Genomic DNA, 72,089 nt, shown 5'->3' with positions numbered 1-72,089 from the left:
GTGCTCCTTCATTCCTTACTAGAATCGTCATTTTTCGAGACCATTTGGTCATCCATAAGTGGGATCGCAGTCTTCGATCTTGAATTTCTCCTTCATCTCCTTGTCCAATAGTAACCTTCATAACTCTCTCTTCAGCGATCGAATTTAGATTATTTGAGCTCATTGGAATGGTAACTTTACAAGCTTCCAAATGGGACCGAAAATGACTAATTTCGAAACCGATCGATATCCCAAAAGCACGTTGGAACTCCCCAATCGTCATTTTGCAAATTGGATTGTTATTCTTTCTAAATCACGCGATCCAATGGGGAGGCTCTTAACTTCCTCGTTTGATGTCAGTTTGGGTCAATTTTTGGTCATCTGAAAGGTACTTTCGTGCTCTTTCATTCCTAAGTAGAATCGTCGAATTTTGTGACCTTTCAGGCATCCGTAAGTGGGATTGCAGTCGTCGGTTGTCAATCTCTCCTTCATCTCCTTGTCCAATAGTTACCTTCTCTTCAGTGGTCGAATTTAGACTATTTTGAGCTCATTGGAATGGTAACTTGACAAGCTTCCAAATGGGACCTGAATTGGCTAATTTCGAGACCGTTCGATATCCCAAAAGTATGTCGGTACTCTTCGAATGTAATTTTGCAATTTGGATTGTTAATCTTTCCAAACCGCGCGACCCAATAGAGACGCTCATAACTCCCTCGTTTGATGTCGGTTTGGGTCGATTTTAGGTCATCTGAATGGTACTTTAGTGCTCTTTCAGTCCTGACTGGAATCGTCATTTTACGAGACCATTTGGGCATCCGTAAGTGGGATCACAGTCGTCGATCTGAATTTTTCCTTCATCTCCTTGTCCAATTGTAACCTTCTTAACTCTCTCTTTTCAGTGGTCGAATTTAGGCTATATTGAGCTCATTGGAATGCTAATTTCGCAAGCTTCCAAATGGGACTAGAATTGGCTAATTTCGAGACCGTTCAATATCCCAAAAGCACGTTTGATCTCTTTGATCATCATTTTGCAATTTGGACTGTTAATCTTTCCAAATCGCGCTATCTAACGGAGACGGTCATAACTCCCTCGTTTAATGTCGGATTGGGTCGATTTTTTGTCATCTGAGAGGTACTTTAGTGCTCCTTCATTCCTTACTAGAATCGTCATTTTTCGAGACCATTTGGTCATCCGTAAGTGGGATCGCAGTCTTCGGTCTTGAATTTCTCCTTCATCTCCTTGTCCAATAGTAACCTTCATAACTCTCTCTTCAGTGATCGAATTTAGATTATTTGAGCTCATTGGAATGGTAACTTGACAAGCTTCCAAATGGGACCGAAAATGACTAATTTCGAAACCGTTCGATATCCCAAAAGCACGTTGGAACTCTCCAATCGTCATTTTGCAAATTGGATTGTTAATCTTTCCAAATCACGCGATCCAATGGAGAGGCTCTTAACTTCCTCGTTTGATGTCAGTTTGGGTCGATTTTTGGTCATCTGAAAGGTACTTTCGTGCTCTTTCATTCCTAAGTAGAATCGTCGAATTTTGTGACCATTCAGGCATCCGTAAGTGGGATTGCAGTCGTCGGTCTTAAATCGCTCCTTCATCTCCTTGTGGTATATTTAAATAGTAACTTGACAAGCTTCTTCAATGGTCTTGGTGGTGCGAATTTAGAGACGCTTTTGAGCTCGAATTGGTAAATGACAAGCTTGTCATCCAAGGTCCAAACTGACTCAATTGGCAAATCCTGAGATCGTTTGATATCCCAAAAGTATGTTGGTACTCTTCGAAGGTAATTTTGCAATTTGGACTGTTAATCTTTCAAAATCGCATGACCCAACGGAGACGCTCATAACTCCCTCGTTTGATGTCGGTTTGGGTCGATTTTTGGTCATCTGAATGGTACTTTAGGGCTCCTTCATTCCTGACTGGAATCGTCGTATTACGAGACCACTTGGGCATTCGTAAGTGGGATCGCAGTCGTCGATCTGAATTTTCCTTCATCTCCTTGTCCAATTGTAATGTTCATAACTCTCTCTTTTCAGTGCTCGAATTTAGGCTATATTGAGCTCATTGGAATGCTAATTTCACAAGCTTCCTAATGGGACTAGAATTGGCCAATTTCGAGACTGTTCAATATCCCAAGAGCACGTTTGAACTCTTCGATCATCATTTTTCAATTTAGACTGTTAATCTTTGCAAATCACGCTATCCAACGGAGACGCTCATATAACTCCCTCGTTTAATGTCGGATTGGGTCGATTTTTTGTCATCTGAGAGGTACTTTAGTGCTCTTTCAATCCTTACTAGAATCATCATTTTTCGAGACCATTTGGTCATCCGTAAGTGGGATCGCAGTCTTCGGTCTTGAATTTCTCCTTCATCTCCTTGTCCAATAGTAACCTTCATAACTCTCTCTTCAGTGATCGAATTTAGATTATTTGAGCTCATTGGAATGGTAACTTGACAAGCTTCCAAATGGGACCGAAAATGACTAATTTCGAAACCGTTCGATATCCCAAAAGCACGTTGGAACTCTCCAATCGTCATTTTGCAATTTGGATTGTTAATCTTTCCAAATCACGCGATCCAATGGAGACACTCTTAACTCCCTCGTTTGATGTCAGTTTGGGTCGATTTTTGGTCATCTGAAAGGTACTTTCGTGCTCTTTCATTCTTGACTAGAATCGTCGAATTCTGAGACCATTTGGGCATCCGAAAGTGGGATCGTAGTCGTCGGTCTTGAATCTCTCCTTCATCTGCTTGTCCAATAGTAACCTTCTCTTCAGGGATCGAATTTAGACTATTTTGAGCTCATTGGAATGGTCACTTGACAAGCTTCCAAATGGGACTTGAATTGGCAAATTCTTAGATCGTTTGATATTTCAAAAGTATGTTGGTACTCTTTGAATGTAATTTTGCAATTTAGATTGTTAATCTTTCCAAATCACTCGATCCAACGGAGACGCTCATAACTCCCTCGTTTGATGTCAGTTTGGGTCGATTTTTGGTCATCTGAATGGTACTTTAGTGCTCTTTCATTCCTGACTGGAATCGTCGTATTACGAGACCATTTGGGCATCCGTAAGTGGGATCGCAGTCGTCGATCCTGAATTTTTCCTTCATCTCCTTGTCCAATTGTAACCTTCTTAACTCTCTCTTTTCAGTGGTCGAATTTAGGCTATATTGAGCTCATTGGAATGCTAATTTCACAAGCTTCCAAATGGGACTAGAATTGGCTAATTTCGAGACCGTTCAATATCCCAAAAGCACGTTTGAACTCTTCGATCATCATTTTGCAATTTGGAATGTTAATCTTTCCAAATTGCACTATCCAATGGAGACGATCATAACTCCCTCGTTTAATGTCGGATTGGGTCGATTTTTTGTCATCTGAGAGGTACTTTAGTGCTCCTTCATTCCTTACTAGAATCGTCATTTTTCGAGACCATTTGGTCATCCGTAAGTGGGATCGCAGTCTTCGGTCTTGAATTTCTCCTTCATCTCCTTGTCCAATAGTAACCTTCATAACTCTCTCTTCAGTGATTGAATTTAGATTATTTGAGCTCATTGGAATGGTAACTTGACAAGCTTCCAAATGGGACCGGAAATGACTAATTTCGAAACCGTTCGATATCCCAAAAGCACGTTGGAACTCTCCAATCGTCATTTTGCAAATTGGATTGTTAATCTTTCCAAATCACGCGATCCAATGGAGAGGCTCTTAACTTCCTCGTTTGATGTCAGTTTGGGTCGATTTTTGGTCATCTGAAAGGTACTTTCGTGCTCTTTCATTCCTAAGTAGAATCGTCGAATTTTGTGACCATTCAGGCATCCGTAAGTGGGATTGCAGTCGTCGGTCTTCAATCTCTCCTTCATCTCCTTGTCCAATAGTTACCTTCTCTTCAGTGGTCGAATTTAGACTATTTTGAGCTCATTGGAATGGTAACTTGACAAGCTTCCAAATGGGACCTGAATTGGCAAATTCTGAGATCGTTTGATATCCCAAAAGTATGTTGGTACTCTTCGAATGTAATTTTGCAATTTGGATTGTTAATCTTTCCAAATCATGCGACCCAATGGAGACGCTCATAACTCCCTCGTTTGATGTCGGTTTGGGTCAATTTTTGGTCATCTGAATGGTACTTTAGTGCTCTTTCATTCCTGACTGGAATCGTCGAATTACGAGACCATTTGGGCATCCGTAAGTAGGATCGCAGTCGTCGATCTGAATTTTTCCTTCATCTCCTTGTCCAATTGTAACCTTCTTAATTGTCTCTTTTTAGTGGTCGAATTTAGGCTATAATATTGAGCTCGTTGGAATGCTAATTTCGCAAGCTTCCAAATGAGACTTGAATTGGCTAATTTTGAGACAGTTCAATATCCCGAAAGCACGTTTGATCTCTTCAATCATCATTTGGCAATTTGGACTGTTAATCTTTCCAAATCGTGTTATCTAACGGAGATGGTCATAACTCCCTCGTTTAATGTCGGATTGGGTCAATTTTTTGTCATGTGAGAGGTACTTTAGTGCTCCTTCATTCCTTACTAGAATCGTCATTTTTCGAGACCATTTGGTCATCCGTAAGTGGGATCGCAGTCTTCGGTCTTGAATTTCTCCTTCATCTCCTTGTCCAATAGTAACCTTCTCTTCAGTGGTCGAATTTAGACTATTTTGAGCTCATTGGAATGGTAACTTGACAAGCTTCCAAATGGGACCGAAAATGACTAATTTCGAAACCGTTCGATATCCCAAAAGCACGTTAGAACACTCCAATCGTCATTTTGGAAATTGGAATGTTAATCTTTCCAAATCACGCGATCCAATGGAGTGGCTCTTAACTTCCTCGTTTGATGTCAGTTCGGGACAATTTTTGGTAATCTGAAAGGCACTTCCGTGCTCTTCCATTCCTAATTAGAATCGTCGAATTCTGAGACCATTCGGGCATCCGTAAGTGGGATTGCAGTCGTCAATCTCTCCTTCATCTCCTTGTCCAATGGTTACCTTCTCTTCAGTGGTCGAATTTAGACTATTTTGAGCTCATTGGAATGGTAACTTGACAAGCTTCCAAATGGGACCTGAATTGGCAAATTCTGAGATCGTTTGATATCCCAAAAGTATGTTGGTACTCTTGAATGTAATTTTGCAATTTGGATTAATCTTTCCAAATCGTGCGATCAATTGACGCTCATAACTCCTCGTTTGATGTCCATTTGGGTCGATTTTTGGTCATCAGATGGTACTTTAGTGCTTTCATTCCTGACTATCATCGTATAACGAGACCATTTGGGCATCTAAAAGTGGGTTGGTTTCTGAATTTTTCCTTCATCTCCTTGTCTAATAGTAACCTTCTTAACTCTCTTTATTCAGTGGTCGAATTTACGCTATATTGAGCTCATTGGAATGCTAATTTTACAAGCTTTCAAATGCGACTAGAATTGGCTAATTTCAAGACCGTTCAGTAGCCCAAAAGCACGTTTGAACTCTTCGATTATCATTTTACAATTTGGATTGTTAACCTTTCCAAATTGCGCTTTCCAATGGAGACGCTCTTAACTCCCTCGTTTGATGTCGGATTGGGTCGATTTCTGGTCATCGGAGAGGTACTTTAGTGCTCTTTCATTCCTTACTAGAATCATCTTATTCCAAGACCATTTGGTCATCCGTAAGTTGGATCGCAGTCTTCGGTCTTTAATTTTTCCTTCATCTCTCTGCCCAATAGTAACCTTCATAACTCTCTCTTCAATGGTTGAATTTAGATTATTTGAGCTCATTGGAATGGTAACTTGACAAGCTTCCAAATGGGACAGAAAATGACTAATTTCGAGACCGTTCGATGTCCCAAAAGCACGGTTGAACTCTTCAATCGTCATGTTGCAATTTGGATTGTTAATGTTTCCAAATCACGTGATCCAAAGGAGATGCTCTTAACTCCCTCTTTTGATGTCGGTATGGGTCGATTTTTGGTCATCTGAAAGGTACTTTATTTCTCTTTCATTCCTAAGTAGAATCGTCGAATTTTGTGACCATTCAGGCATCCGTAAGTGGGATTGCAGTTGTCGGTCTTCAATCTCTCCTTCATCTCCTTGTCCAATAGTTACCTTACCTTTCGGATGACCACAAATTGACCCAAACTGACATCAAATGAGGGAGTTAAGCGCATCTCCATTGGTTCATGCGATTTGGAAAGATTAACAATCCAAATTGCAAAATGACGATTGAAGAGTTCCAACGTGCTTTTGGGATATCGAATCGTTTAGCCATTTCGATCCCATTTGGAAGCTTGTCAAATACCTTTCCAATGAGCTCAAATAATCTAAATTTGATGAAGAAGAGTTATGAAGGTTACTATTGGACAAGGAAGAGAAGGAAAAATCGAATGGCGATCCCACTTATAGATGACCAAATGGTCTCGAATAAGATGATTAGTAAGGAATGAAAAGCACTAAAGTACCTCTCAGATGACATCCGACATCAAATGAGGAGTTATGAGCGTCTCCATAGGATCATGAAAGTTAATCCAAATTCCAAAATGATGATCAAAGAGTTAAATGTTCTTTTGGGATATTGAACAGTCTCAGAATTAACAATTCTAGTCCCATTTGGAAGCTTGTTAATTAACCATTCCAGTGAGCTAAAAATATTCTAAAAGAGAGAGTATTAGGTTACTATTGGACAAGGAGATGAAAAGAATTCAGGTCGGCGTGCGATCACGCGGATGCCCGAATCTCGTAATCTCGATTCCGGTGAATGAAAGAGCACTAAAGTACCCTTGAGATAACCAAAAATTGGAGTTATGAGCATCTTTATTGGATCACACAATTTGGAAGATTAACAACAATTCCAAAATTACATTGAGAAAAATGTACTTTTGAGATATTAAATGATCTCAGAATAGCCAATCTAGTCCCATTTGGAAGCTTGTCAAGTTACCATTCAATGAGCTCAAATAGTCTAAATTCAACCAAGAGAAGGTTACTATTGGATAAAGAGATGAAGGAGATTCAACCGACGCGATCCCACTTCCATGCATAATGAATAAAAATAAAAATCCCCAAATTTTACAAGTAATCAGTACCTTTAGATGACAAAAATCAACCCAATACATAGGATGGGGTTATAGGCGTCTTCATTGGATATCACGATTTAGAAAGATTAACAATACATGCAAAATGACGATTGAAGAGTTCAACGTGCTTTTGGGATATCGAACGGTCTCAATTTTTTTCGATCCCATTTGGAAGCTTATCAATTACCATTCCAATGTCAAATAATCTAAATTCGATTATTGAATTAGAGTTATGAAGGTTACTATTACAAAAGGAGATGAAGGTACTGCGATCCCACTTTCGGATGACCAAATGGTCTCAAAATACATTCTAGTAGGAATGAAAGAGCACTAAAGTACTCTCGATGACCAAAATCGATCGACATCAAGCGAGGAGTTATGATCACCATTAGATCGATTTGGAAGATTAACAATCCATGCAAATGATGATCGAAAAGTTCAAAGTGCTTTTGGGATATTAAACGATCTCTTAATTCGGTCCCTTTTGGAAGCTTGTCAAATTAATATTTCAAGAGCTAAAATAGCCTAAATTTGACCCCTGAAGAGGGTTACTAGGACAAGGAGATGAAGAAAAACTTCAGCCTACTATGATCCACTTATGGATGCCCAATGGTTGGAATACGACGATTCAAATTAGGAATGAAGAGCACTAAAGTACCGTTGAGATGACCAAAAATCGACAACGACCTCCGTAGGATCGCAATATTTGGAAAGATTAACAATCAAATTGCAAAATGACGATTTGAGTACCAAAATACTTTTGGGATATCAACGATCTCGAAATTTGCCATTCATCCCATTTGGAAGCTTGTCAAGTTACCATTCCAATGAGCTCAAATAGTCTAAATTAGACAGTGAAGAAGGTTACTATTGGACAAGGAGATGAAGGAGAGATTCAAGACCGGCGACTCGATCCACTTACGGATGCGAATGTCTCGAATATCGATTCTAGTCGAATGAAAGAACGCAAAGTACCTTTCGGATGACAAAAATTGACCCAATCATTGGATTTTTTAAGTGGGCCTTGGATCATGGATTTGGAAAGATTAACAATCAAATTGCAAAATGATGATTGAAGAGTTCCAACGTGCTTTTGGGATATCAAGCAGTCTCAGAAAGGCGATTTTTGTCCCATTTGGAAGCTTTTATTATTCCAATGAGCTCAAATATCTAAATTCGACCATGAAAGAAAGATCTACTAGACAAGGAGATGAAGGAAGAAATCAAGACCGACGACCCACTTACGGATGAACAAATGGTCTTGAAATACGATGCCAGTCAGGAATGAAGAGCATAAAGTACCTCTTGAATGACCAAATTGACAATCGAGCATCAAAGCGAGGAGTTATGTCTGAGATCGTGATTTGGAAAGATTAACAATCTAAATTTATTAATGACAATCGAATAGTTCAAACTTGCTTTTGGGATATTTTAGTTAATTCTAGTCCCATTTGGAAGCTTGTCAAATTACCATTCAATGAGCTCAATATAGCCTAAATTCGACCCTTGAAGAGAGTTAAGAAGGTTACTATTGGACAAGGAGATGAAGAAAATTCAGATCGCAAGATCACGCTACGAATGCGAAATTAATAATGACGATTCGATAGGAATGAAAGAGCACTAAAGTACCAATGACCAAAAGCACGACATCAAGCGAGTTATGTCTCTATTGAATGCGTGATTTGGAAATCAAATTACATTTGAGAGTACGATGTCATTTGATATCAAACGATCTCAAAATTTGCCAATTCTTCCCATTTGGAAGCTTGTCAAGTTACCATTCCAATGAGCTCAAAATAGTCTAAATTAGACCCTTTGAAGGTTACTATTGGACAAGAGATGAAGGAGGATTCAAAGTGCGATCCACTTACGATGAATAATGGTCATCACGATTAAGGAATGAAGAGCACAAAGTACCTTTAGATGAAAAATTGACCTGACATCAAGCGGAGTTAAAAGTTTCATTGGATCATGCGATTTGAAAGATTAACAATCCAAATTGCAAAATGGCGATTGAAGAGTTCAACGTGCTTTTGGGATATCGACGGTCTCAGAATTTTTTGATCCCTTTTGGAAGCTTGTCAATTTACCATTCCAATGAGCTCAAATAATCTAAATTCGACCATAAAGAGAGTTATGAAGGTTACTATTGACAAGGAGATGAAGGAGAAATTCAAGGCCGAAGACTACCACTTATGGATGACCAAATGGTCTCGAATAAATTAGCTTGGAATGAAAGAGCACTAAGTACCTCTCGGATGACCAAAATCGGCCCAATCCGACATCAACGAGGGAGTTATGGTCTCCGTTTGATAGCGCGATTTGGAAAGATTAACAATCCAAATTGCAAAATGATGATCAAGAGTTCAACGTGCTTTTGGGATAAGTCTCTGAATTAATCAATTCTAGTCCCATTTGGAAGCTTGTCAAATTATTCCAATGAGCTCAATATAGCCTAAATTGGACCACTGAAAAGAGTTATGAAGGTTACTTTGGACAAGGAGATGAAGGAAAATTTTCATGGCGATCCCACTTATGATGCAAATGGTCTCATACGATGATTCGATTAGGAATGAAAGTGCAAAAATCAAGTTGATGACAAAAATCGACCCAAGCGACATCAAATGAGGAGTTATGAGCGTTTAATGTCGCGATTTGGAAAGATTAACAATCCAAATTGCAAAATTACATTAGAAGAAATATACTTTTGGGATATCAACGATCTCGAAATTCAATTTCGTCCCATTTGGAAGCTTGTCAAGTTACATTCCAATGAGCTCAATATCGCCTAAATAGAGCTAAGAAGGTTACTATTGGACAAGGAGATGAAGGAGAGATTGAAGACCAGCAGCGATCACTTACGGATGCGATTCGTCCCTTGGAAGCTTGTCTAGCATTCCAATGAAAAATGAAAGTACCTAAATTTGACCATGAAAAAGTGAGAGTTAAGAAAGTCACTATCGGACCAGGAGATGAAGGAAAAATTCAGGTCCGACGACTGCGATCACACTTACGGATGCCCAAATGGTCTCGTAATACGACGATTCCAGTTAGGAATGAAAGAGCACTAAAGTACCCTTCAGATGACCAAAACCGACCCAAACTGACATCAAACGAGGGAGTTATGAGCGTCACCGTTGGATCGCACAATTTGGAAAGATTAACAATCCAAATTCCAAAATTACATTCGAAGAGTACCAATGTACTTTTGAGATATCAAACGATCTCAGAATTTGCCAATTCTAGCCACATTTGGGAGCTCGTCAAGTTACAATTCCAATGAGCTTAAAATAGTCTAAATGCGACCACTGAAGAGAAGGTTACTATTGGACAAAGTGATGAAGGAGAGATTCAAGACCGACGACAGCGATCCCACTTACGAATTTCCGAATGGTGTCAGAATACGACGATTCTAGTCAGGAATGAAAGAGCACAAAAGTACCTTTCAGATGACCAAAAATTGACCCAAACTGACATCAAACGAGGGAGTTAAAAGCGTCTCTATTGGATCGCGCGATTTGGAAAGATTAACAATACAAATTGCAAAATGACGATTGAAGAGTTCCAACGTTCTTTTGGGATATCGAACGGTCTCAAAATTAGTTATATACAGTCCCATTTGGAAGCTTATCAATTTACCATTCCAATGAGCTCAAATAATCTAAATTCGACCACAAAAGTTAGAGTTATGAAGGTTACTATTGGACAAGGAGATGAAGGAGAAATTCAAGACTGAAGACTGCGATCCCACTTACGGATGACCAAATGGTCTCGGAATACGACGTTTAAACTCAGGAATGAAAGAGCGCTAAAGTACCTTTCAGATGACCAAAAATTGAACCAATCCAACATTAAATGAGGGAGTTATGAGCATCTCCGATGGAACACGCGATTTGGAAAGATTAACAATCCAAATTGCAAAATGATGATCGAAGAGTTCAAACGTGCTTTTGGGATATTGAACGGTCTCAAAATTAGCCAATTCTAGTCCCATTTGGAAGCTTGTCAAATTAGCATTCCAATGAGCTCAATATATCCTTAATTTGACCACTGAAAAGAGAGAGTTAAGAAGGTTACTATCGGACAAGGAGATGAAGGAAAAATTCAGGTCCGACGACTGCGATCACACTTACGGATGCCCAAATGGTCTCGTAATACGACGATTCTAGTTAGGAATGAAAGAGCACTAAAGTACCCTTCAGATGACCAAAAATCGACCCAAACCGACATCAAACGAGGGAGTTATGAGCGTCTCCATTGGATCACGCGATTTGGAAAGATTAACAATCCAAATTGCAAAATTACATTCGAAGAGTACCAACGTACTTTTGGGATATCAAACGATCTCAGAATTTGCCAATTCTAGTCCCATTTGGAAGCTTGTCAAGTTACCATTCCAATGAGCTCAAAATAGTCTAAATTCGACCACTGAAGAGAGAGTTATGAAGGTTACTATTGGACAAGGAGATGAAGGTGAGATTCAAGATAAACAACTGCGATCCCACTTACGGATGTCGAATAGTCTCAGAATACGATGATTCTAGTCAGGAATAAAAGAGCTCAAAAGTACCTTTCAGATGACCAAAAATTGACCCAAACTGACATCAAACGAGGGAGTTAAGAGCGTCTCCATTAGATCGAGTGATTTGGAACGATTAACAATCCAAATTGCAAAATGAGGATGGAAGAGTTCCAATGTGCTTTTGGGATATCGAACGGTCTTGAAATTAGTCATTTCCATTCCCATTTGGAAGCTTGTCAAGTTACCATTCCAATGAGCTCAAATAATCTAAATTCGACCACTGAAGAGAGAGTTATGAAGGTTACTATTGGACAAGGAGATGAAGGAGAGATTCAAGACCGACGACTGCGATCCCACTTACGAATGCCCGATTGATCTCAGAATACGATGATTCTAGTCAGGAATGAAAGAGCACAAAAGAACCTTTCGGACGACCAAAAATTAATCCAAACTGACATCAAACGAGGGAGTTATGAGCGTCTCCATTGGATAGTGCGATTTGGAAAGATTAACAATCCAAATTGCAAAATGATGATCGAAGAGTTCAAACGTGCTTTTGGGATATTGAACGGTCTTAAAATTAGCCAATTCTAGTCCCATTTGGAAGCTTGTCAAATTAGCATTCCAATGAGCTCAATATAGCCTAAATTCGACCACTGAAAAGAGAGAGTTAAGAAGGTTACTATTGGACAAGGAGATGAAGGAAAAATTCAGGACCGACGACTGCGATCCCACTTACGGATGCCCAAATGGTCTCGTAATATGACGATTCCAGTTAGGAATGAAAGAGCACTAAAGTACCCTTCAGATGACCAAAAATCGACCCAAACCGACATCAAACGAGGGAGTTATGAGCGTCTCCATTGGATCGCGCGATTTGGAAAGATTAACAATCCAAATTGCAAAATTACATTCAAAGAGTACCAACGTACTTTTGGGATCGCAAACAATCTCAAAATTTGCCAATTCTGGTCCCATTTGGAAGCTTGTTAAGTTACCATTCGAATGAGCTCAAATAATCTAAATTCTACCACTGAAGAGAGAGTTATGAAGTTTACTACTGGATAAGGAGATGAAGGAGAAATTCAAGACTGAAGACTGCGATCCCACTTACTGATGCCTAAATGGTCTCGGAATATGATGGTTCAAGCCAAGAATGAAAGAGCACGAAAGTACCTTTCAGATGACTAAAAATTGACCCAAACTGACATCAAACGAGGGAGTTAAGAGCGTCTCCATTGGATCGCACGATTTGGAAAGATTAACAATCCAAATTGCAAAATGACGATTGAAGAGTTCCAACGTGCTTTTGGGATATCGAACGGTCTCAAAATTAGTCATTTCCGGTCCCATTTGGAAGCTTGTCAAGTTACCATTCCAATGAGCTCAAATAATCTAAATTCGACCACTGAAGAGAGAGTTATGAAGGTTACTATTGGACAAGGAGATGAAGGAGAAATTCAAGACCAAAGACTGCGATCCCACTTACGGATGACCAAATGGTCTCGGAATAAGATGATTCTAGTAAGGAATGAAAGAGCACTAAAGTACCTCTCAGATGACCAAAAATCGACCCAATCCGACATCAAACGAGGGAGTTATGAGCGTCTCCATTGGATAGTGCGATTTGGAAAGATTAACAATCCAAATTGCAAAATGATGATCGAAGAGTTCAAACGTGCTTTTGGGATATTGAACGGTCTCGAAATTAGCCAATTCTAGTCCCATTTGGAAGCTTGTCAAATTAGCATTCCAATGAGCTCAATATAGCCCAAATTCGACCATTGAAAAGAGAGAGTTAAGAAGGTTACTATTGGACAAGGAGATGAAGGAAAAATTCAGGTCCAACGACTGCGATCACACTTATGGATGCCCAAATGGTCTCGTAATATGACGATTCCAGTTAGGAATGAAAGAGCACTAAAGTACCCTTCAGATGACCAAAAATTGACCCAAACCGACATCAAACGAGGGAGTTATGAGCGTCTCCATTGGATCGCTTGATTTGGAAAGATTAACAGTCCAATTTGTAAAATGATGATCGAAGAGTTCAAACGTTCTTTTGGGATATTGAACGGTCTCGAAATTAGCCAATTCTAGTTCCATTTGGAAGCTTATGAAATTAGCATTCCAATGAGCTCAATATAGCCTAAATTTGAGCACTGAAAAGAGAGAGTTAAGAAGGTTACTATTGGACAAGGAGATGAAGGAGAGATTCAAGACCGACGACTGCAATCCCACTTACGGATGCCCGAATGGTCTCAAAATTCGATGATTCTAGTTAGGAATTAAAAAGCACAAAAGTACCTTCAGATGACCAAAAATTAACCCAAACTAACATCAAACGAGGGAGTTAAGAGCTTCTCCATTGGATCACGCGATTTGGAAAGATTAACAATCCAAATTGCAAAATGACGATTGAAGAGTTCCAACGTGCTTTTGGGATATCGAACGGTCTCGAAATTAGTCATTTGTGGTCCCATTTGGAAGCTTGTCAAGTTACCATTCCAATGAGCTCAAATAATCTAAATTCGGCCATTGAAGAGAGAGTTATGAAGGTTACTATTGGACAAGGAGATGAAGGAGAAATTCAAGACCGAAGACTGCGATCCCACTTACGGATGACCAAATGGTCTCGGAATAAGAAGATTCTAGTAAGGAATGAAAGAGCATTAAAGTACCTCTCAGATGACCAAAAATCGACCCAATCCGACATCAAACGAGGGAGTTATGAGCATCTCCATTGGATAGCGCGATTTGGAAAGATTAACAATCCAAATTGCAAAATGATGATCGAAGAGTTCAAACGTGCTTTTGGGATATTGAACGGTCTTGAAATTAGCCAATTCTAGTCCCATTTGGAAGCTTGTCAAATTAGCTTTCCAATGAGCTCAATATAGCCTAAATTCGACCACTGAAAAGAGAGAGTTAAGAAGGTTACTATTGGACAAGGAGATGAAGGAAAAATTCAGGTCCGACGACTGCGATCCCACTTACGGATGCCCAAATGGTCTCGTAATACGACGATTCCAGTTAGGAATGAAAGAGCACTAAAGTACACTTCAGATAACCAAAAATTGACCCAAACAGACATCAAACGAGGGAGTTATGAGCGTCTCCGTTGGATCGCGCGATTTGGAAAGATTAACAATCCAAATTGCAAAATTACATTTGAAGAGTACCAAAGTACTTTTGGGATATCAAACGATCTCAGAATTTGCCAATTCTGGTCCCATTTGGAAGCTTGTCAAGTTACCATTCCAATGAGCTCAAAATAGTCTAAATTCGACCACTGAAGAGAAGGTTACTATTGGACAAGGAGATGAAGGAGAGATTCAAGACCGACGACTGCGATCCCACTTACGGATGCCCGAATGATCTCAGAATACGACGATTCTAGTCAGGAATGAAAGAGCACGAAAGTACCTTTCGGATGACCAAAAATCGACCCAAACTGACATCAAACGAGGGAGTTAAGAGCGTCTCCATTGGATCACGCGATTTGGAAAGATTAACAATCCAAATTACAAAATGACGATTGAAGAGTTCCAACGTGCTTTTGGGATATCGAACGGTCTCGAAATTAGTCATTTCCAGTCCCATTTGGAAGCTTGTCAAGTTACCATTCCAATGAGCTCAAATAATCTAAATTCGACCACTGAAGAGAGAGTTATGAAGGTTACTATTGGACAAGGAGATGAAGGAGAAATTCAAGACCGAAGACTGCGATCCCACTTACGGATGACCAAATGGTCTCGTAATACGACGATTCTAGTTAGGAATGAAAGAGCACTAAAGTACCCTTCAGATGACCAAAACTGACCCAAACTGACATCAAACGAGGGAGTTATGAGCGTCTCCATTGGATCGCGCGATTTGGAAAGATTAACAATCCAAATTGAAAAATCACAATTGAAGAGTTCCAACGTGCTTTTGGGATATCGAACGGTCTCGAAATTAGCCATTTTCGGTCCCATTTGGAAGCTTGTCAAGTTACCATTCCAATGAGCTCAAAATAGTCTAAATTCGACCACTGAAGAGAAGGTTACTATTGGACAAGGAGATGAAGGAGAGATTCAAGACCGACGACTGCGATCCCACTTACGGATGCCGAATGGTCTCAGAATACGATGATTCTAGTCAGGAATGAAAGAGCACAAAAGTACCTTTCAGATGACCAAAAATTGACCCAAACTGACATCAAACGAGGGAGTTAAGAGCGTCTCCATTGGATCGCGCGATTTGGAAAGATTAACAATCCAAATTGCAAAATGATGATTGAAGAGTTCCAACGTGCTTTTGGGATATCGAACGGTCTCAAAATTAGTCATTTCCGGTCCCATTTGGAAGCTTGTCAAGTTACCATTCCAATGAGCTCAAATCATCTAAATTCGACCACTGAAGAGAGATTTATGAAGGTTACTATTGGACAAGGTGATGAAGGAGAAATTCAAGACCGAAGAGTGTGATCCCACTTTCGGATGACCAAATGTCTCAGAATAAGACGATTCTAGTAAGGAATGAAAGAGCACCAAAGTACCTCTCAGATGACCAAAAATCGACCAAATCCGACATCAAACGAGGGAGTTACGAGCGTCTCCGTTGGATCGCGCGATTTGGAAAGATTAACAATCCAAATTGCAAAATTATATTCGAAGAGTACCAAAGTACTTTTCGGATATCAAACGATCTTAGAATTTGCCAATTCTGGTCCCATTTGGAATCTTGTTAAGTTAACATTCCAATGAGCTCAAAATAGTCTAAATTTGACCGCTAAAGAGAAGGTCATTATTGGACAAGGAGATGAAGTACAGATTCAAGACTGACGACTGCGATCCCACTTATGGATGCTCGAATGATCTCAGAATACGTCGATTCTAGTCATGAATGAAAGAGCACGAAAGTACCTTTCGGATGACCAAAAATCGACCCAAACTAACATCAAACGAGGGAGTTAAGAGCGTTTCCATTGGATCACGCGATTTGGAAAGATTAACAATCCAAATTACAAAATGACGATTAAAGAGTTCCAACGTGCTTTTGGGATATCGAACGGCCTCAAAATTAGTCATTTCCGGTCCCATTTGGAAGCTTGTCAAGTTATCATTCCAATGAGCTCAAATAATCTAAATTCGACCACTAAAGAGAGAGTTATACAGGTTACTATTGGACAAGGAGATGAAGGAGAAATTCAAGACCGAAGACTCCGATCCCACTTACGGATGACCAAATGGTCTTGGAATAAGACGATTCTAGTAAGGAAAGAAAGAGCATTAAAGTACCTCTCAGATGACCAAAAATCGACCCAATCCGACATCAAACGAGGGAGTTATGAGCGTCTCCGTTGGATAGCGCAATTTGGAAAGATTAACAATCCAAATTGCAAAATGATGATCGAAGAGTTCAAAGTGCTTTTGGGATATTGAACGATCTTGAAATTAGCCAATTTTATTCCCATTTGGAAGCTTGTCAAATTAGCATTCTAATGAGCTCAATATAGCCTAAATTCGACCACTAAAAATAAAAAGTTAAGAAGGTTACTATTGGACAAGGAGATGAAGGAAAAATTCTGGTCTGACGAATGTGATCCCACATACGGATGCCCAAATGGTCTCGTAATATAATGATTCCAGTTAGGAATGAAAGAGAATTAAAGTACCCTTCAGATAACCAAAAATCGATCCAGACATAAATCAAACGAGGAAGTTATGAGTGTCTCCATTGGATCGCGCGATTTAGAAAGATTAACAATCCAAATTGCAAAATTATATTCGAAGAGTACCAAAGTAATTTTGGGATATCAAACGATCTTAGAATTTGCCAATTCTGGTCCCATTTACTATAGGACAAAGAGATGAAGGAGAGATTCGAGACCGACGACTGTGATCCCACTTACGAATACCGAATGGTCTCAAAATACGACGATTCTAGTCAGGAATAAAAGATCACAAAAGTACCTTTCAGATGACCAAAAATTGACCCAAACTGACATCAAACGAGGGAGTTAAGAGCGTCTCTATTGGATCACACGATTTGGAAAGATTAACAATCCAAATTGCAAAATGAGGATTAAAGAGTTCCAATGTGCTTTTGGGATATCGAACGGTCTCAAAATTAGTCATTTCCGGTCCCATTTGGAAGCTTGTCAAGTTACCATTCCAATGAGCTCAAATAATCTAAATTCAACCACTGAAGAGAGAGTTATGAAGGTTACTATTGGACTAGGAGATGAAGGAGAAATTTAAGACCGAAGACTGCAATCCCACTTACGGATGACCAAATGATCTCGGAATAAGATGATTCAAGTAAGGAATGAAAGAGCACTAAAGTACCTCTCAGATGACCAAAAATCGACACAATCCGACATCAAACGAGGGAGTTATGAGCGTCTCCATTGGATAGCGTGATTTGGAAAGATTAACAATCCAAATTGCAAAATGATGATCGAAGAGTTCAAATGTGCTTTTGGGATATTGAACAGTCTCGAAATTAGCCAATTTTAGTCCCATTTGGAAGCTTATCAAATTAGCAATCCAATGAGTTCAGTATAGCCCAAATTCGACCATTGAAAAGAGTGAGTTAACAAGGTTACTATTGGACAAGGAGATGAAGGAAAAATTCAGGTCCGACGACTGCGATCACACTTACGAATGCCCAAATGGTCTCATAATACGACGATTCTAGTTAAGAATGAAAGAGCATTAAAGTACCCTTCAGATAACCAAAAATCGACCCAAACAGACATCAAACGAGGGAGTTATGAGCGTCTTCGTTGGATCGCACGATTTGGAAAGATTAACAATCCAAGTTGCAAAATTATATTCGAAGAGTACCAAAGTACTTTTGGGATATCAAACGATCTCAGAATTTGGCAATTCTAGTCCCATTTGGAATCTTATCAAGTAACCATTCCAATGAGCTCAAAGTAGTCTAAATTCGACTGCTAAAGAGAAGGTTACTATTGGATAAGGAGATGAATGAGATATTCAAGACCGACAACTGCGATCCCACTTACGGATGTCCGAATGATCTTAGAATACGACGATTCTAGTTAGGAATGAAAGAGCACCAAAGTACCTTTCGGATGACCAAAAATTGACCCAAACTAACATCAAACAAGGGAGTTAAGAGCGTCTTCATTGGATCACGTGATCTGGAAAGATTAACAATCCAAATTAGAAAATGACGATTGAAGAGTTCCAACGTGCTTTTGGGATATCGAACGGTCTCGAAATTAGTCATTTCCAATCCCATTTGGAAGCTTGTCAAGTTACCATTCCAATGAGCTCAAATAATCTAAATTTGACCATTGAAAGAGAGAGTTATGTAGGTTACTATTGAACAAGGAGATGAAGGAGAAATTCAAGACTGAAGACTGCGATCCCACTTACGGATGACCAAATGGTCTCGGAATAAGATGATTCAAGTTAGGAATGAAAGAGCACTAAAGTACCTCTCAGATGGCCAAAAATTGACACAATCCGACATCAAACGAGGGAGTTATGAGCATCTCCGTTGGATAGCACAATTTGGAAAGATTAACAATACAAATTGCAAAATGATGATCGAAGAGTTCAAACGGGCTTTTGGGATATTGAACGGTCTGGAAATTAGCCAATTCTAGTCCCATTTGGAAGCTTGTCAAATTAGCATTCCAATGAGCTCAATATAGCCCAAATTCGACCACTGAAAAGAGAGAGTTAAGAAGGTTACTGTTGGACAAGGAGATGAAGGAAAAATTCAGGTCCAATGACTGCGATCACACTTACGGATGCCCAAATGGTCTCATAATATGACGATTCCAGTTATGAATGAAAGAGCACTAAAGTACCCTTCAGATGACCAAAACTGACTCAAACTAACATCAAACGAGGGAGTTATGAATGTCTCCGTTGGATTGCGTGATTTGGAAAGATTAACAATCCAAATAGCAAAATGACGATTGAAGAGTTCCAACGTGCTTTTGGGATATCGAACGGTCCCAAAATTAGTCATTTTCGGTCCCATTTGGAAGCTTGTCAACTTACCATTCCAATGAACTCAAATAATCTAAATTCGACCACTGAAGAGAGAGTTATGAAGGTTACTATTGGACAAGGAGATGAAGGAGAAATTCAAGACCGAAGATTGCGATCCCTCTTACGGATGAACAAATGTCTCGGAATAAGACTATTCTAATAAGGACTGAAAGAGCACTAAAGTACCTCTCAGATGACCAAAAATTGACCCAATCCGACATCAAACGAGGGAGTTATGAGCGTCTCCGTTGGATAGCATGATTTGGAAAGATTAACAATCCAAATTGCAAAATGATGATCGAAGAGTTCAAACGTGCTTTTGGGATATTGACCGATCTTGAAATTTGCCAATTCTTGTCCCATTTGGAAGCTTGTCAAATTAACTTTCTAATGAGCTCAATATAGCCTAAATTCGACCACTGAAAAGAGAGATTTAAGAAGGTTACTATCGGACAAGGAGATGAAAGAAAAATTCAGGTCTGACGAATGCGATCCCACTTACGGATGCCCAAATGGTCTCGTAATATGACAATTCCAGTTAGGAATGAAAGAGCACTAAAGTACCCTTCAGGTAACCAAAAATTGGCCCAAACAAACATCAAACGTGGGAGTTATGAGCGTCTCCGTTGGATCGCGCGATTTGGAAAGATTAACAATCCAAATTGCAAAATTATATTTGAAGAGTACCAAAGTACTTTTGGGATATCAAACGATCTCAGAATTTGCCAATTCTAGTCCCATTTGGAATCTTGTCAAGTTACCATTCCAATGAGCTCAAAATAGTCTACATTCGACCACTGAAGAGAAGGTTACTATTGGACAAGGAGATGAAGGAGAAATTCAAGACCGACGACTGCGATCCCACTTACGGATGCCCCAATGATCTCAGAATACGACGATTCTAGTTAGGAATGAAAGAGGATGAAAGTACCTTTCGGATGACCAAAAATCGACCCAAACTAACATCAAATGAGGGAGTTAAGAGCGTCTCCATTGGATCACCTGATTTGGAAAGATTAACAATCCAAATTAGAAAATGACGATTTGAAGAGTTCCAACGTGCTTTTAGGATATCGAACGGTCTCGAAATTAGTCATTTTCGGTCCCATTTGGAACCTTGTCAAGTTACCATTCTAATGACCACAAATAATGTAAATTCGACCACTGAAGAGAGAGTTATGCAGGTTACTATTGGACAAGGAGATGATGGAGAAATTCAAGACCGAAGACTGCGATCCCACTTACGGATGACCAAATGGTCTAGGAATAAGACGATTCTAGTAAAGAATGATAGAATACTAAAGTACCTCTCAGATGACCAAAAATTGACCCAATCCAACATCAAACGAGGGAGTTATGAACGTCTCCATTGGATAGCATGATTTGGAAAGATTAACAATACAAATTGTAAAATGATGATCGAAGAGTTCAAACGTGCTTTTGGGATATTGAACAGTCTGGAAATTAGCCAATTCTAGTCCCATTTGGAAGCTTGTCAAATTAGCATTCCAATTGGCTCAATATAGCCCAAATTCAACCACTGAAAAGAGAGAGTTAAGAAGGTTACTATTGGACAAGGAGATGAAGGAAAAATTTCGGTCCAACGACTATGTTCACACTTACGGATGCCCAAATGGTCTCTTAATACGACGATTCCAATTAGGAATGAAAGAGCACTAAAGTACCCTTCAGATGACCAAAACTGACCAAAACTGACATCAAACGAGGGAGTTATGAGCGTCTTCATTGGATCGCGCGATTTGGAAAGATTAACAATCCAAATTGCAAAATTACATTTGAAGAGTACCAACGTACTTTTGGGATATCAAACGATCTCTGAATTTGCCAGTTCTAGTCCCATTTGGAAGCTTGTCAAGTTACCATTCCAATGAGCACAAAATAGTCTAAATTGGACAAAGAGATGAAGGAGAGATTCAAGACCGACGATTGCGATCCCACCTACGGATGCCCGAATGGTCTCGTAATACGACGATTCTAGTCAGGAATGAAAGAGCATGAAAGTACCTTTCGGATGACCAAAAATCAACCCAAACTGACATTAAATGAGGGAATTAAGAACGTTTCCATTGGATCACGCGATTTGGAAAGATTAACAATCCAAATTACAAAATGACGATTGAAGAGTTCCAACGTGCTTTTGGGGATATCGAACGGTCTCGAAATTAGTCATTTCTGGTCCCATTTGGAAGCTTGTCAAGTTACCATTACAATGAGCTCAAATAACCTAAATTCGACCACTGAAGAGAGAGTTATGCAAGTTACTATTGGACAAGGAGATGAAGGAGAAATTCAAGACTGAAGACTGCGATCCCACTTACGGATGACCAAATGGTCTCGTAATACGACGATTCTAGTTAGGAATGAAAGAGCACTAAAGTACCCTTCAGATGACCAAAAATCGACCCAATCCGACATCAAACGAGGGAGTTATGAGCGTCTCCGTTGGATCGGGTGATTTGGAAAGATTAACAATCCAAATTGCAAAATGATGAACGAGGAGTTCAAACATGCTTTTGGGATATTGAACGGTCTCGAAATTAGCCAATTCTAGTCCCATTTGGAAGCTTGTCAAATTAGCATTCCAATGAGCTCAATATAGCCCAAATTCGACCACTGAAAAGAGAGAGTTAAGAAGGTTACTATTGGACAAGGAGATGAAGGAGAAATTCAGGTCCAACGACTATGATCACACTTACGGATGCCCAAATGGTCATGTAATACAACGATTCTAGTTAAGAATGAAAGAGCACTAAAGTACCCTTCAGATGACCAAAACCGACCCAAACTGACATCAAACGAGGTAGTTTTGAGAGTCTCCGTTGGATTGCCCGATTTGGAACGATTAACAATGCAAATTGTAAAATTACATTCGAAGAATACCAATGTACTTTTGGGATATCCAATAATCTCAGATTTGCCAATTCTAGTCCCATTTGGAAGCTTGTCAAGTTACCATTCCAATGAGCTTAAAATAGCCTAAATTCGACCACTAAAGAGAAGGTTACTATTGGACAAAGAGATGAATGAGAGATTCAAGAACGACGACTGCGATCCCACTTACGGATGTCGAATGGTCTCAGAATACGATGATTCTAGTCAGGAATGAAAGAGCACAAAAGTACCTTTCAGATGACCAAAAATTGACCCAAACTGACTTCAAACGAGGGAGTTACGAGCGTCTCCATTGGATCACGCAATTTGGAAAGATTAACAATCCAAATTGCAAAATGAGAATTGAAGAGTTCCAACGTGCTTTTGAGACATCGAACGGTCTCGAAATTAGTCATTTTCGGTCCCATTTGGAAGCTTATCAAGTTACCATTCCAATAAGCTCAAATAATCTAAATTCGACCATAGAAGTTAGAGTTATGAAGGTTACTATTGGACAAGGAGATGAAGGAGAAATTCAAGACCAAAAATTGCGATCACAGTTACGGATGACCAAAATGGTCTCAGAATAAGAAGATTCAAGTAAGGAATGAAAGAGCATTAAAAGTACCTCTCAGATGACCAAAAATCGACCCAATCTGACATCAAACGAGGGAGTTATGAGCCTCTCCGTTGGATCGCGTGATTTGGAAAGATTAACAATCCAAATTGCAAAATGATGATCGAAGAGTTCAAACGTGCTTTTGGGATATTGAACGGTCTTGAAATTAGCCAATTCTAGTCCCATTTGGAAGCTTGTCAAATTAGCTTTCCAATGAGCTCAATATAGCCTAAATTCGACCACTGAAAAGAGAGAGTTAAGAAGGTTACTATTGGACAAGAAGATGAAGGAAAAATTAAGGTCCGACGACTGCGATCCCACTTACGAATGCCCAAATGGTCTCATAATACGACGATTCCAATTATGAATGAAAGAGCACTAAAGTATCCTTCAGATAACCAAAAACGGACCCAAACAAACATCATACGAGGGAGTTATGAGCATTCCGTTGGATCGCGCAATTTGAAAAGATTAACAATCCAAATTGCAAAATTACATTTGAGGAGTACCAAAGTACATTTGGGATATCAAACGATCTCAAAATTTTCCAATTCTGGTCCCATTTGGAATCTTGTCAAGTTACCATTCCAATGAGCTCAAAATAGTCTAAATTCGACCACTGAAGAAAAGGTTACTATTGGACAAGGAGATGAAGGAGAGATTCAAGACAGACAACTACGATCCCACTTACAGATGCCCGAATGATCTCATAATACGATAATTCTAGTTAGGAATGAAAGAGCCCGAAAGTACCTTTCGGATGACAAAAAATCAACCAAAACTAACACCAAACGAGGGAGTTAAGAGCGTCTCCATTAGATCACGCGATTTGGAAAGATTAACCATCCAAATTGCAAAATGACGATTGAAGAGTTCCAACGTCCTTTTGGGATATCGAACGGTCTCGAAATTAGTCATTTTCGGTCCCATTTGGAAGCTTGTCAAGTTACCACTCCAATTAGCTCAAATAATCTAAATTCGACCACTGAAGAGAGAGTTATGAAGGTTACTATTGGACAAGGAGATGAAGTAGAAATTCAAGACCGAAGACTGCAATCCCACTTATAGATGACCAAATGGTCTCGGAATAAGAAGATTCTAGTAAGGAATAAAAGAGCCTTAAAGTACCTCCCAGATGACCAAAAATCGACCCAATCCGACCACAAATGAGGGAGTTATGAGCGTCTCCATTGGATAGCGCGATTTGGAAAGATTAACAATCCAAATTGCAAAATGATGATCAAAGAGTTCAAACGTGCTTTTGGGATATTGAACAGTCCCGAAATTAGCCAATTCTAGTCCCATTTGGAAGCTTGTCAAATTAGCTTTCTAATGAGCTCAATATAGCCTAAATTCGACCACTGAAAAGAGAGAGTTAAGAAGGTTACTATCGGACAAGGAGATGAAGGAAAAATTCAGGTCTGATGAATGCGATCCCACTTACGGATGCCCAAATGGTCTCGTATTACGGCGATTCCAATTAAAGGAATGAAAGAGCACTAAAGTACCCTTCAGATAACCAAAAATCGACCCAAACAGACATCAAACAAGGGAGTTATGAGCGTCTCCATTGGATCGCGTGATTTGGAAAGATTAACAATCCAAATTACAAAATTATATATGAAGAGTACCAAAGTACTTTTGGGATATCAAACGATCTTAGAATTTGCCAATTCTAGTCCCATTTGGAAGCTTGTCAAGTTACCATTCCAATGAGTTCAAAATAGTCTAAATTCGACCACTAAAGAGAAGGTTACTATTGGACAAAGAGATGAAGGAGAGATTCAAGACCCACGACAGTCATCCCACTTACGGATGTCGAATGGTCTCAGAATACGACGATTCTAGTCAGGAATGAAAGAGAACAAAAGTACCTTTCAGATGACCAAAAATCGACCCAAACTGACATCAAATGAGGGAGTTAAGAGCGTCTCCATTGGATCGCGCGATTTGGAAAGATTAACATTCCAAATTGCAAAATGAGGATTGAAGAGTTCCAACGTGCTTTTGGGATATCGAATGGTCTCGAAATTAGTTATTTCTAGTCCCATTTGGAAGCTTGTGAAGTAACCATTCCAATGAGCTCAAATAATCTAAATTCGACCACTGAAGAGAGAGTTATGCAAGTTACTATTGGACAAGGAGATGAAGGAGAAATTCAAGATCGAAGACTGCAATCCCACTTACGGATGACCAAATGGTCTTGGAATAAGACGATTCTAGTATGGAATGAAAGAGCACTAAAGTACCTCTCAGATGACCAAAAATTGACCCAATCCGACATCAAACGAGGGAGTTATGAGCGTCTTCGTTGGATAGAGCGATTTGGAAAGATTAACAATCCAAATTGCAAAGTGATGATCGAAGAGTTCAAACATTCTTTTGGAATATTGCACGGTCTCGAAATTAGCCAATTCTAGTCCCATTTGGAAGCTTGTCAAATTAGCTTTCCAATGAGCTCAATATAAACTAAATTCAACCACTGAAAAGACAGAGTTAAGAAGGTTACTATCGGACAAGGAGATGAAGGAAAAATTCTGGTCTGACAAATGCGATCCTACTTACAGATGGTCAAATGGTCTTGTAATATGACGATTCCAGTTAGGAATGAAAGAGCACTAAAGTACCCTTCAGATAACCAAAAATTGACCCAAACAGACATCAAACGAGGGAGTTATGAGCGTCTCCTTTGGATCGCGCGATTTGGAAAGATTAACAATCCAAATTGCAAAATTATATATGAAGAGTACCAAAGTACTTTTAGGATATCAAATGATCTCAAAATTTGCCAATTCTGGTCCCATTTGGAAATCTTGTCAAGTTACCATTCTAATGAGCTCAAAATAGTCTAAATTAAACCACTGAAGAGAAGGTTACTATTGGACAAGGAGATGAAGGAGAGATTCAAGACCGACGACTACGATCCCACTTATGGATGCCGAATGGTCTCAGAATACGATGATTCTAGTCAGGAATGAAAGAGCATAAAAGTACCTTTCAGATGACCAAAAATCTACCCAATCCGACATCAAACGAGGGAGTTATTAGCGCCTCCGTTGGATAGCGCGATTTGGAAAGATTAACAATCCAAATTGCAAAATGATGTCGAAGAGTTCAAACGTGCTTTTGGGATATTGAACGGTCTCGAAATTAGCCAATTCAAGTCCCATTTGTAAGCTTATCAAATTAGTATTCCAATGAGCTCAATATAGCCCAAATTCGACCACTGAAAAGAGAGAGAGTTAAGAAGGCTACTATTGGACAAGGAGATGAAGGAAAAATTCAGGTCCAATGGCTGCTATCACACTTGCGGATGCCCAAATGATCTCGTAATACGATGATTCGAGTTAGGAATGAAAGAGCACTAAAGTACCCTTCAGATGACCAAAACCGACCCAAACAGACATCAAACGAGGGAGTTATGAGCGTCTCCATTGGATCGCGCGATTTGGAAAGATTAACAATCCAAATTGCAAAATGACGATCGAAGAGTTCAAACGTGCTTTTGGGATATTGAATGGTCTCGAAATTAGCCAATTCAAGTCCCATTTGGAAGCTTGTCAAATTAGGATTCTAATGAGCTCAATATAGCCCAAATTTGACCACTGAAAAGAGAGAGTTAAGAAGGTTACTATTAGACAAGGAGATGAAGGAAAAATTCAGGTCCAACAACTGCGATCACACTTACGGATGCCCAAATGGTCTCGTAATACGACGATTCCAGTCAGGAATGAAAGATCACTAAAGTACCCTTCAGATAACCAAAAATCAACCCAAACTGACATCAGATGAGGGATTAATGAGCATCTCCGTTAGATCACACGATTTGGAAAGATTAACAATCCAAATTGCAAAATGATGATCGAAGAGTTCAAACGTGCTTTTGGGATATTGAACAGTCTTGAAATTAGCCAATTCTAGTCCCATTTGGAAGCTTGTCAAATTAGCTTTCCAATGAGCTCAATATACCCTAAATTTGACCATTGAAAAGAGAGAGTTAAGAAGGTTACTATCGGACAAGGAGATGGAGTAAAAATTCAGATCTGACGAATGCGATCCCACTTACGGATGCCCAAATGGTCTCATAATACGACGATTCCAGTTAGGAATGAAAGAGCACTAAAGTACCCTTCAGATAACCAAAAATCGTTCCAAACAGACATCAAACGAGGGAGTTATTAGCGTCTCCCTTAGATCACGCGATTTGGAAAGATTAACAATCCAAATTGCAAAATTATATTCGAAGAGTACCTAAGTACTTTTGGGATACCAAACGATCACAGAATTTGCCAATTCTTGTCCCATTTGGAATCTTGTCAAGTTACCATTCCAATGAGCTCAAAATAGTCTAAATTCGACCATTGAAGAGAAGGTTACAATTGGACAAGGAGATGAAGGAGAGATTCAAGACCGACAACTGCGATCCCACTTACGGATGCCCGAATGATCTCAGAATACGACGATTCTAGTCAGGAATGAAAGAGCACGAAAGTACCTTTCGGATGACCAAAAATCGACCCAAACTAACATCAAACGAGGGAGTTAAGAGCGTCTTCATTGGATCACGTGATTTGGAAAGATTAACAATCCAAATTATAAAATGAGGATTGAAGAGTTCCAACGTGCTTTTGGGCTATCGAACGGTCTCGAAATTAGTCATTTCCGGTCCCATTTGGAAGCTTGTCAAGTTACCATTCCAATGAGCTCAAAAAATCTAAATTTGACCGTTGAAGAGAGAGTTATGCAAGTTACTATTGGACAAGGAGATGAAGGAGAAATTCAAGATCGAAGACTGCAATCCCACTTATGGATGACCAAATGGTCTCGGAATAAGACGATTCTAGTATGGAATGAAAGAGCACTAAAGTACCTCTCAGATGACCAAAAATCGACCCAATCCGACATCAAACGAGGGAGTAATGAGCGTCTCTGTTGGATAGTGCGATTTGGAAAGATTAACAATCCAAATTGCAAAATGATGATCGAAGAGTTCAAACGTGCTTTTAGGATATTGAACGGTCTCAAAATTAGCCAATTCTAGTCCCATTTGGAAGCTTGTCAAATTAGCTTTCCAATGAGCTCAATATAGCCTAAATTCGACCAATGAAAAGAGAGAGTTAAGAAGGTAACTATTGGACAAGGAGATGAAGGAAAAATTTAGATCCGACGACTGCGATCCCACTTACGGATGCCTAAATGGTCTCGTAATATGACGATTCTAGTTAGGAATGAAAGAGCACTAAAGTACCCTTCTGATAACCAAAAATCGACCCAAACAAACATCAAACGAGGGAGTTATGAGCGTCTCCATTGGATAGAGCGATTTGGAAAGATTAACAATCAAAATTGCAAAGTGATGATCGAAGAGTTCAAACGTACTTTTAGGATATTGAACAGTCTCGAAATTAGCCAATTCTAGTCCCATTTGGAAGCTTGTCAAAATAGCATTCTAATGAGCTCAATATAGCCCAAATTCGACCACTGAAAAGAGAGAGTTAAGAAGGTTACTATTGGACAAGGAGATGAAGGAAAAATTTAGGTCTAACGACTGCGATCACACTTATGGATGCCCAAATGGTCTCGTAATACGACGATTCCAGTTAGGAATGAAAGAGCACTAAAGTACCCTTCAAATAACCAAAAACTGACCCAAACAGACATCAAATGAGGGAGTTATGAGCATCTCCCTTGGATCGTGCGATTTGGAAAGATTTACAATCCAAATTGCAAAATTATATTCGAAGAGTACCAAATTACTTTTCGGATATCAAACGATCTTAGAATTTGCCAATTCTGGTCCCATTTGGAATCTTGTCAAGTTACCATTCCAATGAGCTCAAAATAGTCTAAATTCGACCATTGAAGAGAAGGTTACTATTGGACAAGGAGATGAAGGAGAGATTCAAGACCGACGACTACGATCCCACTTACGGATGCCCGAATGATCTCAGAATATGATGATTCTAGTCAGGAATGAAAGAGCACGAAAGTACCTCTCGGATGACTAAAAATCGACCCAAACTGACATCAAATGAGGGAGTTAAGAGTGTCTCCATTGGATCACGTAATTTGGAAAGATTAACAATCCAGATTGCAAAATGACGATTGAAGAGTTCAAACGTACTTTTGGGATATTGAACGGTCTCGAAATTAGCCAATTCTACTCCCATTTGGAAGCTTGTCAAATTAGCATTGCAATGAGCTCAATATAGCCTAAATTCGACCACTAAAAAGAGAGAGTTAAGAAGGTTACTATTGGACAAGGAGATGAAGGAAAAATTCAAAGAGTACCAACGTACTTTTGGGATATCAAACGATCTCAGAATTTGCCAATTCTAGTCCCATTTGGAAGCTTGTCAAGTTACCATTCCAATGAGCTCAAAATAGTCTAAATTCGACCACTGAAGAGAAGGTTACTATTGGACAAAGAGATGAAGGAGAGATTCAAGACCGACGACTGCGATCCCACTTACGGATGCCGAATGGTCTCAGAATACGACGATTCTAGTCAGGAATGAAAGAGCACAAAAGTACCTTTCAGATGACCAAAAATTGACCCAAACTGACATCAAACGAGGGAGTTAAGAGCGTCTCCATTGGATCGCGCGATTTGGAAAATTAACAATACAAATTGCAAAATGACGATTGAAGAGTTCCAACGTGCTTTTGGGATATCGAACGGTCTCGAAATTAGTTATATCTAGTCCCATTTGGAAGCTTATCAAGTTACCATTCCAATGACCTCAAATAATCTAAATTCGACCACAGAAGTTAGAGTTATGAAGGTTACTATTGGACAAGGAGATGAAGGAGAAATTCAAGACCGAAGACTGCGATCCCACTTACGGATGACCAAATGGTCTCGGAATAAGAAGATTCTAGTAAGGAATGAAAGAGCATTAAAGTACCTCTCAGATGACCAAAAATTGACCCAATCCGACATCAAATGAGGGAGTTATGAGCATCTTCGTTGGATAGCGTGATTTGGAAAGATTAACAATCCAAATTGCAAAATGATGATCGAAGAGTTCAAACGTGCTTTTGGGATATTGAACGGTCTTGAAATTAGCCAATTCTAGTCCCATTTGGAAGCTTGTCAAATTAGCTTTCCAATGAGCTCAATATAGCCTAAATTCGACCACTGAAAAGAGAGAGTTAAGAAGGTTACTATTGGACAAGGAGATGAAGGAAAAATTCAGGACCGACGACTGCGATCCCACTTATGGATGCCCAAATGGTCTCGTAATACGACGATTCCAGTTAGGAATAAAAGAGCAATAAAGTACCTTTCAGAAGACCAAAAATTGACCCAAACTGACATCAAACGAGGGAGTATGAGCGTCTCCATTTGATCGTGCGATTTGGAAAGATTAACAATCCAAATTGCAAAATTCCATTCGAAGAGTACCAAATACTTTTGGGATATCAAACGACCTCAGAATTTGCCAATTTTGGTCCCATTTGGAAGCTTGTCAAGTTACCATTCCAATGAGCTCGAACTAGTCTAAATTCGACCACTAAAGAGAAGCTTACTATTGGACAAGGAGATGAAGGAGAGATTCAAGACCGACGACTGCGATCCCACTTACGGATGCCGAATGGTCTCAGAATACGACGATTCTAGTCAGGAATGAAAGAGCACAAAAGTACCTTTCAGATGACTAAAAATCGACCCATAACCTTCCTGTGTTTAAAAATGTTTTATATGTTGATGGTCGAAAACATAACTTGCTTAGCATATTGTAAATATGCGACAATAACCATAGTGTACAGTTTTCTAATCAAAGCTGTGAGATTCTAAACAACAACAAGGGTTCAGTAATATTAACTGGACGTAGAACGTCTAAAAACTATTATATTGTTAGTGAATCCAACTCATCTAATCAATCATGTTACATGGTCCATACAGACGAGACTAATTTATGGCACAAACGTCTTGGACATGTACACTACCGAAATCTATATAGATTGAGTAAACAGGAACTTATAAGAGGTTTACCCAAACTATAAAAATTAGATAAAATATTTGGTGAATGCCAGATTGGCAAACAAACAAGGAACTCACACAAAAAGGTGAATTTCAATACCACATCAAGACCACTCGAGCTTCTCCATTTGGATCTTGTAAGACCTACCAGGACAGAAAGTCGAGGTGGCAAAAGATATATCTTAGTAATTGTAGATGACTTTACCAGATATACTTGGGTAGTCTTCTTAAGGGACAAATCAGAAACCTTTGAAGAAGTGAAAAAGGTACTTATACAACATATGCAATGATGGATGTATGTTGTCTGTATGAGTGCATAAAACATGGAATAGATTAAGCCAAACTGCAACATAATTCAGGGATAAGTGAAAGTCGCAAGCGGAAGACTTAAAGAAATATATGTGTAAATGTGCAAGTCCCTGAAATATGTATACTCCGCCAGGTCATAGTTACAAGTGTTGTTTTAAAATATAAGTATCAAAATAAAATTATCCATTACAAAAGAAAACCCAGAATCCACGTAGATCAGGACACGGCTCACATGAACCCGTTTGAGAACTGCATAAAAGAAAACGCGTCTTCATCATCCTCATACTCCTGCTCTGCCTCAGGGGTCGCGTCATCATCTGCATCTAAGACAGAGTCTGGTTGGTGCTGAAACACCGTCCCAGAAAGTGGGAGTGAGTGATCAACTTAGTGGAACTATACAGTAAAAGTTAACATGTTATCAAATCAATCAAGCAGTAATGATAAGGCAATACAATCAAACACGTCCTAATTACTCTTGTTAATGCAAGGATGTATGTAGAAATGATACATGCCCTCGCTTGCACTCCCTCAACGTCTTCATCTTACGGTACGCATGACAACCTCCCGCAGTGCCAACGACGCCAATGCACATGCAATGCGGTGCATGAACATGATTACCAAGTTGTTATTAGTCCTTTTCATACAGCAGGATTAGAAAGCTAAGGTACCTTTCTCATATCAATTTCCACATAGTGATCCATTCTAAGGTCGTCAGTCATAGGCAGTCTCATACGTTCATATGGTTCTAGGTCGCTGCAAAGGGCTCGTCACCAATTAATGCATGCCTATCATACCTTAATTACTACGCTAAGGCTCGTCGCCTCAATGCAGTATCAAGGTATGCTCGAGGTCACTACAAAGGGCTCATCACCAATCAATGTAGGCCGACAGCGCGAATATAGTATCCCATACCATCATAATCAGCTCACGAGTCTGGTGTGCTCACTGGTCACTACGGCGAAGCTCGTTACCCCAGCGTAGGCCGACAGCTCGACCACGGTGTCCCATACCACCATGCCCGACTCATAAGTCTTAGCGGATCAAGGTACCATGGTTAACGGGATTACATTGGTAAGTTTGGTACCCTAGATTCAAACAATAGCGTCCATACATGGTGTACATCCACCGGGACAATTAGGTTACTTGACGAACTCGACTAGCACGAGCATGTTGAGTTGAACGACATAGAGTGCGCAAACACTCCGTGTGGCCAAACCACTGCCGACAACCCTAATACTACTCGGGTTCGTCAAACATGTCCTACGTGGTGAAAACAACCTCGGCCACAAACTCAAGGTTTGTTACCGATTTCCTGAACTACTTTATAGTCCCAAACACATTCAATTATAACATATATTCATATTAACAATTTAGAACAGTAATGGAACAACAATTCTAATCATACAATATGGAAGCATTTGATGAATATCAACTTAACGTGGATTTATACATTAGTACTTGAAGTTAAACAACAAAGAATGTAAATTTCATCTAGGAAATCATACACCCCAATAGAATAGTTGAGAATCTCTCCTCAACGCCCGTAAATAGGATAATATATTACACATTAGATCATTCAGACATTTCTACAAACACTTAGACTACATATTCCAACATACATGACGTATGTTAGTGATAACACACATTTGGACAATTCCTTTCGCCAAGGAGTTGACACACATACAACTAGCACAAATACACGACAATTAATCATGGCAAACACATGTTCGTATTTCATACATATACGATACTTTCTACATATACTAGGAATACACACATCTCAATATAACTCATATATATCAGAAACGCAATATAAACATCGCATTTGGCATGTGAAATTGCACCCACAACAATAATAAACCATTATCTGACATTGAAAGCCTTGAAAACCATAACCTATACGAATATAGTCCACATCTTAAACCAGAAAAATGCGCACAGATCTGATTCAGACGATAAGTCTTCGTCAACAGCGACTAGATAACCTAAGGCATGAATAGAAATGAGTTGCATCAACATTTAGACTATTCTAAGCCCTAAAACAGACTAGGGTTTGATTAACTTACCCAAGAATGAACTTAGAATCGCCGGAATAACGATTCAGAAGTGACAATTTAGGAATGCAGAGTAACAAAGAAGAATCTCAAGATGATTCACCAGCTTCTCTCTCACTTTCTCTCTCTTTTCCTCTCTCTTTCTTAGCTAGGGTTAGAAAATTCGTATGGAATAGAGAGTGAGGGTTTTAAGGTCTTTATATAGGCCTAAAATGGACGAAAATAGCCCCAGGGCCAAGGTATACTTAGGTTATAACCAAATCAAGTCTATATTGGTCCAATGGAGCACTTCTGGTGGTCCTTTTTCCACGTGCGGTCGGACTTAAGCTCACTGACCAGGAATCTAGGTCAGGTTGAGTTTTTGTACCGATCGGATTTACAGATCAGCCGTGGCGGACCAATCTCCATTAAACGGTCACCGAAACTCGATCAGGTCCACAAGCACTACGACATGCCAGAGCCATCTTCCCTGATCCGAGGGTGAAATTCGGTCAGAATCCAACGGTCAAAAAGCTTAGAATCGACGCGCAAGCGACACGACTCAGATTTCATAAATTCATATTTAATTTCTCAGCTTTCTCACACTCTTTACTCCGGACTCAAGAAAATCAACCCAGGACATCATCTGGACTTAATTTTTGAGGTAATGGTCAAGCCCAACTAGGAGATCATAATTGTCTAAGATCATTGCTATCGGACTTTCGACACACGGTCTAGGTCCGATACAAAGTTTCCAAGTACTCCAGAGAGCAACTGGATTTAGCGTTGAATCTCAGATTTCAGGGTAACATAGCGCTAACGATTCTACAGGTTTTGGGTCCGCAGAAAAAATTTAAAGTGATTGATGTTAATTTCACAAGCAATCGAGTTTAGCACTAATTAACCCACATTAAACTTTTAAGAAAAATGGAGGTAGTACTCGGGTCTTTGCACGAAATTTTTTGGGTCATTACACTTCTTAAGGGACAAATCAGAAACCTTTGAAGAAGTGAAAAGGGTTCTTAAAAGGATTCAAACTGAAAAAGGTTCTCAAGTCAGTAAGATTCATAGTGATCATGGATCTAAAATTGAGAATAGCGGTTTTAAGAAGTTCTGTAGCTACCAGGGAATATTACATGAATCCTCAGCGCCCAAAACTCCACAACAAAATGGAATAGTTGAAAGGAAAAATAAAGTGCTTCAAGAAATGGCTAATGTCATGTTGAATAGTATGAAGCTCTCTAACAATCTTTGGGCTGAAGCAGTCAATACAGCTTGCTATATTATTAACTGGGTTTACACTAATAAAGGTAATAATAAAACGGCTTACGAAATGTGGTTCGATAAAAAGCCTACTGTCAAATACTTTTGAGTTTTTGGCAACAAGTGCTATATTTTACGAGAACGTGAAAATCTGGGAAAGTTTGATACGAAGACTGATGAAGGGATCTTTCTAGGATATTCTTTAAACAGTCGAGCTTATAGGGTTCTGAACAAAAGGACCGGTGTGATTCAAGAGTCCATCAATGTGGTCATTGATGATCACTTAAACACACATGTCTCAAGTTCAGATAATGATGAAGTTCTTATAATTGATAAACCTGATACTTCATCTAATCAGACTGATTCTGAACTAAGGATTGTTAAAGATCATCCAACCACACAGATTCTTGAAAACCCTCTTACTGGTGTTCGTACCCGTAGACAACTTAAGGATATATGTAATTATGTATGTTTTACATCCCAGATAGAACCATCTAACATAAAAGAAGCTCTTGCTGATGAAAACTGGTTTGTTGCAATGCAAGAAGAACTTAACCAATTTGTGAGAAATGATGTCTGGTATCTCGTACCTAGACCTAAAGATAAACACATCATTGGAACTAAATGGATTTTCAAAAATAAGTCTGACGAACTTGGCAATATAATTAGAAACAAGGCTAGGCTAGTGGTACAAGGTTACACTCAAATTGAAGGTATTGACTATGATGAAACCTTTGCACCAGTAGCGCGTCTTGAATCAAATAGACTCTTGATATCCATTGCGTGTTTCAGAAAGTTTAAGATTTACCAAATGGATGTGAAAAGTGCGTTCTTAAATGGTGATCTGCATGAGGAAGTCTATGTTGAACAACCGATGGGTTTTGAAGACCCCAAGAATGTCGATCATGTTTATCGCCTTAAAAAGGCACTTTACGGCTTCAAACAAGCTCCTAGGGCATGGTACGAGAAATTAACAAAGTTTCTATTAAGCCATAATTTTCAAATGGGATGTGTTGATAAAACTCTATTTATTAAAAAACATAATGATCACATTTTAATAGTACAAATTTATGTTGATGATATCATTTATGGATCTACCTGTACTGACATGACTATTGAGTTGCAGATTTGATGAAATCTCAGTTTGAAATGAGCATGGTTGAGGAATTAAATTATTTCCTTAGGTTGCAAGTAAAGCAAAAACCTGACGGAATGTTTATTTCTCAATCTAATATGCTATGAATTTGATTAAGAGATTTGGATTTGAGAATGGTAAGAAATTTGATACTGCTATGAGTACAACTTTGAAACTCTCAAAAGATTCTAAAGGTAACAATGTGGATCTAAAATTATATCGTAGTATGATTGGTAGTTTACTGTATTTAACTGCTAGTAGACCTGATATCACTCTAAGTGTTGGTATTTGCGCTAGAGATCAGTTTGATCCTAAAGAGTCGCACTTGACTGCTGTCAAGCAGATTATACGATATGTCACAAGTACTGTTAATTTTGGTCTTTGGTATCCTCATGAGACTAGTGTTCAATTAACTAGTTACTCAGATGCTGATTGGGCTGGTAATCTTGATGATAGAAAATCAACCAGTGGTGGTTGCTTCTATATTGGAAACTATTTAGTTTCTTGGTTTAGCAAGAAATAAAGTTCTATATCACTTTCAACAGCTGAAGCTGAATATATCGTAGCTGGTAATGCGTGTACACAGCTAGTTTGGATGAAACGTATGCTAAGTGATTACGGAATTAAACAGGATTCTATGTTATTATATTGTGATAATTCCAGTGCCATAAATATTTCAAAAAATCCAATTCAGCATTCCCGTACTAAGCACATTAACATTAGATTTCATTATATTCGGGAATTAGTAAAAGAAAAAGTTATATCCTTGGAATATATTTCTATCGAGAATCAACGTGCTGATATTTTCACTAAACGGCTCGACAAAAGCAGGTTTAACAAAATGAAATTTGATCTTGGCATGTGCATTTTAAAGTGATTATTTATGTCTATTTGTATCATAGTGTATATAATTGCTTGATTTGTTTTCAAATTTTTGAATATAATGCTGAAAATTAGTTTTTCTGGCCGGTACTTGATTGGTCGTGAATTTACACGACTAGTTGTGAATCGCGTGAATCTCTTATAATTTGGGGAAAATGCTTCTTCTTCTTCATTTCTTCTTCACTCTCCAAAGGGCCGACGCACGACCAGACGAACCCATCCTTTATATCTTCAAGGTTATTTCTCCTTTTGCATTTTTCTTGTAGATTTGAGTCTAGATTTCTTCTATTTGACTCTTGAAGTTTTCTATTTTCAAATTTCATTGAGATTTGGGGTTTTTCTTGGGTAAAATCTGATTTGAGAAAACCCACTTCTCAATCCTTTACAACTCTTTATTTCCTTGAAATCCTTGTTGCAAATGGCATTTAGAGGTAGAAAAACAACATCCCGTAGTTCTTCTTCTTCCTCTAGATCAGCCCCTATTATTAAGCGTCATCTTCGGGCTCCCGACGACGATCCATCCTATGTTCGGGACATCAGATTACGTAATGTTATTGTTGAACATCTTATTGACATTAATCATGTTGCTCTATTTGAGATCCTTCCTATGCTCCAAGCTGTTGGTTGGGATAACTTATTACATTAGGGTGGGCCAGCATACCGGTCCATTGCCCGGCATGCATATGTGATTTTTTATTGGAAAATTTATCTTTTAAGATAGTCACTAGAGAAGGACCATTTGACGTTAATTGTCATTTGATTTCAGCTCTCATAGAAATTCCGGTGAATGATGAGGGCATTCCTATCCATAACTTATCTGAAAAACCCTCTGTATCTGAAAAACGTATGCTCACTAAAGATTTATGTAATTTGAATGTTCAATGGACTCATAAAGGGAATGCGCTTCCTTCAAAATATCTGTTACCCAAATACAGAGTTCTTCACAAAATCTTTGTGTCTAACTTGTATCCTCGTTCGGGTAATAAATCTAAATTGACTTCATTCATGGTCTGTGTTCTTCATGTTGTTGCTAGCGGTGCTCATGTTTGTCTACCATCCTTAATTTGTTACTCCATTATTCAGTTTTGACTCCATCCAGGTCACAGTGACATTCCTTTTAGTTATTTTATGACTATGTTGGCTACGCATATGTTAGTCGATATGCCGGTTGGAGAGGCCCCTATCCATCATTTGATATTTAACAATTCTAATATCAATAAGATGAAGCTTGATTTCCTTCCTGGTCAAGGTGTTGGTGGTGGCAATGCTAAAGCTGAACATGAGGAAGAAGCTAGTGATCTTCCTCCTGATGATATCAACATGGATGATATATTTGAAGAACTTGAATCTGATTCTGGAAATGATCCATATTATGAGCCTTCCGAGTTTGATGCACGTCTGCGTGCATTGAAAGATAAAGTTGAGAATATGAATGTCAAGATGGAAAACATGTCTGTTGCCCATGATTTACAATTCAAGTATATGCGCAAATATCTTAGGTGCTTGAACAAGGGCTTGCATCAACTTGATTCTTCCATCCCTGCTCCTTCATCTGGTTCAAATTAGTTATTTTAAGTTAGCTGGTTTGTTATAACTTTATTACTCTTGTGTTAGCTTAACTAGTTTTGTGACTGTAGTTATTTTTGACTTAGCTCAGTTTATGGATTATGTGAACTGTTTATGCTGGTTAATCATATCTTGTCTTGTTTCCACTCATATATCTCTTTCCTTATTACTCCTCAGCCATTTGCTCTATGTTTCCTTTGTCCTATTATGAAAAAAAGGCGGAGAATGGATATGGATGTGATGTGTCTAATGAATGATTATGAGGAGGGAGTAGCATTGTATGTTACTCAGGGGGAGTATGTGCAGAAGTAGACTGTATTGAATATTGAGTTATAGATTTGCAGGATCATGTATGTTATGTTGAATATTGATTTACAGGTTTGCAGGATCATGTATACCGGTTGAGAACAACTGGTACATGATATAACAACTGGTGCATGATTCTTTAATCAGATATTCTGTGTTATGTAACATATCCTGGAAGTGTGTTTTGTTGTCAAATTTGTGGTGCCAAAGACACTGTTATGAAGCTTGCATCTGTGAAGAACTATGCTCTACTTAAGAAGACACTGTTATGAAGCTTGCATCTGTGAAGAACTATGCTCTACTCAAGATCAACTTTGTTTGACAAGCACTGTTCACAAGTCAAGAATCTCAAGAAGCTTTCAAGTTCAAACTCAAGATCTCAAGAAGCTTTCAAGTTTGAGCTCCATCAAGACTTCAAGCCTTGCTACTTTCAAACATCACTTGTCTCCTATGTTTTATGTCCTTACTTCATTATTGAGGTATGACTGACCTTAGGTTGACCTTTAGAGTAGGTCATTCTGGATACATAACTCATATGTTTTATATAAGTGAGTTTGGACAGTTCTATGACTAGTCCTGGACTTTGTTCGACTAGTCCTAGCACTGCTTCGACCTGTCTAAGAAATTCCTAGATCAGTCGTAAGTTTGTTGCAAAATTCAAAAATTTTCTGTTAGGCTTCGACTAGTCTTAGGGTCTGTTCGACTAGTCGTGTGAACAGTGTCGACTGTTTCTTCGACCAGTCGTAGACCTATGACTCAATGTACAGCGTTGAAATTCGGCTAGCTTCGACTAGTCGTGTGCAACCTACGACCAGTCGAAGGAGACCTACGACCTGTCATAGACCAGTCGTAAAACTACCAGATCTTATTACGCCCGAATTTTCAAATATCAGTTGGTTCTACAACCTGTCGTAGAGGTCTTTAGACTAGTCCAAGACATAATTTTCTCACCTATAAATAGAGCACGAATCTCAGAATTAAATAAGTAATTCAAGTTAATTTAATTCGGCCTTCTGAGAGATAAGTCTGTGCTCCATTTAAGCTAAGTGTGCATATTTATTATTCTCTTTCTTTAGCTTTGTTATGATTTTGGTTCTTGCATTCCAATCTAATCTGAAAAGAGGAACTGTTGTTTTCCTTTTTCTGGAATCAAAATCAATTAAAGCTAGCCCTTCTGTTTGAATTTAAAATCTATTAGAAACTAGAACCATTATAAAGTGAGTATTGGACATTGATCTTAAACATTCAAATCTCTACTCTGACTTAGTTCTTTTGGGCTGCTACAACGAACGAGAAATTCAAGTATTTTACATTTGTGTAATTTACTTTCATTTGGTTTTCTTTTGGGATTTGTCAGAAAAATCTCATTGTATTGGTTATCTGAGGAGAGCCAAGGAAACTCAGAGAAAGACACAATTGTGAAGGTTTTTAGGTGAACCTGGGAAAACCTATTTGTAATAGTGAATGCTGATATCCCATGTGTGAAGATATTAGGAGTGCAGTAGCTGTGTGGCTATTGTTGAACAGTAGGCGAACCACTATAATCCCTTGTGTTTTGTGGTTGTGTGGTTTATATTTCATATCTTTAATTATTCATGTGTGGGATGTATATGTGAATGTGAATGTTGTAATCATTTCATTTCAAGCTCAGTGGTGAATGTTGTAATAGTTAAGATTTATATTTCTGCAATTTATCTCTTATTATCACTTTATTAGTTTGAGCTTCAGTTTCTCTATTTGTTCTTGAAATAAGGTTGTCCTACCATAAACTTTGGTTTTTGGTGTAAGGTTGTCCTTAGAATAATTTTTGTTTCAATTTCTCTATTTTAGGTTGATTTCCATTCCTATACTGTGATTGGTGTATAGTGCTATCTATTCTTTGTTTCATATTCCGCTGTATTTATTTTTAATTTGGCATAGTCCTATTCACCCCCCTCTAAGACATATAGCTTGGCCATTTCACAAAGGATGAAGAAAAGACCAGAGAAGATTGCTTAATCCGTAGCAGAAAATAGGGTAGTTCGGTCCGACCAAAATCGCACAAAACAGTCTAGCAACCAAAGATAAAATTCAGAGCTAATTTGATTTGACCAAAATCGCGTTCGGTTAGACCGAAGGAAGGATTCGGTGCAACCTAAAGTGCATAAAAAGCTCCATCGCTAAGAAGAGTTAATTCGGTCTGAACGAATGATAATTTGGTTAGATCAAAATTGGGCAACTATTGAAACATAATCCGATCACAACTTGAACTCTACTTCGGTCCAACCAATGTGTAACTCTGCTATGAAAATTTGATGTAATTTCAAAGTCAGTCTAAGCAAATACTATAAATATAGGTCTCTTAATTAGTTTTAAGGACTAATTAGGGTTGGAAGAGTGGAGTAAAGTGTTGGAGAACTCTAAGGAGTCCTTCCTCAATCTTCTTCTTCTAGTTAGTTTTTATGTTTTCTTTGAGAGTTTTAGTTTCAATCATGTCTTTGGTTAGATAATCTCTTAGCTAGGGCTAAGAGGTGAAGCTTATAGCGTGTTGGGATGTTTATCTTACTTTGATTCTTATTTATGTTGAACTTTATTGACTTCTAGTTTGAATTTAAGGAATATTTTCAGTTTGTTATGGCTTGTTGTGACTCAAATTTCAATAGATGCTGCGATAGCTTTGAATATCTTCTTTTCTATTTTGAGATTGTGAGATTAGTGAAATTCGTGATTCACCCTTGTCTCCTAAGCATGGTGGATGGATGAATTCCCTTCCAACCATCACAATACTCTTTCATGTGTGAAATATTCAATGAGAAGTTTAAATTATGCTTGAATTGTTTATCATCCAACTGGATACGATAGGACTTTAATTCCAATTGTGTTTATTGAATCAATGAGGTAGTATCCTCATAGCAACAAGTGGATCCTTAGCGCTCTAGTTCCCTTTTGATTATTGATAATTCATTCACAATTATTCTCAACTATTCCATATTTCAATTTAGATCCTTTTCTAATTCTAGTTCTAGTTATTTTCAGAATACATACAAGTTTATCCATGTGGATTCGATCTCGGTCTCACTGAGTTATTACTACATCGCGACCCTACACTTGGGGTTATGAACAAGTTTTTGGTGCCGTTGCTGGGGAACACGACTGCATTTTTCTGAGATTAATTAGTATTGGAATTAGTTTAGGATTAGGGTTAAGTTTTTGTTTCTAGGTTAGGATTTTCTAAAATTGTTTTTAGGAACTAACATTGTTTTCTATTTTGTAGGACCCTAACATATCAACTCTTATCTGGTAACTTCATTCCAATTCTCTTTCTTTTTGGATTTCTTATTTTCTGTAGTTTTCCTTTTTTAGGTTTAGTTGCGTATTTGTTGGAGGGCTGTGAGTGTTTCATACCCATGTGGGTTAGTGATAACACTCTCTATCTCTTGAGTGAAAGTGGATTAGTTGAGGGGTTTCCTATCCATCACTGGATTAGACACCACTTAAGATCCTCTAAGTCAATAGAAGTTATGGCTATGCATCAACCTCAACACGAGGCCTAGGATGAGAATGATGTGCATCATGCACCCCCGCCTAGTACTCTACGTGATTATTTACAACCAGCAGGGGTGAGTACACCTTCCTACATGATATTCTCGTTGAATGCAGGAATTGTGGATGTTAAACCAGGAATGCTAAACTCTTTCCTAACTTTCATGGACTAGAATTTAAAAGTCCATACTTGCATATAAAAGAGTTCGATGAGATAATATCTACATTACACTTCCCAAACGTGTCCGAGGACATAGTTAGATTGAAATTATTATCTTTATCCTTGAAAGAAAAGGCTAAGTCATGGCTGCATTCCTTAAGACCACGGCCCATTGGTTCATAGGCTAAGATGATAAGGGAGTTCCTTAAAAAGTTCTTCCCATATCATAAAACGAATACCTTAAAGAAAGCAATCATGAATTTTGCACAAAAAGAGGACGAGACCTTCTTCCAATGTTGGGAGAGATAAAAGGATCTCATAAATTCATGTCCACAACATGGCTACGAAACATGATGGATAACAAGCTTCTTCTATGAAGGATTGACCTCGTCCATGCGCCAATTTGTGGAGATGATGTGTAATAGGGAATTCATGAACAAGGAAGCCGTGATGCGTGGGATTATTTTGATAAACTTGCTGAAAACATGCAATCATGGGATACCTCCCCAAGACCCACCACTTCTAAGCTAACTCAATCAAAGGAAATGGGAGGAATTTATATTTTAAAAGAGGAAGATGATATAAATGCAAGAGTGGCCAATCTCACAAGAAAAGTCAGGGCCATGGAACTTAATAAGGCGGAACCTATCAAACCTAATAAGGCTACGGAAGTTGTTTGTGGTATTTGTACTTGCAACATACATACAATTGAAAATTGCCCAACAATTCCTACTTTTCAAGAGATATTGAATTAGCAATCGAATGCCGTGAACAACTACCAAAGACCTTTCAATGGACCAACCTCGAATACATACAATTTCAATTGGAGGAATGGACAAACAGCTAACCCATAAGAGGCCCTTACTCAACTCTTAAATCAAAAGAGGCCTCAGGAAGATCCGGTTTTAAAACACATCCAAAACCAAGAGCTTTTCAATCAGGGCACATTACATGCCTTTTAAGACCTTACCAAGGCCATTTAATGGATTGAGTCACACTTAACGATTGGAGAGAAAGGGACTCTTCCAGCCCAACCCCTCCCCAATCCAAAACCACAATGTGAAATTAGTGACCCAAGTTCTTCAAATCAAAAGGAGCAAGCCAAGTTTATCACCACTCTTAAGAGTGGAAAGACATTTGACAAATCTATTCCAGTAAGGGCTGAAAAGCCAATGGACCCAAAAGAAGATGCAAATGATAGACCTAACATTATTCCACAAGAGGAAGAACTGGAAAAAGTGTGTAAGCCAATTGTGTCATTCCCTCAATAGTTGATTGTACCAAAACCTCTATCTAACTCTCAGGATATTCTAGAGGTGCTTAAGAAAGTGCAGGTTAATATCCCTCTACTGGATGCCGTTAAACAAATCGCTTCGTCCCTTCATATGCCAATTTTCTAAAAGATCTATGCACAACCAAAAGATGGCAAAACATTCAAAAGAAAATTTGTAAGTGCTTATAATTAAAGCACATATTAGTTTGTCAAATTTCGTAGTTCGGTTATGATCGTAAGCTCAACTAAAGACAAGATATCAACTCGATCAAGTACTTCAAAAGAAGACTCAACATCTTAATGCAAGATCAAAGCAACAGTTTAAAGTTCAGAACACTTCATATAAGTCAACCTACAGGTGGTATAAACCTAGTTGGACCATAGGTTAAGTGTATTTCACTCATGCATATCTTGAAACACATTTTATATTAAATACACTTTAGTTAGGCTAGCCCAAAGTCTGGTTCAACCAGCCTAACTACTTGGACCAATTATGCAACATTCAGATAAAAATCAGATCTCATAAGATCAAAATTTATGGTAGGTTCAGCCAGCCCAAGATGGGTCTCGGCCAGCCCAAGGAATTTCAGTTAAGTTTCTAGTAATGGTACGATTTCAAAATTCAGGCTACTTAGGCCAGCCGAACTTAAGCTTAGGCCAGCCGAACTGGGTGTTCAGCCAGCTGAAGTTTGAAAGATTTTATACCATGATTTTTAGATTCTAATTGGAAGGTAATCTTTGTAGGTAGGCCAGCCAAACTATCACACCCCAAACTCAGGAACCGGGCTCATAAAATTCTCGATCACCGAATCTGGTGCCGACTGCCTCCGTAGTACCCCATTTTCGACTCCCAACACCCATACGCTAGATTCCTGTCTTGGGATCCTACAAGGAGGATTTTCAGTGATTTTTTTTGTAAAGGAGCATAACCACAATTGTACCCAAATCACAAGAGCAACATCATCATCACATATCCACTAATATAAGCAATTGATTACAATACCACAAGTGTACCCAAATCACAAGAGCAACATCATCATCACATATCCACTAATATAAGCAATTGATTACAATACTGAAAGGAAATACATATATGTAATAAAATCTCCACAAAGCTCGGCCACACGCTCCTGCCTCAATGTTACTGCAACCTATCATCACCTGCACGCAACGGTCGTGCATAAGCTTACTAAGAAGCTCAGAGGTGGTGCGTGTGTGCGCAATGCATGTGCCAAACATATGAATATCAAAGTAAGCGGAAGTACTGGCAAGTCCATAATCGTTCGAGTACAAGGACATAATAAACCAAATGTCATATGCTAAGGATGCGATGCAGATCGACTATGCAATGCAAAGCCATTGTAAGCCAAATGTCACATGCAGAGAATGCAATGCAGATCGGCTATGCAATGAGGAGCCATAGTAAGCCAAATGTTATATGTAGAGGATGCAATGCAAAAGAAATGACGAAGCTTGAGTGTGTAGTCGGGATGATAGTACGTGCACCACCAAAAAAATTATCAAAGGCTATGGACTATAAGGATATATGGTTACGGATTTAATCTGTAGCTATATTGCTATGGCTTCAGTCCATAGCTGAAAGCTACTACCCACCGTCCCGCAACTATAGATTGACGGTCCTATAAAGGTCTCTATGGGGCTCATCGTAATGTATGTGTTTTATCTAAGTCGTCCATATGTTTTAATATCTCATTTGACGGCATAAGCCCAAAAAGGAGGCAAATTAAAGCCTCAATTGAACCATACAGTACTAAACAGTAAAAATTATGTGCTTATCATTGAAATTTTTTGGGAGTGGTGTGGTTGACTTGGGCCTTTAATCTACCTCATTTTTTTATTTCATGCCCTAAACCTAGTTGCCAAAATGAATAGATGGCATGGATAAGCCACATACATCTTGGTGGCCCCCACGAAGCCGTGACAGGATCGTTTAAACAAATAGCGAAAGCGGATTGGCTGGTGTACCGCACACCACTGAGTGGTTGGTGTGTTAACGTCACCAAGTTATGTGGGTCCCATCATGAGGTATGAGTTATATCCAAACTGTTTGTCCACTTGGGGAGATCTTCGTAAGGCTTGTGTAACGCCCTGAAATTCGGGGGTCGAGCATAACTCAGCTCCCGAGTTCCAAAACATCACTTATGCAATATATTTAATGATGGATGTATGTTGATTGTATTAGTGCATAAAACATGGAATAGATTAAGCCAAAACACAGATATAATTCAGGGATAAGTGAATAAAGCAAGCGGAAGACTTATAGAAATATATGTGTACAAGTGTGAATCCCTGAAGTACATACACAAACCAGGTCGTGATGAAAGTGTTATTATCAAAATTACAAGTATCAAGATTACATCATTTAAATCTCAAAAATAATCCCAGAGTCCCACGCATCAGAACAAGCTCGCTAGAACCCATCTGAAAACTGCATATAAGAGAAAGCAGCCTCATCATCATCCATCTCCCGCTCTGCCTCAGAAGTCGCATCCACATCTGCAACATCAAAACCTAAGACAGAGTCTGGTGGGTGTTTAACACCGCTCCAGAACATGGGAGTGAGTGATCAACTCAATGGAACAATAAGGCACTGGTTAACATGTTATCAGTTCAATCAAGCAGTAATGATAAAGCAGAACAATTAAATAAATCCTAAGTACTCTTGTTAATGCAAGGATGTATGCAAAATGATGCATGCCCTCATACGTACACCCTCAGCGTCTTCATCTTACGTTACGCATGACACCACCTCAAAGTGCGCCACATCTACAAAGCACATGCAAATGCGGTGCATGGATATGATTACCAAGTTGTTATTAGTCCTTTTCATACAGTAGGATTGGGAAGCTAAAGTACCTTCCTCATATCAACATCTAAACAGTGATCCATTCTAGGGTCGTCAGTCCTAGACTTCTCATACGATCATATGGTTGTAGGTCATAGCAAAGGGCTCGTCACCAATCAATGCACGCCTTTCGTACCTTCGTTACTACACCAAGCGTCGTCAGCTCAATGCGGTATCTAGGCATGCTCGAGGTCACTACAAAGGGCTCGTCACCAATCAATGTAGGCCGACAGCACGAATATAGTGTCCCATACCACCATAATCGGCTCACGAGTTCAGTTGCTCACTGATCACTACGGGAAGGCTCGTCACCCCAGCGTAGGCCGACAGCTCAACCACGGTGTCCCATACCACCATGTCTGGCTCATGAGTCTTTGCGGATCAAGGTACCAAGGTTAATAGGATTTCACTGGTAAGTTCAATACCCTAGATTCAAACAGTAGCGTCCATACATGGTGAACATACATCGGACAATCGGGTTACTTGACGAACTCGACTAGCACGAGCGCACGTTGGGTTGAACGACATAGAGTGCGCAAACACTCCGCGTGGCCAAACCACTGCCGATAACTCTAATACGACTCGGGCTCGTCTAATACGTCCTACGTGGCAAAAGCAATCTCAGCCACAATCCTTAAGGCAAATTACCGATTTCTTGGACTATTCGTAGTCCCAAACACATTACACTACGACAGATATTCGCATTAAATGTAGAATAGTAATGGAACAACAACTTCAATCATGTGGTACTCAAGCATTTGAAGAATATCAACTTAACATAAATGAAAGCAAAGCAATGCTTGAAATTAAATAACAAGGAATGTAACTGACATGGAGGAAATCATACACATCAATAGGAGTGTTGAGAATCACTTCTCAACGCCCACAAGTAGTGTAATAAGTTACACTTTAGATCATTCAGGCATTTCTACAAACACTTAGAATACATAAAACAACATACATGACGTATGTTGAAATACAAGCATTTGGACAATTCCTTTTACCAAGGAGTTGTCGCACATACATCTAGCATACATACACGACAAATAATCATGGCAAACACAAGTGCATATTTTATACGTATACGGTACTTTATACATACACATAGAATACACAAATCTCAATATAATACATGCATATTAGGAACACAACATAAACATAACATTTGGCATGTGAAATCTCATCCATAACAAGAATAAATCATTAACTGGCATTGAAAGCCTTGAAAACCATAACCTATACACTTAAAGTCCGCACCTTAAACCAAAAAAGAAACACCGAACTGATTTAGACGAGTTGACTTCGTCAACGGTGATAGAATACCCTAAAACAAGGATAGAAATGAGATACAACAATACCAAGACTAATCTAAGCTCTAACACAGATTAGGGTTAGGTTAACTTACCCCAAGATGAACTCAGAATCGTCAGAATAACGATTCAAAGTGAAGGTTCAAGGATGAAGAAGAACCGGAAAGAATCTAAGATGATTCACCAAACTTCTCTCTCACTTTCTCTCTCTTTTCCACTCTCTTTCCAAGCTAGGGTTAGAGAAAAATTCGTATGGAAAAGAGAGCTAGGGTTTAAGGACTATAAATAAGCCTATCTTTGATGAAAATAACCCCAGGGCAAAGGTATACTTAGGTTATAACCAAAGTAAGCCTCTCTCGATCCAACGAAGCACTTCTGGCGGGCCAAATACCACGAAAGGTCGGACTTAAGCTCACTGACCATGGATCTAGGTCAGGCTGAGTTTTCATACCGACCGGCTCTTCAGATCAGCTGTGGCTGACCACACTCAATTCAACGGTCACGGAATCTCGATCAGGTCCACAAGCACAAGGATATGCCTGGGCCACCTTCCCTGATCAAAGGATAAAATTGGGTCAGAATCCAACGGTCAGATTGCTTAAAATTATCACGCAAGCGACACGACTCAGATTTCATAAAAGCTTAATAAATATCCAATCGTTCTCACACTCTTCACTCCGAACTCAATCAAATCGACCTAGAACATCACATGGACTTGATTTTCGAGGTGATGGTCAAGCCCAACATAGTGACCGCAACAGCCTAAAATCATCGCTATCGGACTTCCGACGCGCGGTCCAGGTCCGATCCAGATCTTCCAAAAATTCCCCAGAACAACTGGATTTAGCGATGGATCCCAGTTTCAGAGTAACATAGCGCTAACTAATCTACACGTTTTGAGTAATGCAGATCGAATTTAAAGTGATTGATGCGAATTTCACAAGCAATCGAGTATAGCGCTAATTACCCCAAAAACAACTACTTAAGGAAAGATAAGCACAAAATTTCCCAGGTCATTACAGCTTGAGCTGAAAAATACGACAGATCCAAAAATCAAGTGGACCACAATGTAAAAAGCATTGGAGGATGAACGCCTGCCAATGAACCCTTTTGGCTGTCAAAGAAATTTTAGATTAATATGATATTTGTTTTTTATCTTCATCCAGTTCTTTGTGACCTTATGAACAGATTATATGGAAAGTAAACGTTACAGTGGGCCCTATGAATGTTTTAATGGTAAGAATTATTATCCCCACTACTATTTGTGGTGTGGTCTACTTGAGGCTTGGAAATTACTCATTTTTGGGATCAAGATCTAAAATTATCTCCCCATATTGATGAATGGTGTAGATATGATAAATATATCATTTTGGGGCCATGTAGTTTTGATCTCCTTTGAACCGTATGAAATAATGGAAACTAACCTTTACTATTTATATTTGGTGTGGTCGAATTGGGCTTTTGTTTTATCTAATTTTTGGGTACTTGCACAAAAATAAAAAATTTAAAAGAATGGATGGAGCAGATGAACCACATGCAACACAGTGGGCCCCACGGAACCCCTGACACAGGACCGTCCGTCTTTATCGCCATGCCTAAAAAAATCATCCGCACCTAAAATAATTCGTCCGTGCCCATTTCTTGCCCTATCTCTCTCCCTCTTTCTCGCAGCCTCGCTCCACCGCCTACCCTCTCTCTCCCTCCACTGCCTACCCTCTCTCTCTACAGCCCCAGGCCTTTGATGAACTCATACAGAGGGTTTCTAAGCTGGTTTCTTAAGACACCCAGAATCCAAAACAGGATGATCTCAACACTTCGATTCATGGGTCTTTCAGGAAATCTAGCTTCTCTTGAGGTAATCATGATTTTTATCTTCTTCCTGATTTCCTTTTTTAAAATTGGAATTGGTGATTACACCCACCCATTTGGATAGTTACACCAATTCTCTGCATAAATGTTGAGTGGTTTTGGAAAATATTTGATGATTTTTTAAAATGTTTGTGTTGGATTTGGGAAAAGATAGAAAACCCATGATTTGTTCTTTTGAGGGTGGTGCAGATTCGAAGAAGATTTGGGGGATTTACTATCAAAAGTGCAGAAGATTTTGGCAATTCTATTGTCGTTATTGCTGCTGTTGCTATCGGATGCCTTGGATTTGGGCTTTGGTCATTATGTGAAGGGTTCATGGATGAAGGGTATAATTTATTTATTTATTTATTTTTATGCATCATCTGTTCCTAAAAGTTTCTTGTTCATGAACTTTTCTTTTATGTTTCCACTTTTCTTATATATCTATTTCAAAACTTTAGTGTTTTGATAAATGCAAATTCCATTTTTCTTATATATATATTTATGTCATGTTTGTTCGATTAGCTCTCCTTGTTTCTCTCCTTCTACGGCTTTCATGTTTGTACACAGCAGTTTCTATTTTGTACCAAGGAATTAAGATGCTAAGGAAGAAAAGAAGCCACAAGGGTCTTGATTCATATGAAGGAAAGGTAGCAGTTCATTTAATTGCTTATGGACTGAGTTGTTTCTGTTTTGTACAATGGGAGTAACCATTTAAAATGTTTGCAAATTCTCAACATTGTTTACCCATGATTCTGACTCAATGCCTAGAGTTTGGACTAGAAAGGAAGACATCTGAGCAATCACGAAAATTAATCGTTCTGTTGTACTTAGCAACTTATCATATTAGCAAAATAACTGTCTAAAGTTGAGCCTCTTCCCTATTTGTTGTAATCCCAATTCCTACTCGCATAGTATTGGTGATCAGAGGTTCTGCCTATTTATAGAAAAAAAAAAAAAAAAACATGCCTGGTCTTTGAGTAAGATTAAGAAGGCAGAAACATGAGGGTTTGTTGGCATTGTAAGATAACATGATAGTATATAGGTCATTTCAAAAGGCTACTGGGGAGAACCCATGAGCTTAATTTTGAGAGTTCCTATAGTGAGAAAAGCATATGCAATATATGTATGTTTGAATTCTTGCTTCTTGTAGTAAGGATCTTTAATTATCTTTATCTTTTGTTTTTATTAGTCCCTGAAGCTGCTCTCTGTTATGGATGCAATCCGTTTGGATGACAAGGATGATAAAATCGAGACTACTCTCTCACTTGCTTTAGCAGAGTCGGCGAATGGCAATGTTACTAACAGGAGCATCATTTCATCTGACCCACTGGCTTCAAGCACTTGGGAAGAGGTGACATTTGTAGCTTTTGAAACTCTTTCTTGATGTGTTTGGCCCATGAACTTTCTTATTGATCACAAATACTTAGTATGAAGAAGGATATTTCACAATAAGGAATGAAAAACAGCAAAGGTAATCTCTATCAATCTTATTTACCAAGAAGGTTCATGAACATCTCTCTTTTGCATTTGCATCCCTTGATCAATTCCAAGAATAATAATATGAAAGAAGAAATTGATGGGAATTCAAATGCTGCAACAAAAACACAAGTATGAAATCACTACTACTAGATTTATGGCTCTAACTTACAGGTGGATGAACATATTCCACACATGGAAGCAGACCCATTTCGAAAGAACCCATTTCAAAAGAACCCCAAATACATGCAATGTTCATGTTAGATCATATTGAGAATGCTAGAAGTTATCAACATGAATGATTTTGCATATTGAGAATGTTGGAAGCTATCAACATGAATGATTTTACATGTAATCTGATTACTTACAAGCACATAGTAGAACTCATATGCATCTGTTTGTTTACACTTACAAATAAGTTGATTATAATCTTCTCTTCTGTATCCATATGTGAGGTAACAAATCTGTATTTTGGGCTGTTTGGCAACTAGGAATTTACAAGTTGCTAAAGAATTTATTTTCTGGAAACAAATTCTATATGAGAAACTGATTGGGTGCACCTTACCATCTAAGTTCTCTTCGCCCATCTAAGAATTTATAAGTTCTCTTTTTGCCATGACCCAACCAAATCTAATTGGATGTAGCTTACCATCTAATCTTTGGCCATCTTTTTCCTAAACAATTGATATTTATATTCTTTGACACTGCTTATCAAATTAAAGTTTATATCTCACAACTACTGGCCACACTTGTAACAGGTAACAGGACACTTCAACCTAATACAGGTCAGGATCAACTCATGAGCATACATGTACTGATCCAAACTCAAATCATGGGCCCATCTTTATATGGGGCAGGGCCTCAAATTAAGATTATTTCAGAAATTGTTAGTTTTGACCTCTGATGTTGATTTGTAGAACTGGTTAGATTTAGCATGGATTTTATGTTTAGATTTGTAGAACTGATTAGAAAATGCTTTCCTATTAAGGGTTCAGGGCATGTTCAGGTGCCACTTAAAATGAGTTCATCTCATTTAGTTAACATTAGTTGTGCATCAGAGATCATAAATGGTTGGTTATCATGATGACATTTAATTCTATACAAAAAATTTTAAAAAAGAAGATCCCTAATATATAATTAGGAATAACTAAAATGAGATGAATTCAATTTTATTTTTAATGGCATCCAAACAGGCCCTCATGGGGCATGCCCTTGGAGGTTTATTCTATGTTTATAAATGCAAATTCTTCATGTGCATTAATTAGTTTTGGATGTCTTTGATTTTGAATCTTCAGGTTTTGATCTGTAGAGGTTTGTTGATCCCACGTGCTTATGTGTGTAGCCTTGCCCCTCTACATGTCTAAACATGTGTATGGTGCACATGTTGTGAACATCCAAGTTGTCCATCATTCCATCCCCTATAGAGAGCTTTATCGTGTTTCCATGATCTCTGTATAGGTGGGGACTGTTTTGAAATGTTACTTACAACTGACTTCGGCTGTTCTACAAGTTATCCCATATGTAAAGGTTAGATCTGCTTGGTTTTCTTCTCGAAATGTCTTCCATCTATTTCATCTCATGAAGGTTGTTGTAATGCTAATTTCAAGTCTTTACAAGGGTTTCTCCTAAACAGAAGGAGCTTATCATGACCACTTTTAAGACAGTGGGAAGGATGGTATTGATGTGTGGAGATGGGACCAATGATGTTGGGGCTCTGAAGCAGGTATTAATGCCCCTCTTTCACATAGCTATTTTTCTCTTATTATCCATTAATTTGTAGGCTGCTGATTGAGCCCATTTGTTTGAAATCTGAACCACAGTTTGTTGGCCCATTTATATGGATTAATGCGTTTGAACTTGAAATGTATTTAAGAAAAAGGCTTTGTAGCTACAGGATCCATTCTTACAGAATACTTCAACAAACATCATGAATAGGAATGCAATAATCAGAAAATCTTGTCACTTTTGGCAGGATTTTAGCTTTAATACATGGAGCATGGATTGAACTTGATACCGATGTGATTAAACAAAAAAAAAAGTAAAAGAAGAGGGGCAAGATGTAGATGATGTCAGGTATGTCCATTTAGGCAGGGTAGATGAACTTCCATTAAGAAGTTCCATTTCTTCTGCCCAAATCACTGTTATTGCTGTCATGAGTTTCTATTTGATGATTCTCTTGAATGTCTATGAACTTGTGCACTGGTAGGTTTTGAAAAGTTGACTTAATGCACCGGTAAGGTTTTGAGAAGTTTTTTCTTCTCATTGAATTCCTAACTCCTAAATAAACTCCTAAATAATGACTACTGATGGTCTATTCTTGAACTTGAAATACAGACATATGGCTTCTGTTGCTGCAGGAAACCATGGGATTCTAGTCATTGTTTCTGGGCATCATTTTGGGAATGCAAGTGCAATGGCTTCTCGTGCACAGTAATTGATTAAACCATGGGATTCCAATCATCTGAGGTTGTTTCGCACCTTTGTAGGGCATTTTTTTTTGGCCTTTTGTTTTTCTTAGGTTGTAGCTTGGTGCAGTATCTCACCACTTTTCTAATGAAATCTTATTGCTAAAAAAAAGAATAAAAAAAGAAAGCAAAAACCATCATAGGCTGCTTTTTGTATGGTTCTCTTTAGACAATAGATTTTGAAGATGATCTGAACATATCCAGGTCATGTCGATGCATGACTTCAACAAAGTGAATTATATTAACTAACTTCCTTAGTGTTATGTTTATGTCATAGTGTATAATCAAGTCCTCAAAGTATCACATCATATGATTTTGGAGATGATCTAAACATACCCACATGGGAACGCTGTTTGGAGCATTAATTTAGTTTACATCAGGGGAATTCTATGTTTTCCTTGCATTTAGTTTTCATCCTTCTTCAATTGGCTGATTCTTTGTTTTTATGTTGCAGAGTCCTCTAGTGGTGGTTCGCCTTCGAATAATTACAGAAGATGCATAGGAGAAGTTATCGGTATAGCTATCGGATGTGCAGGTGGACTATTGATACTCGCATCCATTTCTATCTATGGTGGATGAAGGATGCACCTAGCCATATGCGAGTGTACATAGAATCACCAAGATTTGTATTTTTAGCATTATTGTAATTGTAATCGATTGAATGAAAGATTGTAATTTATTCATTATTGAATGAATGATTATGCAGGTGGTAATTAAATGAATGAATGATTATGTAGGTGGTAATTGAATGAATGACATATTATAATTTTTTTTTAATGTAGGAAAAAGTATGGATAGCAGACCTCACTATCCACCTAGCCAGTAGTCTACCAATACCTACCCGGCTCATCGATAGCAGACCCATTTATGAGCTAGTAAAACTCAGCCTAGCTACAGCCCCCTCACTCGAGCAGATAAGGCCACACCCCCTTCCAACCAACCACGACATAATGGGAGATGCAACCTACTGGTCTTTAGCACTCGAGCGCTCATGTATCCACTCGGTCTAGACGTTGGAGCATCCCCTGACCCAGGGGTTTTGGAATTTTCACCCACGGACATCCAAAGTGCCCATATACTAAAACCAAATATTTTCGGTGTCCCATTTGGTCATCCACGATGTGCCTGTGGAGGCCACCGTCCTGATGTCGTTAAGGCTCAAAGTAATCATATCACACAAAATGCGAGATGCATGAGTCATACCATCCGATCATGCATCAAACCTGCACGTACCACGCTCATTTGGGATAACTCCTTCTCACACGAAGTCCCATAAATATCTTAACCCAATGCTATAATCAATCAGTCATCATAACATGCATACAAATTATGCGTATGGACATGTATCATGATGTCATACTAAGCATGTTCTCAGTGTGTCCTATTAGACTAAGTACACTAGCATGATTATTGTTGAGGGTCAAATATTGCATATTAGACCCCATTTATTACTTGGTTTTATAAATAGGATAATGCTTAATGTTCTATTTTAATTATGTTTGTGTTGCAAGGTGAATTTAAGAGCTTAGATTGAAAAGGATGTTAAAAGCATGGATTTAACGCTCAAGAATCACCAAAGTCAAGATTGGATCTAATGAAACCAAGAATGAAGAATGCACACACTAAAGATCCAAGAAAATCAAGTTAAGAATGAAGACAATCGAAGTTTTGAAATGAATTTGCATACCCCTGAACCAGTCCTGGCTCTGGCTCGACTAGTCCTGTGTATGCTCGACCAGTCCTAAACCCTACTCGACCCGTCTAACGACTAAAATAGCCAATTTTCCATCCTGTTCGACTAGTTGAGGGCATCCCATGACTGGTCGAGGACGTCCCATGACCAGTCGAGCGTTACGTAATTTTTGCACGGACTCCGTAAATTTGAGGCGGGTTTCAGAGAATTCCAACTCAATGCGAAAGTGTAAGGCCTAAAATTATAAATAGGGGTCCGTAGTTCTTTTTCTTCCTCTTTAGTTGGTCTTTTTGCTTTGTTTAAGAGTCTTTAGTTCAATCATGTCTATGGTTAGCTAAACCTCTTAGCTATGGTTAAAAGGTGAAGCTTGTAGCGTGATTGGGATGTTTGCTTTGTTTTGATTCATATTTTGTTGAACTCTCTAAATTCTAGTTTGATTATGAAGGAATATTTTTATTTTTTAATGGTTTGTTGTGACTCAAATTACAATTGATCTGTGATAGCTTGAGATATCTTCTTTTCCTGAATTGAGATTTTGAAATTAGGAAATCATGTTGTTCACCATCGTCCCATGGGCATGGTAGGGTGATGGAATCCTTCATAACTTTCACAATTCTCTTATGATTGGTTGCCGATTTGGTAAATTGTTGTTGTTTGTCTTGTTTCCTGGGCATGGTTAGGTGACGGAATCACTTCTAAAACCTCACCACTCTCATCCATTGATGATTAGATCCATGAGAAGTTCAGAGATCTGACAAATCTCTTCTTACCAACCAAATAAGATAGGACTCCGATTCCAGTTGTGTCCTTAAATCATGCACGATAGCTTCCTAATTGCTACAAGTGGATCTTTGGCACCCTATTTCCTACCTTTAATTTCATTAGTTTTAATTACTTTAATCATAATTACTCTCTCAAATATTCGAGATTTAGGTTTTCATCTTTTTCAAGTTTTACTTCTAGTTACTTTTAGAAGACACACAAGAGTCCCTGTGGATTTGACCTTGGTCTCACCGAGATTATTACTACATCGCAGCCCTACACTTGGGGTTGTGAACAAGTTTTTGGTGCCATTGCCGGGGATTGATGGTTGCATTTTTCTGAGATTAGCTAGTTTTGGAATTAGGTTAAGATTAGGGTTTTTCTAGTTTTTATTTTTTGGATTAGGATTTTCTGAATTATTTTAAAAACTAACTCTTTTAGAAACTTTCTTTTTTTTTTAATCTACTTTCTAATTTTAGGTTTAGAAATTTCCTGATTTGATTTTAGCAACTTCCTTTTTTTCTCTTTTTAGAAACTCTCTATTTTCTGTTTTTAGAAACTTTCCTTTTTAGAAACTAACTCCTCTTTCTATTTTTGTTCTTAGAAACATTCTAATTTTAGGATTTCAGTTTTTAAAAACTGATTGTTTTGTTTTCTTTTGCAGGATTCTAACATAGAACATTATAAATTGGTAACTGCTTTCTAATTCTCTCTCTTTCTATTTCTAGATTCCATATTGTTGTAGGATTTTTCTTTTTTAGGAGTAGATACAGAGTTAGGGTTTCACCAGGCAAGAGTGGGAACGTTAGTATACTGAGATAACTAAGAGATATTGGGAAGGGATGTATGATGATTATGATAGAAATCAACCTATGTCTCAAAATTTTTCTGAAACCATCATTAAGAACCGACCGGAATATAATGCTCCACTAGTTAAGAAGTCCTTATGTGATTATATGCGGGAGAATAATTACACTCCACGGATTAAGGAAATGGTATGTGAATGTTGGGGTTGCTAGAATTATGGGAGTGAAAAGTATTATCAACCATCAAACAGGAAGAAAACAATGAGAGACTATATTATGGGTGATAATATGTATCAACAGCCATCATATTCTCCCACCTATGATCCGTATGACTATAATCAGTGGAAACATCAATGTTGGGAAGATGAACCAGCAATACACCCTAGTAAACATTCTCTTGGGTCCTCTACCTTTGAAACCCAATCAGAAACGATCCAAGAGGAGTCACTTCAGGGTAACATATATGATTTTGATGACATCAGAAGAACGATAGAAGCACTTGCATTGCGCATCGATAAGACATTGGAGGCTCGTTCGTCCCAGCCACAAATCAATTCAAAAACACAATACGGGAAGAGTGATCCTAACTCGTTTTTTAAGAACTCGGGAATTTAGAATGAAGAGTTGGATTGTGTTAATGAGCATATGGTTTAATTTCTCGAAGAGTCGATCTCGATGACAGTCCAAAAGAATGATTAAGAGACGTAGGTGTCTTTCAAGTATAATGATTCTGACACACTTCACTCACATGACACACTCGACTTTAATGATGAGGAAAAGGTTAGTTTATTCGAACCTCAACCCAATTTAGAAAAAACAGTGTGAGGTAAGTAATCTCATCCCACTTGTGAACTACACTGAATTAGATGATGATAAGTATTGGGATGAGATTCATGAGAGCACATCCAAAATTTCACTAGAATCAACTTCAATTATGGTCCAAAAAGGTGATCACGAGGCACAGGAAGTTCTACTCCACCCATAGAATATGTTTGATTTAAATGTGGAGGAAGAGTCTCTTCCAGGTGAATCACAGGACTCTTTTGGGGCATGTTCGGTCGACTCCTCTAATTTAGATTATAATATGATTAGGGAGATAGACGAGTCACCCGATATGACTCTAAAATTTGAAACCATCCAGTTGAGGCCACCATCTGAGTTGTTAACTCTTGACAATACAATGCCTTTACTGAGTGATATCAATGAATAGAGTTTTCGCATCAATGCTTCACCTATTGATCTTCAATCTGTCTGTGTGGGGCAAGAGCAAGAGAGCATACATCCATCCACTTCCAGAGACGATGGAATCCTTGGGCAAATCATCACAAACTTCAATGTGAAAAATGAGTCACTCTCAGCTGAATGTCCCAACTCTTTGGACAATTGCTTAGCACATTTTATAGATTCCAACGATCCTATGATAAAAGAAATAGTAGATGCCTTGCAAGACAATACCTCAGTGTTGTCACGGACCGACAGAACCTGTCACGCCTAAAACTCGGAAACCAGGCTCACAAAATTCTCGATCGCCGAATCTGGTGCCAACAACCTCCGTAGTACCCCATTCTTGGCTCCCCCCGTGCATGCGCCAGATTCTGATCCTGGGATCCTACAAGGAGGATTTTCCAGCATACATTTATCTTATAAGAAGCATAACCACAAATATACCCAAATCACAAGAACAACATCATCATCACATATCCATTAATATAAACTTTGAATACAATGCTGAAAGGGAAATACATATGTTAAAATAAAATCAAAGCTCCAAAAGTTAGTTACATGCTCCAAGCTCCACGCTGCTGCAACCTAACGTCACTTGTACGCATCTATCATGCATAAGCTTATAACAAACTTAAAGGGTGGTGAAAATATGTGCACAAGGTAAGTGCCAAGTATTCAATACAATGCCATAGTCATACAATGTTGAAAATACTGGCAAGATCATAAATCACATGATATCAGAATAAGCGAAAATATCGACCAGTCCATGAGTCATACAATATCAGAGTACGCAATACAATCAGCTATACAAATGAGGAGTCATAAGGAGCCAAATATCAAATGCCGAGGATGCAATGTAATATACAATTCCTGATGAGTTCACGAATACCGTCAGCCGTATCTAGATTGTATAAATGCAGAAACACAGTAACCCAAAATGTCATATGCCGTAGATGTAATGCAATATGCGATACGAATGGAATGACCATGCTGGAGTGTGAAGTCGGGATGATAGTACGTAGTATCACAGGCTATGGGGTCCATCACAAGGGACTTCTATCCAAACCGGTCCCAAACCTAATTTGGATAGTCAGACTCAATGTGGTAAACTCCTAATCTCAGGTTAGTCACGCACCCCAACCGAAATCCTGGCCATTACGAAGGTACACGTAACAAATAGTTGCGCACCACTAGCCCGAGTGAATAGTGAATGAATGAGTATGCAACTCCCGCTCAATAAGTCCACATATCAGTACAGTTCATCTCTAGGATCATCATTGGGGTCTAGTACACTCTACATACAAATCGCCACCCATTGACGTGTGACCATCTAAGTGGAAGAGACCTCACTATCTGCCTGGTCAGTAGTCAGCCAATATCTACCAGACACGTCGATAGCGGACCCATTTATAAGCTAGTCAAACTTATCCTAGCTATGTCCCCTTCTCTCGGGCAGGTAAGGCCACACCCCCTCCCAACTAACCACGATACAGTGGGAGACGCGGCCTCCTGGTATTCGGCACTCAGGCTCTCATGTATCCACTCGGTCTCGACATTGGGGCATCTCTTGGCCTTGGAGGTTTAAGAATTTTCACCCAGGGCCATTTATGGCAGCCTAATGCTAATAATAGATTTTCAGTGTCCCATCTGGCCATCCACGATGTGCCTGTGGAGGCTACAACCCTGATGTTACTAGGGCGTACAATAATCACAACACACAATGCAAGATGCATGAGTCATACAATCCAGTCATGCATCAATCCTGCGCATACCGTGCGCTCATGTGAGATAACCTCTGCCTATTAGGGAGTCTCATAACAACCTGCCCAATGACATATGCAATGGTCAACCACATCTCATAACAAACATGCAGATGATGCATATGGGCATGTATCATGGTGCTATGCAGTCACATACTCATAATTGGTATCAATAACCGGCATCGATAATCGACCCCGATAATGTGGACATTTAACCAACATTGCCCCCAAGGAATGGCCCACATAGAGCCTAACATATAGTGGACCCATGGTCTCACATAAGGGCCAAATATACAGCACCATGGGCCTCACTCAAGAGCTTAATATACATCACAATGGGCCTTTCACATGGGCCTAACATATATCACAATGGCTCCATCGTTTGGCCCTTAAATGCATCACAATGGGCCTCATCACATAAGCCTCATATATATCACATTGGGCTTTAAACACGAGCTGAATACACATCACAACAGGCCTCAAATACCTAAAGATAACATCACATATCAGGCCTCGATATCCGACATTGACAATCGGCCTCGACAATCAGAATCGGAATCGGCTTCAACAATCGGCCTCGACAATCAAAATCAGAATCGACAATTGGAATCGTCCTTGACAATCAGCCTCGACAATCAGAATCGGAATCGGAATAGGCCTCAACAATCAGCCTCGACAATCAGAATCGGCCTCGATGATTCGTCGATCAAGGCCTAAGGGAAGGTCACAATGTGGACATTAAACCATCATTGCCCATCAATGTGGACATTCAACCAACATTGCTCCCAAGGAGTGGTCCACATAGGGCCAAATATATAGTGGGCCCTTAGCCTCTCACAAGGGCCTCATACACAACATAATGGGCCTCATTGTATGGGCCAAAAATATATCATAATGGGCAATGAATACATCAAGTCGGGCTTCATTCAAGGGTCGAAATATATAGTCTTCAAATACACAACAAGTGGGCCCTGCACATGGGCCATAAATACATCACATCGGGCCTTGCCCATGGGCTGAAAATACATCACAATGGGCCACAACCCATGGGCCTTAATACACAACGGGTGGGCCCTACACATGGACTTAATATACATCACAGGTGGGCCCTGCACACGAGGCATATACGCATCACATTGGGCCTCACTCATGGGCTTATATATATATATAACATCGGGTCGTATCAAATGGGCCAAATCAAGTGGGCCGAATCAAATGGGCCGATCAAATGGGCCGAATCAAATGGTCCGAATCAAATGGGCTAAATCAAATGGGCCAAATCAAATGAGCCGATCAAACAGGCCGAATCAAATGGGCTGAATCAAATGGGCCAATCAAATGGGCCGAATCAAATGGGCTGATCAAACGGGCCGAATCAAATGGGCCGAATAATAGGCTGAATCAAATGGGCCAATTCAAACGGGCTGGAACCAACCACACCATTCACCTACTACTAGAGATCATTTTAGAGCATTATTTCAAAAAAAAATTAATCATATCCAAAGATCATCTGGACTATACCATAAATGGCAGTGGTGATAATGATTTCCATAGCTATATTTCTAGTGGGTCCACCATAATATTTATTTTCTATCCAATCTATGCATGAGGTCACAAAGACCTGGTTATAGAGGAAAAACAAATATCGCATAGGTCCAAGACCCTGTAATCCCAAGGCGTTTTTAATGGTGGGCGTTCATCCCACTGTTCTCTGCCGTGTGGTCCACTTGACATTGGATCTGCTTTATTTTTAGTCTCAAGCTTGGAGATAGGCTCACTAAATGGATAGACGGTCAGTTTCAACACATGCATTAGAGGGTGGGACCCACCGTCCAACCACGTGGACAGTGCAACCAAAACCCATACATCACGGTGATCCTCACGAGGTGGAAATACGTGCATCATGGTGGAGCCGTACCCTGCACGTTAGGTAGATGGACGGTGGGGATACAGCACATGCATCATGGTGGGGTCCATCACCAAATGGATGGACAATAGGGATGCAGCACATGCATCATGGTGGGGCCAGTCACCAATTGAATGGGCGGTCTGGATATCACGCCTGCTGCACAGTCTAGCAACTGGACGGTGCAGATGTAACCATACATTATGATGCGGTCCACGTAGTGGCCCACCAATATAATGTTATTAATATATTATATATTATATATTATATATACCTACACGGTGGCAGCACTGCCCATACTCACCATCCAGACCCATTTGGATGGTGCAGATCTCATAAAAAGAGGTGGGTCCCATGAAATTTGGATGGACGACATCGGTAGCACAATACATTAAGGTGGGGCACATGTGGTGTGCTAGATGGATGAACAGTTTGGTCCATCAGCGTGGGGCCCATAGGATCGAGGACACCAGCCACTCTGTGGGTCCCAGGTACATGGGCCACCCCAATTCCCTCACTCTCTCTTATATATATATATGTGTGTGTGTGTGTGTAATATACACGTGCATGTATATATATAATATAATATAATATAGTATAATATATAACAAAACATATAATAATATAATACATATATTTATAACTTAAAGTACCTACCGTCCAAACTCTCTGGACGTTTTGGATGGTAGGGATTCATTGCATATATGATGGTGGGTCCACACGTGTGGCCCACCTCAACGTGCTATGATATATATATATATATATATATATATATATATATATATATATATATATATATATATATATATATATATATTATTTACATATTAACTCCTCTCTTCTTCCTTTTTTCTCTCTTTTTTTTAAAGCTGTTAGAGTGTTTTCCCTAACACAGTCCAACAACAGAGACTGCTGGACATCCAAGGTATGGATGCAATACCTTCATCAAGGTGGGGTCCACGTACTCGTGGCCCACCAACCACATATATATATAGAGAGGTGGCCCCACTTATACATGGTCCTCAGATGGATGGTGTGGATCTAATCCATTCATCATGGTGGGGTCCATACGTCCCAAAACGGACGATATGGATATAATATATATGTCATAAGTGGGCCACTCTCATCATCATCATCACCAAAAGAAAAGGAGAAAGAGAGAGAGGGAGAGAGAGATCAGTGTAGTGGAAGGACCCCGCCACTATGGGCCCCTCATATGATTACAACACATAAATCAAATTGGGTCCCATCATAAGTGGGCCATTAAATTAAAAATCTATGGTGGATCACCCGCCTATCGGCCTCCTTTTTTAGCTCCTTAAACTCCTATGCTCCTTGCCTTCAAGTTTGATGGAGGTTGATGATGAATGAATGGTTGAGATGAGAGATGAGAGAGTGGGAAAGTGGGCCACACTTGGAGCTTGCACATAGGAACTTTGTTGCTTGGGAGATTGTTTTGAGAAAATGAGGGAGAGAGAGAAGTGATGGGATGATAAGGGATGGAGTGATGGGTGATGGGTGGAGTGATGGAGTTCTAAGAAAGGGATGGGTCGAGAGAGAGTTGACTTTGGGAATGGGAAAGGGAGGGGTTACTTGTACTTGTGGTATGGTGTGTACTTGACTTGATTGATTGATTGATTGATGGGACATGTTGTAGAGATTCTCTCAAAATTTGCAACGGGCAACATTTTTCCTTGAGATGAATGTGGGCCCACATCTCCTGAGCCGGGTATCGTCTCGGCACGAGACGTGGCGTCGGAACCGCAGTGACGGTGCGGTCGTTAGGGTACAACTCTTGGGTCGAGCCAACTCTGGTATACGGGACACGACTCAGGATCATGCGCAAATGACGATAACAGATTGCAGGTCACTGGACTTCGACCAGGAGGACCGCGGAGGCATACGGAATGGTACAGGGTAGGATACGGGTCGCACAAAACCCTTATTCTGAAGCCCCTCCTTCCACAGATCCTAAATGTTTACCAATAAAGGAGGAGGAGCTGAAAATTGAACCGGAGTCTGAAACTTTGGAATGTGTCGAGACTACATCACTTCTGAGAATTTTTGTGAATTTCATTTATGTGTAGTCTCTGATTTACCATGTTATGCTGACATTGAAACTTTTTCGATCACAGGTGAATCATATCTACTTTGGACACCTCAGGAGATTAAAAGGAAACCTTATGCTGAGGTTCATAAATTTCTCTGAAAATTCATTCTCCAGGGCATCTAAGCCTATTGCAAAAAGGGCTTTTGGATGATCTTGTTGAGAAACCTACTGAGAAATTTAACAATTTATTGGTCGAAGGAGGAACCTTGCGGCATGACTGAGTAGTTTTTCCCTTGCTTTCTTAGTTTAGGATTTAGTTTATTGCTTTCATATTATGTCTAGGATAGTTAGTTGTATGCTATTTAGGATAGTTTGCTTTCCATTTATTTTAGGATAGTTTGCTTTTTGGTTTAACTCTTGTGCTAACCCACCATCACGCTAAGATCCTTTAGAAAAAGCCTCTAGATTCGTCTTCAGGTACTACCTTTCTATCACTTCTCCTTTACTTTCGTTGTCTCATGTGCATTTCATGCTTATATCTTTTACATTGAGGATAATGTCGATTTTAGGTTGGGGAGGTGTGGATTAGGCTAGTTAATTAGGGTTTTCTTAGTCTTTGAGCAAAAATTGTGAAAACAATTTTGAAAATTTTGTAAATTCAAGTGATTTTGAAGTTCATCCATGATTTAAAATTATAAGACACTTAATGTTGGTGATTTATGACTCTTGAATTTAGTTACTTGTTAGATTTCACAGTGAAGTTCAAATATTAATCCATGATTAGAAGTTTTAAACATTAATTAAGTCATGATTTCACATGTCACATCTAGCTTACACATTAAGGTGTCAGTCTGATATTGAATTGTTAACTTGGTGATTATTAAGCATAGAAGGAACCAACCTGGGGAATTCATCCATCATGTTCAAATTGAAAAAAAAAATACCCAGCTAAAAAACAGTTATTGTTGAAAATGGCTACCTATTAAAGATCATTGAAAAGATTGATATAGTGTGAAAGCCATCGATGGAAAAATCAAAAGCTGGAAGAATGAAAAGTTAAACTGTAAGGAAAGTTTTGGTTTAGGTTATGGTTATCCTGAATGCTCTTTTGATTATCAATGTTATCATGAAATAGAGAATTGAACCTTTGATTGTGATAAGTTTAGATTTCACTATGCACCCATGGAACTCGATGTTTAGAATTGCTCTAATAAAAGGATTAAACCTTGAACTTGATTATGAATTTTACCAAGTGCTGAAATTTGGGAGAAAGTAATGCTCAACATTGATGTATTTTAGAATTCTATTATCTGGATTGTTTTTCAAAAACCACTTGAGCTTATAGAAATTATCCCGTGTTTTCAAATATTTTTCGCATACTTTGCTCGGGACAAGCAAAATGCTGGTTAGAGATTGTGTTGAGGGTCAAATATTGCATGTTAGACCTCATTTATTACTTAGTTTTATGAACGTGATAATGCTTAATGTTCTATTTTCATCCTAGACCCTGCTCGACCCGTCCTGGCTTGACCAGTTGAAGGTGCTCGACTCGAACTCCAGCGACTAAAATACTCAATTTTTCATCCTGCTCGACCAGTCGAGGGCGTCCCACGACCAGTCGAGGATGGCCCACTACCGGTCGAGGACGTCCCACGACTAGTCGAGGGTTAGGCAATTTTTGCACAGACTGCATAAATTTAAGGCGGTTTCCAGAAAATTCCAACTCGGTGTGAAAGTTTAAGGCCTGAAACTATAAATAAGGGTCCCTAGGGCATCCCTAAGCATCTTCTATGGTTTGAGGAGTGGAGAAAAAGGGTGGAGTCACCGTCTGGGAGTTCTTCTTCTTCCTCTTTAGTTGGTCTTTTTGTTTTGTTTATGAGTATTTAGTTCAATGATGTCTATAGTTGGCTAAACCTCTTAGCTAGGGCTAAGAGGTGAAGCTTGTAGCATGATTGGGATGTTTGCTTTGTTTTGATTCATGTTTTGTTGAACTCTCTTGGATTCTAGTTTGATTATAAAGGAATATTTTTAGTTTTTAATTGTTTGTTGTGACTCAAATTACAATTGATCTGTAATAGCTTGAGATATCTTCTTTTCCTAAATTGATATTTTGAAATTAGGAAATCCTGTTGTTCACCATCGTCCCATGGGCATGGTAGGGTGATGGAATCCTTCCTAACTTTCACAATTTTCTTATGATTGATTATGGGTTTGGTAAATTGTTGTTGTTTGCCTTGTCTCCTAGGCATGGTTAAGTGACGAAATCACTTCCAAAACCTCACCACTCTCATCCATTGATGATTAGATCCATGAGAAGCTCAGAGATCTGACAAATTACTAACTGGATAAGATAGGACTCCGATTCCAATTGTGTCCTTGAATCATGCATGGTAGCTTTCCAATTACTACAAGTGGATCCTTGGCACCCGAGTTCCTACCTTTAATTTCATTAGTTTTAATTACTTTAATCACAATTACTCTCTCAAGTATTCCAGATTTAGGTTTTCATCTTTTTCTAGTTCTACTTCTAGTTACTTTTAGAAGACACACAAGCTCAATCCCTGTGGATTCGACCTTGGTCTCACCGAGATTATTACTACATCACAGCCCTACACTTGGGATTGTGAACAATTATCAGACAAGGCAGACAACAATGATCCACAATTGGCCTTAACTGGTATATTATATACAAAGAGTAGGAGCTAAACGGCATGCCCCTCCTGCGACTGAAGGAGTCCATGTGTGATGTCCCACATTACACTAACATTAGCCTCCAAGATACTAATATATATATATATATATATATATGTATGTATGTATGTATATATATATATATTAGAAGGATAATGAATCTAACCCATACTTCGAGATAGGATCTATACAGCGAATATACTAAATCTGATACTACACATTCTCCCGTTTATGGCAAGGGATGATGATGTACTCTCCTATAGACAGTGGATGGCTTAGATGACATACTAACGTCACGGGTGGGTCTCACATTCATCCCAAAAAGGTAAATAGATGGTGTAGATGATGCATACATAACATCGAGGTTCTAGCAATTGGTCACAAAGATGGGGCACATCTTACGGGGTGAGTCAAGCGAGTATACAACAAGGTGAGTGTCACGCCCTAGACTCGGTAACCGGACTCACGAGGAACCCGATAGCCGGTTCTAGCCACAACAGCCTCCGAAGTACCTCAATCTCGGCTCCTGAGGCAGGTTCCAATCTTGGACTCCTACAATGTAAGACCCGTATCCTAGTCCGTTCTGTTCCGTCGAATCCCGCGATCCTTCCTGTCGAATTTCGGCAACCTGTGACGTATAATTGACGTTGCGATCGACCCTAAGTCGTATGCTGTACATTTGAGTTGGCTTAAGTCAAGACTTGTACCATTGCGACCGCACCGTCGCCGCGGTTCCGACGCCGCGTCTCTCGCACCGATCCGGTACCCTGGCAGGAAGATGTGAGCCGGCGTTTATTTCGAAGAAAACGCCGCGCGTTTGCAATCCCAAGAGAATCTCTACAATATGTCAAATCAATCCCATCAATCAATCCCATCCATCACCTCATGTCAGGTATAAGCAACCCATGCTTTCTCTCTCCAAAGTCAACCTTTTCTCACCCTCTCTCTTACACACCCATGCTAGTCAAGTACACATCACCTCACCCATCACTCGCATCCATCACTCTCTCTCTTTACATCCCATCTCTCCCTCTCTCTTTCTCATTTCTCAACTCAATTCCAAGCAACCAAAGAGAGAGCTCACGTCCAAGCTTCTCCATGTGAGAGAGTGCATGTGTGTGGCCCACTTTCCCATCCCAAATCCTCCATCCTAGCCTTTCACTTCTCATCTTCCACCATCAAAGTGAAGCTTAAGGAGACCGGCATTTCAACGGACCGAGAAGATCAACCGGTGGGTGCTTCTAAAGGCTAGATTTTCATGATCTTATGATGGGCCAAGTGAGGCCTACCGATCAATGGTATGGATCTCACTTTGGACCCTTGATGTGGCTAATGGCCTACCTTGATGCTTAAGATCATTCCATGATGGGGCCATTCTCCATGGACCCCATCATGATGTTTATTTTCATGCATGAATATGGTCATCTAGACCTTCTAGTTTGGTGGAGAAAGGATCTCCACCGTTGATTTTCAATTTGGTGGGCCCATATGCAATGGGATCCACTTGATGTATGATTGGATACTTGAACGGAGGGCCCATAGTGCCGGGGTCCCTCCATCACACGTGTATATCTCTCTCTCTCTCTCCCTCCCTTTCTTTTATTCTTCTTTTCTTGTGATGTTGGTGTGATTGTGTGGCCCGCCCGAATAGACCCCACCATAAGGCTTGTATTTAATCCTAAACCATCTATGGGTGGGACCCACCTTATTTGTATTATATCCACAACACTCATCATTTGGTGGCCCATCTAAACGGGGCCCACCTTATGCGTGTGAAAGGCCGGGACCGTCCGGTGTCCAGGGACGCTGGACGTCCATGTGAAAACACAGATATAAGCTTGGTTCACAAGCTTCTTGGTGGCCCACTTGTTTAGGCCCCACCTTGATGAATGGATTCAATCCACGCCGTCCATCCTATTAACCATCTCGTTTTAGGCGTTGAGCCGAAAAATGAGGTCAACCTGAGATTCTGGCGGGCCATTGCTTGGCAAACAGTGATCTCCACCGTCTAAAGTTCACTGAATTTTTCTACACGCTGAAACAAGCCCAATATTGGACTTGATAAACTTGTTATGAACCGTGAAATCTAATGGTTGGAGTGGATTATCTTGAAGCGGGCCCCACACGTGAAAAACCACAAGATTACAGGTTTTTCAAAAAAAAAAAGAAAAAAAAAATAAGGGGCAGCGTCTGCTGCCACTGACACAGCAGCAGCACGCTGCTGCGTTGACGGTCGGCCAGCAGGGCCCCACCTTGATGTTTATATGTCATCTAAGCCGTTCATATGGTGGGCCATTAGGGCAGAGAGCTGTCCTCCAAATTTTAGCCTCACCCAAAGCTCAGGTGGCCCACATCGTAGGAAACAATGGGACTGAACGTCTGCCTTTGAAAACTTCTTCTGGGCCACAGAAGTTTTGGATCAATCTGAAATTTGTTTTTACTCTTCGTCCAGGTCTATGTGACCACATGGACGGATTGGATGGTGAACAAACATTATGGTGGGCCCCACGTGGGACCCACAGTGATGTATGTATTTTATTCACACCGTCCCCAGCACGGGACGGTGGAACCCACCGTGTATGTGTTCCCTCCAGGCCGTCCACGGCAGTGGACGGTGAGCTCCACCATGATTTATGTGGTTATCCACACTGTCCACTCTCTGGACAGTGGACCCCACCATGATGCTTGTGTTGCATCCCCAACCGTCAATCCTTTTTGCAAGCTCATTTTAAGGCATGATTCAAGTGGTTCAAGTGGGTCAGATATGTGGTTCAAGTGGGTCCTACCACTATTATTTGAAGTAAGGATCGGTTGATCCTTTGGCATGAATTATATATATATATATATATATATATATATATATATATATATATATATATATATATATAGATATATGTATTTGTGGCCATTTTTAAGGCGCCCCTTGACATTTATAAGGCCCGTTGGTAAGGCCCATTAATGTGGCTCATTTGATGAATGTAAAGCCCATGTGATTAGGCCCATTCTGATATATTCTAAGGCACATGGGTTATAGCCCATTGCAATGTACATAAGGCCCGTTGGTAAGGCCCATTAATGTGGCTCATTTGATGAATGTAAAGCCCATGTGATTAGGCCCATTTTGATATATTCTAAGGCACATGGGTTATAGCCCATTGCAATGTACATAAGGCCCGTTGGTAAGGCCCATTAATGTGGCTCATTTGATGAATGTAAAGCCCATGTGATTAGGCCCATTCTGATATATTCTAAGGCACATGGGTTATAGCCTATTGCAATGTACTTAAGGCCCGTTGGTAAGGCCCATTGATGTGGCTCATTTGATGAATGTAAGGCCCATGTGATACGGCCCATTTGATGTACCTAAGGCCCATGGATCGAGGCCCAACGGGTTGTCCTTAGGGTCCATTGCAATGCATGATTTCTCCATGGTTTGTGGCAAGCTATGCCTTGGGAGCAATGTTGGTTTGACGTCCACATTGCAAGTATAATGTTGGTTAAATGTCCGCATTACGACTCTCCCTAGGGCCCATTGATAGGCCGTACTTGTGGTGTGTAGGCCTTCTAGGCTCATCTGCATTGTAGGGATAATTCATCACTTTATAACATGCTTAGTATAGCTCCATGATACATGCCCATACGCATCATATGTATGCTTGATATGAGGAATGTTTGATCATAGCATAAGCCGTTGGGCTGTGACATTTACGGGACTCCTTATGAGACGGAGTGCCCCCACATGAGTGCGTGGTACGCACAGGATTACTGCATGATTTGACGATGTGACTCATGCATTCCGCATATGTGTGACTTGATCACTGCACACTGCACGCCTTAGCCGTGGCCTCCACAGGCACATCGTGGATGGTCGTATCGGATACCGAAAATATTGGCTCTAGCATTGTGGGCACTTAGGATGTCCTTGGGTGAAAGTCCCAGAACCTTTTTGGTACCAGGAGATGCTCCAACGTCTAGACCAAGTGGATACACGAGCGCCCGAGTGCCGAATACCAGTAGGCCGCGTCTCCCACTGTTTCGTGGTCGGTTGGAAGGGGGTGTGGCCTTATCCGCCCGAGTGAGGGGGCTATAAGCTAGGCTGAGTTTGACCAGCTCGCAAATGAGTCCGCTATCGACGAGCCGAGTAGATATTGGCAGACTACTGGTCAGGCGGATAGTGTGGTCTCTTCCACTTACTTGACTGTGCAGCTAGGGAGGCAGTCAGTGTGAGGTGTATTAGACCCCGGTGATATCCAGAGAGGAACTGTACTGATATGTGTACTTGATGAGGACTGACATGCTTGCTTTGCATCTCGCATATGACATTTGGCTACATAGGCCTCACATCGCATGGCCTTGGTATGGCCGATAGCATTCATGTCTTGCATCATATAGCGTTGGGACAGCTGATAGCATTCATGGACTTATCGCATATTTCCGCATTACTCTGATACTGTACACTTGGCGCTGGCCTTGCACACACACTTATACCACTCTCTAAGCTTTTGTAAGCTTATGCACGATCGTTGCATGCAGGTGGCATTGGATAGCAGCAGCGCTGAGGCAGGAGCGCACATCAGATCATTTTGGAGCTTTTGATCACCCTGTATTTCCCTTTTTGCATTGTACTTAAATTTTTTGATATAGTGGATATATGGTGATGTTGTTTTGTAACTTGGTTATGCTTATGGTTATGCTCTATTACAAAAAAAAAATTTCTACTGAAAATCCTCCTTGTAGGATCCCAGGATCGGAATCTGGCATGAGAGTGTCGGAATCCGAGAATGGGGGCACTACGGAGGCTGTCGGCACTGGATTCGGCGATCGGGAATTTTGTGAGCCCGTTTTCTGAGTTTGGGACGTGACATACAAGGAGGATTTTTTATAATCATATATCCATTCCCATACGAGCATACCCAAGATCACAGCAAGTAAATTTCAGAAATAACAAAAGGACACATTACAAAATCCACTATAAATTTGAGCTTTAAACATGATACAATACTGAGGGAAATACATATGTTAACAAAAGAAAGGAAGAGGATCTACAACACTGGGTCCTCGGCTCGCACACCTATCCAAGCTCCACTTTTAAGACGCCAACCTAAGATCTCCTGCATGCATCAATCGTGCATAAGCTTATAGAAAGCTTAGAGGGTGGTGAAAGTGTGTGACAATGGTGCACAGAAGAATAATAGGGGATATAGAAAGGAAACATGATCAAAGCCAACACCACCAGCCTTAGCTGTGCGCATCCTCTGCCTGATAACATCAATAACCTCTAATGTCTGCTACACAAGCTTGGGACCTAGGAGACGACGCTCTCTAACCTCGGTCCAATAGATAGGAGATCTGCATGGTCTGCCATAAAGTATCTCAAAAGGAGCCATGCCGATATTCGCCTGATAGTTATTATTGTATGCTAACTCGGTGAGCCACAAATGCTCATCCCAACTGCCCGTAAAATCGATCACATAAGCTCTGATCATATCCTCAAGGATCTGGTTGACCCTTTCGGTATGCCCATCTATCTGTGGATGATAGGCGATGCTGAAATGCAAAATAGACCTCATCGCCTGCTGGGAGCTCCTCCAAAACTGAGACGTGAATCTAAAGTCTCGGTCAGAAACGATCGAAACTGGAATTTCGTGCAGTCTCACTACCTCCTCAATGAAGATCGTCACTAACCGAT

General features: G+C 39.5%; 1 protein-coding gene and 1 non-coding gene across 5 annotated transcripts; one reads left to right on the top strand and one right to left on the bottom strand.

Annotated features, from left to right (window-relative positions):
* Positions 1–42,503: 42,503 nt before the first annotated feature.
* LOC131238361 (small nucleolar RNA R71) lies at positions 42,504–42,611 on the bottom strand. Its single transcript, XR_009167761.1, has one exon. It is a non-coding gene; the product is annotated as a small nucleolar RNA R71 (small nucleolar RNA).
* A 6,769-nt stretch (positions 42,612–49,380) lies between these two features.
* LOC131237196 (protein ROOT HAIR DEFECTIVE 3-like) lies at positions 49,381–52,879 on the top strand. Of its 4 annotated transcripts, none has more exons than XR_009167103.1 (6): positions 49,381–49,571; positions 49,775–49,911; positions 50,090–50,214; positions 50,757–51,038; positions 52,339–52,570; positions 52,677–52,879. XR_009167103.1 is itself a non-coding variant. In XM_058234867.1 (5 exons), exons 2-5 carry the CDS (start codon positions 49,905–49,907, stop codon positions 51,844–51,846), a joined length of 339 nt encoding a protein of 112 aa, XP_058090850.1. In that variant the 5' UTR covers positions 49,381–49,571; positions 49,775–49,904; the 3' UTR covers positions 51,847–51,885. The 4 variants fall into 4 exon arrangements, 2 of the variants coding, with proteins under 2 accessions (XP_058090850.1, XP_058090849.1); XR_009167102.1 differs by having other exon boundaries at positions 52,651–52,879; XM_058234867.1 differs by lacking the exons at positions 52,339–52,570; positions 52,677–52,879 and adding an exon at positions 51,802–51,885 and having other exon boundaries at positions 50,757–50,918.
* The last annotated feature ends 19,210 nt before the right edge of the window (positions 52,880–72,089 follow it).

This window comes from Magnolia sinica, chromosome 2 (assembly GCF_029962835.1).
Source record: "Magnolia sinica isolate HGM2019 chromosome 2, MsV1, whole genome shotgun sequence".
NCBI lineage: Eukaryota > Viridiplantae > Streptophyta > Magnoliopsida > Magnoliales > Magnoliaceae > Magnolia > Magnolia sinica.
Note: the sequence above shows the minus strand (reverse complement) of the source record. Positions and strands in the feature narration are given on the sequence as shown.

Bases quoted from the DNA above. Each gene is read 5' to 3' on its own strand.
- LOC131237196 (XM_058234866.1), top strand. From the start codon at position 50,074: ATGTTTGTTCGATTAGCTCTCCTTGTTTCTCTCCTTCTACGGCTTTCA. The intron at 50,215-50,756 runs GTAGCAGTTCAT...TGTTTTTATTAG, and splicing joins TTGATTCATATGAAGGAAAG to TCCCTGAAGCTGCTCTCTGT. The intron at 50,919-51,801 runs GTGACATTTGTA...CACTTGTAACAG, and splicing joins CTTCAAGCACTTGGGAAGAG to GTAACAGGACACTTCAACCT.